This window comes from Rosa rugosa, chromosome 6 (genome assembly GCF_958449725.1).
Source record: "Rosa rugosa chromosome 6, drRosRugo1.1, whole genome shotgun sequence".
Taxonomy (NCBI): Eukaryota; Viridiplantae; Streptophyta; class Magnoliopsida; order Rosales; family Rosaceae; genus Rosa; species Rosa rugosa.
Window position 1 is genome coordinate 18453235 of NC_084825.1, and position 72089 is coordinate 18525323.

General features: G+C 39.3%; 3 protein-coding genes and 1 long non-coding RNA gene across 5 annotated transcripts; 2 read left to right on the top strand and 2 right to left on the bottom strand.

Annotated features, from left to right (window-relative positions):
* Window positions 1-12778: 12778 nt before the first annotated feature.
* Window positions 12779-13583, bottom strand: LOC133714789 (uncharacterized). Its single transcript, XR_009848817.1, has 4 exons — window positions 13504-13583; window positions 13264-13336; window positions 12999-13106; window positions 12779-12845 (listed from the first exon to the last, which is right to left on the bottom strand). It is a non-coding gene; the product is annotated as an uncharacterized LOC133714789 (long non-coding RNA).
* Window positions 13584-27657: 14074 nt separating this feature from the next.
* LOC133714486 (cell division control protein 2 homolog) lies at window positions 27658-31487 on the top strand. The gene is made up of 8 exons (XM_062140607.1): window positions 27658-27905; window positions 27984-28168; window positions 28408-28528; window positions 28974-29147; window positions 29913-30076; window positions 30182-30269; window positions 30364-30417; window positions 31053-31487. Exons 1-8 carry the CDS (start codon window positions 27897-27899, stop codon window positions 31140-31142), a joined length of 885 nt encoding a protein of 294 aa, XP_061996591.1. The 5' UTR covers window positions 27658-27896; the 3' UTR covers window positions 31143-31487.
* Window positions 31488-31924: 437 nt separating this feature from the next.
* Window positions 31925-39440, bottom strand: LOC133714485 (protein GLUTELIN PRECURSOR ACCUMULATION 3). Of its 2 annotated transcripts, none has more exons than XM_062140606.1 (17): window positions 39381-39440; window positions 39252-39328; window positions 39060-39157; window positions 37794-37929; window positions 37668-37696; window positions 37444-37540; window positions 37301-37356; window positions 37065-37172; window positions 36372-36428; window positions 35643-35734; window positions 34862-34946; window positions 34261-34413; window positions 33540-33640; window positions 33082-33261; window positions 32886-32989; window positions 32505-32595; window positions 31925-32322 (listed from the first exon to the last, which is right to left on the bottom strand). In XM_062140606.1, the coding sequence occupies exons 2-17, from the start codon at window positions 39311-39313 to the stop codon at window positions 32266-32268; spliced, it is 1506 nt and encodes a 501-aa protein (XP_061996590.1). In that variant the 5' UTR covers window positions 39314-39328; window positions 39381-39440; the 3' UTR covers window positions 31925-32265. The 2 variants fall into 2 exon arrangements, with proteins under 2 accessions (XP_061996590.1, XP_061996589.1); XM_062140605.1 differs by having other exon boundaries at window positions 31925-32340.
* A 560-nt stretch (window positions 39441-40000) lies between these two features.
* Window positions 40001-41135, top strand: LOC133716326 (uncharacterized). The gene is made up of 3 exons (XM_062143036.1): window positions 40001-40199; window positions 40246-40725; window positions 40828-41135. The coding sequence occupies exons 1-3, from the start codon at window positions 40001-40003 to the stop codon at window positions 41133-41135; spliced, it is 987 nt and encodes a 328-aa protein (XP_061999020.1).
* The last annotated feature ends 30954 nt before the right edge of the window (window positions 41136-72089 follow it).

The following is a 72089-nucleotide window of genomic DNA, read 5'->3' on the forward strand; positions in this document are numbered from 1 at the left end:
GAAATTAGAAGTCCAGGGACTGAATTGATTTTGGACCTAAACCACAGGGTACTAACTAGTATTTAGCCCTAAAAAGAAATATGAGTTTGTGCTAATGGAAAATGTTGTGGATATTTTAAAAATTGCTGATGGATTCAGTCGATTGTTCTTTTCATCATCTAATGGATTTTCAGAGTTTTCATTTCACAATATTTCACACATTAGCCATTTTGGCTCAAATATGTGAAATATTATTGATTGTGAACTCCAAAAGTCTATTATATGATGAAAAGAACAAACAATTGGTTGTGTTCAAGAACATGGTACCATATCCATGAAAATAATCAATTGCTACACTTATGGTTGATGATGATGAGTTTTCATCCATAACATTTAATTTGTTGGATGATGATAATAAATACTGTCATCAATAACATTTTTTATGACGATTTCCAAATTTCATTGCTCATTGTCATTCACTACACTTATCAAATGTCATGGAAGAACTTTTCATGAATTTTGAAAAACGTCATAAGAATAATGGCAGTTAGAAAACGTCATCAAATAGTAAGACTTTCAATGACGTTTGCAATATGTCATAAACTTAAGAGGAAATTTTGATCAATGACGTTTGCTAATAAAAACGTCATGTAAAGGGTATTTAATGACGTTTTTGGGCAAATGTCATCTAAACATTGTCATTAAAAGTTATATTTGTAGTAGTGATTCATTCTCCAATCATTGTACTACTATATTACAAATCCGAATAAAAACCAATAAACGAAAACAAACTTAAAAATTTATCTCCAGTATTGCCAAGAAACTTAAAAAAAAAAAAAATGGGTTACCATTGCTTCTCAAGGCGGAGCTACCATCACCAGCCAAAGGTGTCCCGGTCACAAAACATTGCTCAAAGTTATCCCACTCTGCTTTATGTTTTGTCCAATTCCGTACTGTTACTTCTTTACCAGTCTTGTCCGAGATTTTAATTTGCCACAAGGGGCGACAACCGCTCACATCCACCGTTGAAAACTGCAGTTTCCTCGGGCAAAACTCAGGACGATGGTAGACTAGGGGCTGCTTGTGGAAAGCGTTGACTAGAACCCCACGATACCCTCTCATCCGTCGCTGGTTGCTAATCCCCTCGGGGAGAAAAGTATCTCCCAGCCTAGAATAAGGATTCCAATCAACCTGCAAAATACATATATAGAAGAGAAAAACATTATTAATATGATTTAGTATAAACCAACTAGATACAAATCAAAGAGAGAGAGAAAAATGTACCTCGCAAGGCTGATCCAGTAGCTGACTGTAGGACTGATGCCGGTTCCTCTTAGCAAGCTTTTTGGAAAGGGCTGATGCCCAGCTACAGGCCAGCGGGAAATCGCACTGTGCAGGAACCAAAACCCCTAGACTATCTCGAAAGGCAGGGAGATGCTCCAACGCCCACACCATCAAGAAGTACATGTGACCTCCAATATTAGCCCCCTTCTTGGTCTCATACTTCATCAAACTATAGTGGACTTGGGAAAGCATTGCAACTCCCCATGCGAAGTTCTTTATTTGGTGAATGTCAGAAAAGGCCCTCAAGCAGGCCACACTCGCATATTTATTCTCGGTGGTCACCGTGATTGTCGTGTTGACAACATAGAGGGCAAATGCTCTAACATGTCTGGCAAATGTTTCCTCATCGACATCTCTGGGTACCTTCTCGAACATCCTTCGCAAACCTTCAAAAGTTATAGCTTTGCCGCCCTCCTTCATGTACTCAGATGACACGTTACCCAAAAATTCCACATATCTATTACCTTCTTCATCTTGGACTCTACTTACCTGGATGGCTTCTTCTATCCCTCCCTTAGTCACTAGCTTCCCCTCCACCTGATTTATTTGGAAATAACCTGTCACAATCGCCGCAATTCTAGTTAGAGAGAAAAGCATACAAATTGTCAAAAACTTCATGCAAAATAACAGAGCTACGAAAATCAGTAAACACCTTACGTGGACAATCACAGAGCTACGCAAATAATCAAACTCTTTATTTGAACGATAACAGAGCTAGGCATTTCATTAAAAACCGCATGTGCACAACAACAGATCTAGGAAAATCATCCAAAACTTTATGCGCACAAAAGCAGAGCTAGCTTTTAATCAAACACCTTATGGCGAGTTGACTGCCTCATGGACTGGTGAATCATCCAGACCTGTTACAAAGAAATTGATTTAAAAAAATGCTAACGAGTAGACAATTACCAAGAAATTGATAAAAAAAAACAAAAAATGTTTACCATCATCATTCTGCCCGGCAAAGTAGTCAAGAAACATATTCAACGAAATATCACGATCACCACCACCACCACCATCACCATCATCATAAAAGCCTCCACCTAATATTTATTCACACAGGTTGGCATGTAATTATTACGAGTAGAAATTTGTACACATCAACTGATAAAAAAAATGCCTTACGTGACTGTATAAGTCGATCCTCATCATCACCATCACCATCACCATTCAACCTATTTGTCTCCATCTCATCATGCAGATTTGCATCATGAGTATCTGCATCATGCAGATCTGCATGAGGAGGAGCATGTAAAATATATGGACATTAAACTACGAGTATAAAATTGTCAAGATACTAACAAAAAAAAAGTGGCTTACCGTTTTCCTCCGGGACAGGGAAATCACCAGCCGTCACTGCTCTCAGCTCTTCCAAATGGAATGTGCCATCACCAGCCAAAAAAATGTCATGTCCTTTAAAAATTTATCTCCAGTATTGCCAATAAACTTAAAAAAAAAAAAAATGGGTTAACATTGCTTCTTAAGGCGGAGTTACCATCACCATCCAAAGGTGTCCCGGTCACAAAACATTGCTCAAAGTTATCCCACTCTGCTTTATGTTTTGTCCAGTTCCGTACTGTTACTTCTTTACCAGTCTTGTCCGAGATTTTAATTTGCCACAAGGGGCGACAACCGCTCACATCCACCGTTGAAAACTGCAGTTTCCTCGGGCAAAACTCAGGACGATGGTAGACTAGGGGCTGCTTGTGGAAAGCGTTGACTAGAACCCCACGATACCCTCTCATCCGTCGCTGGTTGCTAATCCCCTCGGGGAGAAAAGTATCTCCCAGCCTAGAATAAGGATTCCAATCAACCTGCAAAATACATATATAAAAGAGAAAAACATTATTAATATGATTTAGTATAAACCAACTAGATACAAATCAAAGAGAGAGAGAAAAATGTACCTCGCAAGGCTGATCCAGCAGCTGACTGTAGGACTGATGCCGGTTCCTATTAGCAAGCTTTTTGGAAAGGGCTGATGCACAGCTACAGGCCAGCGGGAAATCGCACTGTGCAGGAACCAAAACCCCTAGACTATCTCGAAAGGCAGGGAGATGCTCCAACGCCCACACCATCAAGAAGTACATGTGACCTCCAATATTAGCCCCCTTCTTGGTCTCATACTTCATCAAACTATAGTGGACTTGGGAAAGCAATGCAACTCCCCATGCGAAGTTCTTTATTTGGTGAATGTCAGAAAAGGCCCTCAAGCAGGCCACACTTGCATATTTATTCTCGGTGGTCACCGTGATTGTCGTGTTGAGAACATAGAGGGCAAAGGCTCTAACATGTCTGACAAATGTTTCCTCATCGACATCTCTAGGTACCTTCTCGAACATCCTTCGCAAACCTTCAAAAGTTATAGCTTTGCCGCCCTCCTTCATGTACTCAGATGGCACGTTACCCAAAAATTCCACATATCTATTACCTTCTTCATCTTGGACTCTACTTACCTGGATGCCTTCTTCTATCCCTCCCTTAGTCACTAGCTTCCCCTCCACCTGATTTATTTGGAAATAACCTGTCACAATCGCCGCAATTCTAGTTAGAGAGAAAAGCATACAAATTGTCAAAAACTTCATGCAAAATAACATAGCTACGAAAATCAGTAAACACCTTAAGTGGACAATCACAGAGCTACGCAAATAATCAAACTCTTTATTTGAACGATAACAGAGCTAGGCATTTCATTAAAAACCGCATGTGCACAACAACAGATCTAGGAAAATCATCCAAAACTTTATGCGCACAAAAGGAGAGCTAGCTTTTAATCAAACACCTTATGACGAGTTGACTGCCTCATGGACTGGTGAATCATCCAGACCTGTAACAAAGAAATTGATTTAAAAAAATGCTAACGAGTAGACAATTACCAAGAAATTGATAAAAAAAAACAAAAAATGTTTACCATCATCATTCTGCCCGGCAAAGTAGTCATGAAACATATTCAACGAAATATCACGATCACCACCACCACCACCACCACCATCACCATCATCATAAAAGCCTCCACCTAATATTTATTCACACATGTTAGCATGTAATTATTACGAGTAGAAATTTGTACACATCAACTGATAAAAAAAATGCCTTACGTGACTGTATAAGTCGATCCTCATCATCACCATCACCAACACCATTCAACCTATTTGTCTCCATCTCATCATGCAGATTTGTCTCCATCTCATCATGCAGATTTGCATCATGAGTATCTGCATCATGCAGATCTGCATGAGGAGGAACATGTAAAATATATGGACATTAAACTACGAGTATAAAATTGTCAAGATACTAACAAAAAAAAAATGGCTTACCGTTTTCCTCCGGGACAGGGAAATCACCAGCCGTCACTGCTCTCAGCTCTTCCAAATGGAATGTGCCATCACCAGCCAAAAAAATGTCATGTCCTTTAAAAATTTATCTCCAGTATTGCCAAGAAACTTAAAAAAAAAAAATGGGTTAACATTGCTTCTCAAGGCGGAGCTACCATCACCATCCAAAGGTGTCCCGGTCACAAAACATTGCTCAAAGTTATCCCACTCTGCTTTATGTTTTGTCCAGTTCCGTACTGTTACTTCTTTACCAGTCTTGTCCGAGATTTTAATTTGCCACAAGGGGCGACAACCGCTCACATCCACTGTTGAAAACTGCAGTTTCCTCGGGCAAAACTCAGGACGATGGTAGACTAGGGGCTGCTTGTGGAAAGCGTTGACTAGAACCCCACGATACCCTCTCATCCGTCGCTGGTTGCTAATCCCCTCGGGGAGAAAAGTATCTCCCAGCCTAGAATAAGGATTCCAATCAACCTGCAAAATACATATATAGAAGAGAAAAACATTATTAATATGATTTAGTATAAACCAACTAGATACAAATCAAAGAGAGAGAGAAAAATGTACCTCGCAAGGCTGATCCAGCAGCTGACTGTAGGACTGATGCTGGTTCCTATTAGCAAGCTTTTTGGAAAGGGCTGATGCCCAGCTACAGGCCATCGGGAAATCGCACTGTGCAGGAACCAAAACCCCTAGACTATCTCGAAAGGCAGGGAGATGCTCCAACGCCCACACCATCAAGAAGTACATGTGACCTCCAATATTAGCCCCCTTCTTGGTCTCATACTTCATCAAACTATAGTGGACTTGGGAAAGCATTGCAACTCCCCATGCGAAGTTCTTTATTTGGTGAATGTCAGAAAAGGCCCTCAAGCAGGCCACACTCGCATATTTATTCTCGGTGGTCACCGTGATTGTCGTGTTGACAACATAGAGGGCAAAGGCTCTAACATGTCTGACAAATGTTTCCTCATCGACATCTCTGGGTACCTTCTCGAACATCCTTCGCAAACCTTCAAAAGTTATAGCTTTGCCGCCCTCCTTCATGTACTCAGATGGCACGTTACCCAAAAATTCCACATATCTATTACCTTCATCTTGGACTCTACTTACCTGGATGGCTTCTTCTATCCCTCCCGTAATCACTAGCTTCCCCTCCACCTGATTTATTTGGAAATAACCTGTCACAATCGCCGCAATTCTAGTTAGAGAGAAAAGCATACAAATTGTCAAAAACTTCATGCAAAATAACAGAGCTACGAAAATCAGTAAACACCTTAAGTGGACAATCACAGAGCTAGGCAAATAATCAAACTCTTTATTTGAACGATAACAGAGATAGGCATTTCATTAAAAACCGCATGTGCACAACAACAGATCTAGGAAAATCATCCAAAACTTTATGCGCACAAAAGCAGAGCTAGCTTTTAATCAAACACCTTATGACGAGTTGACTGCCTCATGGACTGGTGAATCATCCAGACCTGTTACAAAGAAATTGATTTAAAAAAATGCTAACGAGTAGACAATTACCAAGAAATTGATAAAAAAAACAAAAAATGTTTACCATCATCATTCTGCCCGGCAAAGTAGTCATGAAACATATTCAACGAAATATCACGATCACCACCACCACCACCATCATCATAAAAGCCTCCACCTAATATTTATTCACACAGGTTAGCTTGTAATTATTACGAGTAGAAATTTGTACACATCAACTGATAAAAAAAATGCCTTACGTGACTGTATAAGTCGATCCTCATCATCACCATCACCATCACCATTCAACCTATTTGTCTCCATCTCATCATGCAGATTTGTCTCCATCTCATCATGCAGATTTGCATCATGAGTATCTGCATGAGGAGGAGCATGTAAAATATATGTACATTAAACTACGAGTATAAAATTGTCAAGATACTAACAAAAAAAAAATGGCTTACCGTTTTCCTCCGGGACAGGGAAATCACCAGCCGTCACTGCTCTCAGCTCTTCCAAATGCCACTCTGGAAACAGAAATACCCACATTAATAGCTGGTCTGATTCCAGCATTGAATAAATCAGCAGATAAGAATATTTGTCCATCTGTGCCATCACCAGCCAAAAAAATGTCATGTCCTTTAAAAATTTATCTCCAGTATTGCCAAGAAACTTAAAAAAAAAAAAAAATGGGTTAACATTGCTTCTCAAGGCGGAGCTACCATCACCATCCAAAGGTGTCCCGGTCACAAAACATTGCTCAAAGTTATCCCACTCTGCTTTATGTTTTGTCCAGTTCCGTACTGTTACTTCTTTACCAGTCTTGTCCGAGATTTTAATTTGTCACAAGGGGCGACAACCGCTCACATCCACCGTTGAAAACTGCAGTTTCCTCGGGAAAAACTCAGGACGATGGTAGACTAGGGGCTGCTTGTGGAAAGCGTTGACTAGAACCCCACGATACCCTCTCATCCGTCGCTGGTTGCTAATCCCCTCGGGGAGAAAAGTATCTCCCAGCCTAGAATAAGGATTCCAATCAACCTGCAAAATACATATATAGAAGAGAAAAACATTATTAATATGATTTAATATAAACCAACTAGATACAAATCAAAGAGAGAGAGAAAAATGTACCTCGCAAGGCTGATCCAGCAGCTGACTGTAGGACTGATGCCGGTTCCTATTAGCAAGCTTTTTGGAAAGGGCTGATGCCCAGCTACAGGCCAGCGGGAAATCGCACTGTGCAGGAACCAAAACCCCTAGACTATCTCGAAAGGCAGGGAGATGCTCCAACGCCCACACCATCAAGAAGTACATGTGACCTCCAATATTAGCCCCCTTCTTGGTCTCATACTTCATCAAACTATAGTGGACTTGGGAAAGCATTGCAACTCCCCATGCGAAGTTCTTTATTTGGTGAATGTCAGAAAAGGCCCTCAAGCAGGCCACACTCGCATATTTATTCTCGGTGGTCACCGTGATTGTCGTGTTGACAACATAGAGGGCAAAGGCTCTAACATGTCTGGCAAATGTTTCCTCATCGACATCTCTGGGTACCTTCTCGAACATCCTTCGCAAACCTTCAAAAGTTATAGCTTTGCCGCCCTCCTTCATGTACTCAGATGACACGTTACCCAAAAATTCCACATATCTATTACCTTCTTCATCTTGGACTCTACATACCTGGATGGCTTCTTCTATCCCTCCCTTAGTCACTAGCTTCCCCTCCACCTAATTTATTTGGAAATAACCTGTCACAATCGCCGCAATTCTAGTTAGAGAGAAAAGCATACAAATTGTCAAAAACTTAATGCAAAATAACAGAGCTACGAAAATCAGTGAACACCTTAAGTGGACAATCACAGAGCTAGGCAAATAATCAAACTCTTTATTTGAACGATAACAGAGCTAGGCATTTCATCAAACACCTCATGTGCTAAAACAGTTCTAGGAAAATCATCGAACGCCTCATTTGAAAAATAACAGTCCTAGGGCTTTCATCACACCTCATGTGCAAAAACAGAGCAAGGCAAATCATCAAACGCCTCATGTGCCAAAACAGTTCTAGTAAAATCATCTATCGCCTCATTTGAAAAATAACAGTCCTAGGGCTTTCATCACACCTCATGTGTTTGAGGAAGACAAATCGTCAAACACCTCATGTGCACAATGTCATGGGATCAATTTTCATAAATGAGAAACAGGGAAGGGAACAAACCTTGGCTTGAAATCAAGGTTTCAGGACGGAGAGAACCAACACCTCATGCATGTTAGGAATTTTTTTGAAGTGAAACCAAATGGGCCACTTTTTGGGAAAGCGTTATAGGTATTTTCAATGTGGGATGAATTAGATGATTGATGATGTAAAATGTTCATGGATCAAAGATGTCGAAGGAACGGATTGACCTATTGTTTTGTGTATGCCAAAAGTAATATACTATTAAATGTAAACCCATCGCAATTGAATCACAATGAAATGAAGCAAAATATTGACATGTATATCGACTATTTGCAATAAATAACACCTTTTAAAATAGGAGAAATATCGTGGATGATTTTAAAATATAGATGTGTGTTTTAATTAGTCAATTGATTAGAATGACAAGTAAATATGAAAGTGCAATCCAATATTTAGTAATGAGGCCAATCACAATAGCTTCATGCATTCTTAACGTCCATGTAGTCTTAAGGGAATTTCTGCTCAATTGGATTTTAATACTTACACCAAATTCCATTTTATGGAATACGGGGAACATAATTGCGTTGTTAACAGTGTTATATTCAAACAATCACATAGGACGAAATTTGTACTCACCTTAATTCTCCTTGATGAGATTTGTCTTTAACAAAATTAACCTCCGCAACATTTCACCTCACTAAGTTTAGTGAGGGTATTGTATATAGTTTTGCATATGAGCCTATTAGCTTGTAGGGATTAATGCAGAGGCACGGCACGGTAAGTTTAGTGCATGGTAAATTACCATATGACGAGAATACAAACCCACCCTCATTCTCCTTAACGAGGAGAGAATTCTGATTCACGAGATTTCACCTCACCAAGATTACTCGACCGGTAATTTCTCCTTACTTCATATTCGGATTAAAGCCATATATCATAACACATATTTGTATTTAGATAATTAATGATCATCCACAATATATATGATGGGATTTTGTCGTATTCAAAATTTGCATTTTAGAAATCTATCCTATCGTAATATATGACACATTATAATTTACAGAACTATTTCGTTTGATTTTTTTCCTCAGCCCCTTTTCCGTCACATGCTTACACATTAATTATTAACTATATATTTTCCATTATATGTACACACACACAGAACAATAGAACTACAAAATTCAAATTGCTCAAAACGTGATGGTACCTACCGGCCTTTGCCGGGTAAGTGATGCTAACATCACAATAGGTTTCCCTAATCAGCTTGTACCATGTCAAGAAGACAACATAAAGAAATAAACTTTGATTCATCGATTGTTTGAAAGCCAAATATTCACAACATAAATAGGAATATAGCAAATTTAACAACTTACTTATATGCCTGGTCAAGGTTGATGGTTTCATTTGTTTAATTTATAACCAAACGGTTACATCGAAACTACAAAAGATTACATAATTCTTATAACCAGCACACCAATTGGCAGTTCTCCTCCAGATCAATTATTTGTAGCAAAATCTGGGCCTATTAGATAACCCACATCGCATGAACAATTGACCCAAATCTGCATGGTGTTAAAAGGAACCAAAGTGCTTGTCCAAAGGACCGGTCGCATAATTTTTCGAGCGACGATGATGCGGCCTCGTTAGGGTGCCTGTGATTGTGAAAACAGTGGAAATGTCAATCTAGTTGGGCTACTGTTAACATAATAGTAACAATTATTAACATAATTATATTGGACTTTGCCAACAAGAGAGGGTATTTAACATAATTCTTAAGTTAAGCATACACATTAATCCAACAGATATCGACTTCGTGTAAAGTGTAGCAAATATTCATAGGCCAAGATCCGATGACACATGACTGACCAACACAAATGTAGTCTCTTAAACAATAAAGTCAAAAACATCACTTAGCACACCTCTCCATTTATGAAGGCCACATTCATGTTGGATGTGATGGTCAATTTCAAAATTATGTAGGGTGAAGGTGAAATCATGTAAAAATTAAAAATCATGCAGTACATGATAACGCACCTCAATCAAACCATTGATGACCAAATAGGCTTGGACCCCCATTATTTATTGTTGGACCTGGTTGATTAGAAGAGATAGATGGATCGGCTGGATTATGGTTTCCATTCCCACCGAATACAGAAGACAATATGTTTTCATGCCTTGAAAAGAAATCATATGTCCTTGCCTCTTCAACATGATAGATCATATGTTGGAAGCTTGACTGAGTGGGGTAGGTCAACTCCTCATCATTTTGAAAGTTCGATGGGAATCCTTCACGATTACTTGGGAAAGCAGATATTGTGTGGCGTACACTAAATGATCCAGTGGAGACTCGGTCAGGAAATACCGAACTCTGACCTCCCCTATCGTGTAAACCTTGTGTGTTCGAACCAGCAGCTGGATTCGATCTGTTATCAGCATCAGTATTGACCTCAGCCCCAATTCTGAGAGGGCATGTCCTGACGTTGTGACCGGGTCTAGTACAAAATCCACAGATCCTAGCAGATGGCTGCTCCCGGTCAGTAGGAATGGTAGCTGCCCTCGTTTGAGCCCCTTTTGTACGACAAGGTTCCAGATCGCGAATGACATTTGGATGGAGACCATCAATAGTAACACTTGCGACGTGATCAGGACCTTGCCAATTTTTTGATCTAACAATCAACCTACTAAAGGCTTCACAAGTTTTGTCATAAGCATCATCAGAAAAGGAGGTCGAGTGACATATGTGTGAACAATCAGACATCATCTGTGCATATCTTGCAAGCTGGATATCAACCGCAGAAACGGTACCGCTTCTGCTTATGAAATGGGGCTTCTTCGGAGATGCCTCCTTTGTCCACCTATGGGACACCAAAGACTCTGGAAAGGTAGTAAGCAATTTGGTTTTCATGACCGTGAACATGTGGCAGCAAGGTATTCCATCAGACTCAAAAAGTTGACATGAACACTTAAAGGAAATGCACGTCAGACTGTGTAGGTAGGTAACATGTCATGTTCTCTCCGGTTTCCCATATTGAGTGACCACAAATAAGGTAGATGATCCATTCTCATAGTGCAACTGATCCGCGACAACAAACTTTGACTCAAACATTATCTGGTCCTTGATAAGGAGAAAAATGTCATGTGTGAACTTGGCGCCAACCTGCTGTTGAAGACACCGCATATGGCTACCAATAAGAGGATCAGAGTTCATTGATTTGAAATCATCATACAAATTATTGTACCTCATCCGTTCAATAGTCTTGTCCATCCTAGGCAAAAACTCACATAGTCTCATGAACTTGCCAACACCCGATTTGAGGTTTCAATGCATGCCCTCACATCTTTGGGTGGTGCATATACCACAAAAAAAAAAGGCTCCTCAAATATGCCTCCGCCCATCTGTCCCGCTTGCTGTACATTGAGGAGACCTAACGGTTCTCTTGTAGGCCTTGTATTGCCACCATGTAATGCCATGATCTTTCCCAATCTTCCACGCTAAGTCCAGCAAAAATTAAGTGACAAATGTCTCTCTGAATGTCAACATTCTTTGCAATGTGCCATGCACATAATCGGTAACATGCACATTCTTTGCAAATGTCTCTCCAAAACATATTACAAAGGTGACCCTCCACATCAACACTAAACAAGCAGTAGAAATCGGGGTCCTTTGAAGCCTTCAAATTCATGAAACTAATAGCAGCTTGCCCATCCCCATTGATATACATTTCCTTACGTTCATCATCAACTCTGTTAAGCAAATCTTTGTGTGTGAAACCTACAAACTCATGTCCCTTGCTTGATGAACCAACAACTCATATGCACGGCAACTGGTCACTGACACCTTCCTAAGAGAAGTCACTTGAGCCAAAGCATGGTCTGAAACATGTCTATTAGATCTTAGGAACAATTTCAATTCCAATTGAGCAAGGGCATGATTGTGTTCTGTTATAAATTCAACCGCTCGAAACTTATTGGTTTGCTTGCATAAACGGACAGTTATACGGGCAAGGCAATTTCCTCTTGTAATTCTGTGAGAGCGGATGCCCTTTCTTTTGATGGCATTTCCACTGTTATCATGATATTCCGACCCGTCACCAATCGGCGCTTTTTCCTTCGCAGGAATGCCAACAGATGGAGTAAATGATGATTTCGAGGCTTTGTTATATGAAACAGAAACATAGGAGTTTGAAATCTGCTCTTTCGTGCGACATTTTTTCTTTCTAACCCCTTCCTTACTACAAACCAGCTTCCTTCTCACAACGATACTAGCATCTTTGTCCAACTTTTCCCTTCTGAAGCTAAAACCCATGGCAAGTGAATAAAATGAATAGAATGAGTCCACTTCATTTACGGATCCAAACTCCACACCTATCATGTCTTCAGGCCCAAGATCTTCATACGGCTTGCCCTTAAAATGTAAGCAATTTGGCCTATCACCAACCATCGATACATTAGTGTCCTGCGTGTTTGGCGGAAATTCTTCGTATTCCTCGGACTGGACTTCATCTTCCTCCATGGAAGCCACCAGGCTGCCATTTAAAGACAACAATTGGCATATAAATACAACAATTATATTTCCCATGAATAATTTATTCAACGAAAACCACCTGTACATGTACACTGTGTATTCCTTATATGAGTAATCATGCAGATTATCCAGTAATAGTATAAGTTTCCACTACCTTGTGAAGTAGATGATGAATGCTTTTGTAAGACCACACTATTCGGAAGAATGTGCATGAACCCAACGGGATGCTTCGGGTATTTGAGATGGCTGTACCGGGTAGGAGCTGCAAATAATGTTAAAAACACATCAGATTGATGGAAAAACTGGATGGGTACACCAACTATTTGAATTACAAAAAAGATAAGTAATTATATTACGCTTCTTTAATAATGGTGGCCATGATTTCTTCAACAAATTAAGCAGGTTTTGTCAATACATACCTCCAAGGTGGAGATGATGTAGGTCTGTCCTGACGAACCGTCATTCAAATTATCCCCACAACCCAAATAACTTCTGTCATTCAAAAGGAAGATTACGAAATTGTATCAGTCTTTAAAAAGAAACAGAGTGCAGTAGCTTATTGTACTGCATCAATGACAATGGATCAACAGTTGGTAGGTGGAAGATGTCGGATCGAACAACTCGTAATGAACGAAAACCATACGCTAGTTCCTCTTTACCTAGTTATGGGCGGCCTTTGCCATGATGTTATTGTAATAATCTCTTCATTTTTCTCAACCTTGGGTTCGGTGCCATAACTGCATTACAAATTACATGCCACCAGCATTAATTCAATTCAAATCTAAAAAATACATTACATTTGAGTAACAAATGGAGCAACTGAATTCAATGTACATAAATTATAGGATTAAATTATGTTTAGTCCTTATACTATGACCTTTTTTTCGTTTCAGTCCCTGACATTCTCAATTAATCTGAAAAGTCCCTAACGTCAAAATTTCCGTCTGATTGGTCCATCCCGCGTCAAATTAGGAGTTGGCCTTAGGTGAAATGTCCAATATACCCCTATGTTATTTTTTTTTCCTTTTTAATTTCTTTTTTTCTTTTTCTTCTTTTTTTCTTGTTCCTTTTTAATTTCTTTTTTTCCTTTTTTTTTCTTTTCGTTTTGCCTACTTTCTCCTTAAATAGAGGAAAGAAAACTAAAAAATGAATATAAATATGGGATTGGTAGTTAGGGATGAATCCTAATCCTAATTCAATGCTCTAGATGCTAATTTAATTTACGTGCAATTTATTAAAGATGGTAGAAGCCGTACACAAGGCTTTTCAAGGCTCAAGGGCCGAAATTTCCTTTCATGGTATTCCTACTCCGGTTCAAGGGCCGTAGGAACTCACTTGACATGAATTAGAGCCGGTTCAAGGGTCACTAATTCACATCAAGAGGCCTAGAGTTCTAGGAATTAGGCAACCAAGCTCACCATAATTGCGATCAAGCTAATCATGTAGTGAACCATGCTTGTACTTCCCACGAATATTAAATCGGGGTTCTAGCTCTAAAATCTAAGGATGTCATCCCCTAAATTTTAATCTAGACTTATTAAAACACATACCCAAGAGTTGACAATTCCTAAGCATGCATTCTAATCAATTATCACAAAACACACGCATCCAATAATTAACAAATTCCATATATAAATCAAATTAAGCATCCATTACATCAAATTTGGATTAGGGTACACAACCCTAACCCCCAACAAAGAAATTACTCACAACCCATAATCATAGACATCAAAATTACAAAATTCGAAGATAAAAGAGTAGACTAGTGTAGGAGAAAACAAAGATAGTCACAAATAGCTAAAAAGCTAGCATGACTAGCCTTGAATTATAACTCCTACAAATACCCAAATCTTGAATCTAGTAAAGGTTGAAGCCCATGATGAATCCTTGAAGTTTTGGGTGAGTTGTTCTTCAAATCTCAAAACAAAATATAAAGAAAAGAGGAAAAATGGAGGGGAAGGAGGGAAGAGGGCAGCCCTCCCCCTAGCTGCTGTGCGGCGCTGTCTCAGGAGCAAGGTTTCAAATTTCGGTTTCGGTTTCGATTTCGGTACTTCAAATTTAAGGAAATTTCGGAGAAAGTTTCGATTTCGGTGGAAATTTCGGTTAAAAATAAAGAAATCAAATTAATTGCATTTATAAAATGATATTTTTGAATGAAACTTTTACATAGACTAAACTAACCTATAATAAACCTATTTACAATGTAGTAGGTTCTAAAATGGGCTAAATACAAATTACTACCCTGTGGTTTAGGTCCAAAATCAATTCAGTCCCTGAACTTCTAATTTCATCAAAAGCACCCCTGCACTTTCAATTTTGATCTAATAGGTCCAATTTGTTAGTTTTCCGACCATTGAGTTATTTAACTTGTTAATGTGGATCATATATGGCCTATGTTTTATGATGTGGTGTCAAGGTGGTTTGCATTGTCAATTTAGGAGTGAGTCCTACTATTAAAAATAAATAGTTTTTCAACAAATAATCCAACTATTTGAAAGAATATTAACGAATTAGACCTATTAGATCAAAATTGAAAGTGCAGGGGTGTTTTTGATGAAATTAGAAGTCCAGGGACTGAATTGATTTTGGACCTAAATCACAGGGTACTAACTAGTATTTAGCCCTTCTAAAATTATACATTTATAACAGAATTATGATATTTTATATGGACGAGTAATTAACTAGTACTGTAGTAGATTGCTAAACTAGTGTTTTTATCTATGTGTATTGATAATGTGTTGTATATTGATAATGTAAATATGATTTACATTTTTTAATAATTAGAAAATTACAAGGGGGTGGGGCGGGGCACGTAAAACCAAAACCCCGTGAATGAAAATGAACAAGTACAACAAAAGGAATATAAAAGCTACTACGATGTGGTTCGATCTATCTGGTTGAATTGCTTTCATTTAGTATTATACAATACTGCTCCCAAGTACATGAATTTTGGAAATGATTTTCGTACTTTATCACATGGTTATTGTATGTGTACGTGTTGTTCCATTTCCACATGCAATCCATATATCGGATATTGTGGAATTACCTAATATGATGTTACAGTGTATGAAGCATACAATATTTGAGACGAAGCAAAAAGGAAATCATGTTATGGTTGGAGCATTCAACTTTGTAGCAGATAAAAACAAAAAGATTTTTTGTTGTATTCAACTTGATTGCAAAAAAAACCAAAAAAAACAAAATCAAAATTTCATATTTTCTCTATAAAAGTATGAAGTAAAAATTCATTGTAGGTGACATAAAATTTAACAGAAATTTTAGAGAAATTTCGGACAAAATTTCGGTATGAATTTTTAAATATATATTGTGTGTGTAGATATTTCAGAAATTAAGAATTTCGTGGAAATGTACGGAAAATTTCGGAAAATTTCCGGAAACTTCTTACGGAAATGATATAGCATATGAATTTCGTTTCGGTACTACAAAATTACGGAAATTTCGGCAGTTTCGGAGAAATTTAAAACCTTGCTCAGGAGAAGGAAGCTGGTGTGTGGTGTCGTGGTGAGAGAGAGTAGAATGATTAATATGGTGATATGTGGTCTCCGTGGTCAAGAAAGAGATAAGGAAGCTGCCATGTGGCAATATATAATTGGCTGAAGTAATTAAACAATACATTATTTAATTGTTGTAGCATTTGCACGTGATGGCTGATGCCTAACTCCAATTATCCCATTATCAATTAATCAAAGCAAAGATTGATTAATCAAAGTAATGATTAATTAATCAAAACAATGATTAATTAGCTTTTCTTCATTTCTTTATTAGTGCTTCATTCTTTTTTTTGGTCAAATGAAGCTTCAATAGAGAGGCCCAAGGCCTAGAGAAAATTACAGCCTAAAAAGGAGAAGGCCCACACAAGAGGTTCTCACAGTCAGCTAACTAAAGCAAAGACTAGGAAACCAAACGACAAGCAAATTAAGAAACCAGAGCACTTAACAGAACTGGAAAAGAGAATACAAGAGAAAAACAAAGCCGACAGCACCGCTCTAATGAAAACACCAACACCCACGACCTCGGATAGTCAGCGGTGTCCCCTTTGATCATTTTGAAAGGGTGGGCAAGGAAGACCGTCGCGAGAAAGGACATGCACGAGGGAAGAAGGCGGCCGGTCAATCCAGACCTCCGGGCACTTCTTCCTCACTACTAGCGAGGCAACCAAATCAGCTGCAATGTTCGCTTTCCTTGGAATCCAAAACCAAGCGAAACTTGCGTTCGAGGTAATAGAATTCCTGATCATAGACACAATTGGAGCAATTCTCCAATCACATGTAATTGATGAATTGTTGATATTGTCCACTAATGACTTCGAATCTGATTCGAGGATGATCGGTGAAGAAGGGATACGCTTGGCCACATCGATAGCCACCGCTGCCGCCATCGCCTCCGCCTCCAATGCAGACCCCGTCCTACATAAAAGAGTAGCTCCCTCAAACAGGATGCCATGAGAATCCCGAGCTAGAGCACTAACACCGGTAAGCTTCGAATTCTCAATCCAAGCAGCATCACAGTTGATTTTGATATGTCCAGGGGGAGGGGGAGTCCAGTTTTGAATAAGATCGCACCTGGCGATACTCACATGAGATGAGAGAGAGCTAGGAGCCATAAAATGATTATGGTGAGCAATGTGGTTATGAGAGTGAGAATGGTTCTGTGGGGGTAAGCACGAATGATGATGGTGATGATTTGAATTTGTGGATTGGAGAAGAATTTGGGAATGGGAATGATGGGTTACAGAATGGTTATGAAAGGGAAGAAGAGTAGGGTTGGTGGATTGATGATCATTTGGATTAGTGGGGTTAATTGTGAGAGAGGGAATAGTATTGAAGTGGCTGGAGATGGGATTTAAGGAAAGCAAAGAATTATGATGAGGAGAAGAGTCTGTTCGAAGAGAAACAGAGGGAGGATATCCAGAAGGGATAGTAGAATTAGAAAGGTGAGCAGAAGAAGTGGGGGATATGTTAGAGGAATGAGGGGGGGAAGGGAAAATACATACCTGAGACTGTTGAGAGTGCATATGAGAGTGTGACTCTGATCTTGAAATGGGATTGTGGTTTTTGCAGGTGATGAATTCTGCCGTAGCCATACCAGCTCTCCTGGCCACCAAACTTGGATCAAATGGGATCGCCTCATAGACATAAGCATTCCTAGCTTTCCAAATTTCCCAGAGGAGAAAAACAACTTTGGTAAGAAACTCCTCTCTAATTTTTTTGCAGCCATCCATCATGAGAATAATGTTCTCAAACCACAAATCAAAAGTACTAATGGCTTGCAGATTGATCTTGTAGTTTAAATCAGAAGCAAACCAAACACACATTGCACCAGGACACTGAAGAAAAATGTGTTCAATAGATTCAGGGAACAGATCACACACAGGGCACAAAGGGGAAGGGATTATCTTCCTCCTGTGAAGATTTATGTAAGATGGTAAAGCATTAACCAAAATTCTCCATAGGAAGTTTCGAATCTTAGGAGTAGACTGAGTAGACCAAACCGCCTTCCAAACTATGTGATTAACTCTGTGTGATGAGTAAACATGTTGTGTGGTAGGCTTGAAACTTTGAGAATGTGTGAAATGATAACCTGACCTCACCGAGTATTGGCCAGTTTTTGACTGAGGCCAAATAATTTTGTCCATCAAAGACCGATCACCCAAAGCTATCAACTCAATATCCAAAAGGTCCTCCTCAGAAATTAGGTCACTGATCCTATCAAGCTTCCAAGACCTAGTATCCCAGTTAATTAATTCCTTCACCATATGGGGTCTGGAGCTGTTCACAGGGAGCAGAGGCCGCAAGAAACCATGGGTAGAACAAGAAATCCACTTGTCAGCCCAAATGTTAATTAACTCTCCATTCCCAACCTACCATCTTGCCCCATCAACAATTAGCTTTTTTCCATCAAGAAGGCTACTCCACGCCCATGAAGCACGGGAACCCTTTCCGGCATTTAGGATATCAGAGTAAGGATAGTAAATTCCTTTTAGAATTTGAGCACAAAAAGAAGTAGGATTTGAGTGTAGTCTCCAAACTTGTTTAGCTAGGAGCGAGGTGTTAAACTCACTTAGGTTTCTGAAGCCCAAGCCACCCCTATCTTTGGGCTGACCAAGAAAATCCCAACTCCTCCAATGAATTTTATTCTCATCCTTCTTCTGCCCCCACCAGAAATTAGCCATCATAGCATCAAGCTCTTTGCACAGAGTGGTTGGAAATTTAAAACAATGCATAGGGAAAGTGGGAACAGCTTGGGCAACAGATTTGATCAGAGTTTCCCTCCCAGCCATTGACAGAGTGCAAAGCTTCCAATTCTAGATCTTGTCAGCCAACTTTGCTTTGATAAAAGAGAGGGAGGCTTTTTTTGATCTGCCCCAAATGGTAGGAAGACCAAGATAACGCCCAGGATTGATGGTTGCAGGGACTCCTAGAATATCACAAAGATCATGCACACTAGCATCAGACATGTTAGGCGTACAATATAGAGTAGACTTATTGTGATTAACAAGCTGACCAGAGGCAACACAGTACACTTCAATAATACGCATGATCTCATGGCAATTAGCAGTTGTAGCCGTCAGGAAAATAAGAGAGTCATCAGCGAAGAAAAGGTGCGACAAAGTTGGACCTTATTGACTAAGCCTGATACCTTGTAGGGTTCCAACTTCACAAGTCCTTCTGATGAGAGAAGAGAAAACATCCGAAACAAACAAGAACAGATAAGGGGAAATTGGGTCTCCTTGTCTCAATCCTCTTGAAGGTTTGAAGTATTCCCCTACCTTTCCATTTAGAGTTACAGCAAAGGACACAGATTTAACACATGCCATAAGTAATAGAACAAATCCATTTCCAAATCCCATACGAGTAAGAACCTCCTCAAGAAAATCCCACTCCACCCTATCGTAGGCCTTGCTATATCCAACTTGAGGGCAAGTTCTTGAATTTGTCCCGATTTCCTCAACTTCAAATAATGAAAAGCCTCATGTGCAACCAAGATATTATCTTGGATTTGACGTCCTGGAACGAATGCACACTGATGAGGAGAAATGATGTTTGGCAGAAGCTCCTTTAAGCTATTTGCAAGCATTTTAGAGAGAATCTTGTAGGAGTAATTTCAAAGACTAATAGGGCGAAATTGATCGACCTTCTCAGGACAAGGGATCTTTGGGATGAGTACAATGTTTGTCTTGTTCAGCTCCGAAAGGATATGTGCAGTACGATGAAACTCCTTTGCAGTAGCCCTCATAGTCTCATTGATGATGTCCCAAAATTTATGAAAAAAGATACCATGAAAACCATCCGGACCCGGAGCCTTGTCAGCCCCCATTTGGAAAGCAGCGGCTTTAATTTCTTCAACAGAGAAGTCTTTGGTAAGAGAACAGTTCATGTCAGGGGTAATAACCTGTGTCACCGCTTGTAAAGCCTCATTCCAATCTCTCTCACCAGAGCTCTTGAAGATATCTTTGAAATAATTTTCGACTTCAGAGCGAATAGTGCTCTCACGATCCAGCCAAACATCACTTGCAGACTTGAGCCTAAGTACTCTGTTCCGCTGTCGTCTTTGGATGGTTGTCAGATGAAAGAACTTGGTATTTGAGTCCCCAGCTTTGAGCCAATTAATTCTGGATCGTTGTGTCCAATACTTCTCCTCTTTTTCCCATAAGACATCAATCTCTCCAATTAAAACGGACTCTCTGTTGCGTGCTTCTACAGTTGTAGACTCCTGTATGACTTGAAGCTCCTCTGTTCTTCTATTAATGGCCATACGGTTATTAGAGAATTTCCTCTTACTCCACTTAGATAAATCAAGACTACATCTTTGACTTCTAGCGACCCATTGAGCAGCCCCAATTGTTGGAATGTTGTCGGTCCATGAGGCCTCCACAATCTCTCTACAGTCAGGATCTTCAGCCCACATCGGCTCAAACTTAAATGATTTAGACCCTCGAACCAATGGTGAATCGGAGTCCAAAATTAGAGGACAATGATCAGACCCCAATCGAGGATGATTGAAAACACTTGAATCAGGCCACCGCTCTAACCATCTTGTATTAACTACGCCTCTATCCAGCTTGATCTTTATTTGGCCCCCATCAGGCCAATTATTGCACCATGTAAGCTTCTTACCCTTTGATTGAAGCTCAACCAAGTCGTTAGCTTCCATAAACTCACGCAGGAAACGCCTTCTACCCGGATTCCAAGGGTTACCACCCTCCTTTTCATGAGGCCACAGGAATTCATTAAAATCACCCGTCACAAATCCATGGGAGATCAATAGTACCAGCTAAATTAGCACACCTATTCCAAAATCCAGGTCTTGTACTCCTATCCGGTGGTCCGTAGAACCAAGAGAACCGAACCAAAGAATCATCAAACTTGAACTTAACCACCGTATCAATAAGAAATTTGGATTTAGAGAGTATTTGAACTAAAACTGTGTTATCCCACCATAATGCCAACCCCCCAGCAGTTTTAATGGGTTTCACAGTTATACCATGCGAAAACTTGCAATCATACCTCAGTCTTTTGATGTCCTTATCTTTCATTCGTGTTTCCGAAAGAAAGACAAGAGATGGGCGATACTTCCTTATTAGCTCCTTAAGAGCCTGCTTTGTCATGGATTGCCCCAGTCCATGACAATTCTAACAAATTTGTATCATGGAGACCTTGTGGCAGTAGACGAGCCACCACCGCCTTCAACGCTTTTACTCGTTGAACATCCATTATTCACACCCTCAGAATTCAACACTAAAGTCTCGGTTCTGGAGGTGGAATGTTTGGTGAATTTCCTTAACTTCCTTGCTGGGGGAGCATGGGTCTTCTCAGTCTGAAAAGGTCTTTTTGCTTGGCCTTGGATGGGTGAGGAGGGAGGGTCTTGGGTATTTGTGGTGAAGATTTGTGGTGGAAGTATTGGGGAAAAGTTAACCGATGATGAAATGGGGTAAGGGTAATTGGAACACAAGGGCATTTGGGGAAAAGAACGTGCAAAAAGAGTGGCAAGTGCAGCTGGGTTAACATTATCAGGGTTGTTGCCCTGATTAAAAAGCCACGGGTAGGCAAAATTGCCCCCATTTGTCCCATTCTGGTTTTGTCCTAGGAAAAAGGTACTTGAGACGCTAGTTGGGAGGGGATCAAAACCAGGTGGAGGGGAAGGAATAAAATTATTATTAAGGTTTGGTACTGGTTGGATAGTGGGGTACCTTGAATGTTCCCTTAGCAAAGCCTTTGTGTTGTTGCTATCACAGTGGTTGACAGTAGAGGCATGGGCACCCGTGTCAGAAAGTTGTAACAAGGCAGAGGGGGTTGAGTGTTGTGGGTGAAGTTCACTGATGTGACTTGAAGAGGCTCCTTGGGGTTGTGACTCCTGACAGTTGTCTTTGCTCTCCACAGGTTGAATAGTTTGGCCGGGAAACCTCCTTCTATTCCGACCACTTGTCGTCTTAACCTGTGAATGATCATTCCTGATTTGCCTCCGGGGTGGTAATGCTCTAAGCCAATCTCCATACTCATTTTCATTCTCCGGATTAGCTCCATGGGGGCATGGAGTTCTTGGTAAATCAGTATGTCCCAATCTCCCACACACATAACAAAAATCGGACAATTTCTCGTAAGCAAAACTAACCCATTTCTTGGTTCCATTCTCTCTCGGAAGTTCATAGCCCGTGGGTAGGGGATCACGAGCATCAAGAAGGATTTTGACACGGAGAAAACTGTAGGTGCCTTCTTCACCTTCAAGAGGGTCATCCATCTTAATGAACTCTCCAAAGTTATCCACCATCTCCCTGACATTCTCCACATCAAACATATAGGGTGGAACTCCCCTGATTTGCACCTAGAAGGCTATCTGATTGCACTGTAGTTCCTCAATGGCAAGAGATTCCGGCCACTCTTGGAAATGAACAGAGTATCTCATGATTGACCATGGGGATCCATTCAGAATAGCCATTGCAGATTCAGCATCCTCTGCAGTAACAGAAAACATCCTATCGTTTGGATCTCTCTCGTTGCTAGCAGTCACCCCTGTTTTCCCAAACCTTGATAGGACAGTTTTCATTGTGTTGCAAATGGTTACCTTGTTTGGGATCTTATCAGCAAAGAAGACAGCACTCAAACGGACCTTTCTGTCCAGATCATATAATGATAGTTTCCTCCTCATCTGCACAACTAGGCTTTCAGAAGATTTTTGTGCTTCTTCCATCTCAGTAAACTTGAAAATAGGGAATGAGTGATTTGTTTGAGCTAGAATGAGGAGCAAGAGTAGTAACAATGCTTGGGTGATCTGGAAACGATGTGGTTCCTTTAATGGGGTTTTGTAGCATCTTAGGGGTGATTTCCTCATTGAATGAGGTAGATACGTGAATAAATGCTTGAGGTAACAAATCGAAAATCAAGACCGGAGAGGTTGGAAAAGACCAGAGAGGGATTTGATTAGATCAGGAGATTCAACTATCCCACAAAAGTACAAGAAAAGTATTTTTCCGCCGTTTAGAATTAAAGGAGTTCTGGAGGTTAGCAGGGATTTAATTCTGAAGCTTTGAATTGTCACAGTATAGGCAGAAGGGATGCAGTTTGAAGTAAATGGTGTTAAGAAGGTAGCTGAAGGTTGGGTAGCTGGAAAAGTAAAAACCAGAAAACTGAGAAAAACTCAGGGTGCTACTATGAACAGTAGAGAGCTCTCACAAGGAGAGAGATTAGTGCTTCATTCGCTCGGCTTCCTCGCTCGTGTTGACCATGTTGACCAGAATTGGCAATTTCGTCCTTTTGTCGGTAACTCAAATTAGCTCCAGTTACGTGTTGTTTTTCCTCGATTTCCGCAATTCCGCTTATTTCCTATAAAATAAATAAAAATCGATTAACTATATATTAATTAACTTGAGGATTAGCTTAATTCTAGTATTTTAGATATAATTACACGTATAAAAATACGTGTAATCAACCGGCACCGAAAAAATTACCCACCAGTCAATCTCATTCTCGTTTGATTTTCTAAACACGAGGCTGTCTTCAAGTACGAAAAGACACATATGCCCAGCCAACAGCGTTACAAGCACCAAAAGAAGAACAAAAACAACATAAATTCAAGTGAAAACGGAAGGACAAAAACGTCTTTTCAGCCCCTTCCAATGCCAAAAGACGCATACACCAAACCGGCTATTATAAAACCCCAAGATAAACTTGAAAATGGAAAACGAAGGCAAGGCCCAAAAGCGGTTCCACCCAATTTTGAACAGTAGTTTTGGTTGCCAGGACAGCCCATGTTCGTATATAGGTTAATTATGCAAAAACGCCGCCGTTTTAATATAATCTTATGGGTATTTTAATATTTTACCAATAATTACTGTTAACTAATTAACTGTAACAATTACAAAGCTATTATTTCAAATTGGACAATATATTCATGTAATACCAATTTTAAAATAAATCAACATAACTAAAAATAATCAATTGGTCGAGTTGAAACCTTTTTACCAATGTAATGTTAACTTCTTAATTAGGGGCATTCAAAACATAAATCCTCCATGAGCAAAATGGAGGAGGACATGGAATTTTCTAAAATGCACCGTCAGATGTTGTCCACATACGAATATCTGGTAGTGGTACAAATTTCGGCCATTTCCGCCTTCGGTTGGGCATCGATCTACACGGTCAACTCGATACCCTAAATAGAACATAAAATAAAATATGCTCGCAACCGCTCCTTGCCAATTCGTTCTTTTTATCTCTCAGCTCCCACACTCTCGTGAGTAGGGGGTCTACCTGCGGATGTAAACATTTCAGGATTTCTGTTCGCGGACAGTGCCCCTCCCCTTGGGGAAGTTGCGTGTGCTAAGCGTTGACCGCTCCGTTGGGTGCCTTATTCACGGCATATCGGCCTCATTTTCTAACTCAATACCTATCACTGTTTTATAAATATAAGAGAATTTTCGGATTGATCGATTTCCATTTCAACATTTTTGGATCGCACATAATCCTTATATGCCTAGTAATGTAGTTTAATTTGTTAATTAGGCTTGTTACCCTCCAAAACCAAAATGGAGGAGGACATGGAATTTTTTAAAATGCACAGTCAGATGTTGTCCGCATACGAATATCTGGTAGTGGTACAAATTTCGGCCATTTCCGCCTTCGGTTGGGCATCGATCTACACGGTCAACTCGATACCCTAAATAGAACATAAAACAAAATATGCTCGCAACCGCTCCTTGCCAATTCGTTCTTTTTATCTCTCAGCTCCCACACTCTCGTGGGTAGGGGGTCTACCTGCGGATGTAAAAATTTCAGGATTTCTGTTCGCGGACGGCGCCCCTCCCCCTGGGGGAGTTTGCGTGTGCAAAGCGTTGACCGCTCTGTTGGGTGCCTTATTCAAGGCGTATCGGCCTCATTTTCTAACTCAATACCTATCACTGTTTTATAAATATAAGGGAATTTTCGGATTGATCGATTTCCATTTCAACATTTTTGGATCGCACATAATCCTTATATGCCTAGTAATGTAGTTTAATTTGTTAATTAGGCTTGTTACCCTCCAAATCCAAAATGGAGGACATGGAATTTTTTAAAATGCACCGTCAGATGTTGTTCGCATACGAATATCTGGTAGTGGTACAAATTTCAGCCATTTCCGCCTTCGGTTGGTCATCGATCTACACGGTCAACTCGATACCCTAAATAGAACATAAAACAAAATATGCTCGCAACCGCTCCTTGCCAATTCGTTCTTCTTATCTCTCAGCTCCCACACTCTCGTGGGTAGGCGGTCTACCTGCGGATGTAAAAGTTTCAGGATTTTTGTTCGCGGACGGTGCCCCTCCCCTTGGGGAAGTTTGCGTGTGCAAAGCGTTGACCGCTCCGTTGGGTGCCTTATTCACGGCGTATCGGCCTAATTTTTCTAACTCAATACCTATCACTGTTTTATAAATATAAGGGAATTTTCGGATTGATCGATTTCCATTTCAACATTTTTGGATCGCACATAATCCTTATATGCCTAGTAATGTAGTTTAATTTGTTAATTAGGCTTGTTACCCTCCAAAACCAAAATGGAGGAGGACATGGAATTTTTTAAAATGCACCGTCAGATGTTGTCCACATACGAATATCTGGTAGTGGTACAAATTTCGGCCATTTCCGCCTTCGGTTGGGCATCGATCTACACAGTCAACTCGATACCCTAAATAGAACATAAAACAAAATATGCTCGCAACCGCTCCTTGCCAATTCGTTCTTTTTATCTCTCAGCTCCCACACTCTCGTGGGTAGGGGGTCTACCTGCGGATGTAAAAATTTCGGGATTTCTGTTCGCGGACGGTCCCCCTCCCCTTGGGGAAGTTTGCGTGTGCAAAGCGTTGACCGCTCCGTTGGGTGCCTTAGGGAGTCTATCAACTGTTGTTAAAATTCCAGGATTTTTTCCCCCGCATGGTGCCGCTCCCCTTATAGAAGTTGCCTTGTACAAACTGTGTTGACTCATGGTAAAGATATTAACAACTTTCGACTCTATTTCAAAATCTATCCACTCAATCAACCATACTAATTTCGATAACTAAACATAAGCCACAAGTTTTCAGTCTATCTGGACCGTGTTCGTGATCATCTTGCATAAGCTCTAGCTTGGTGACTTGTATACAAAATGTAGAAAAAAATGATTCCTTCAACTGTTCAACGTCCACTTAGAGAGCTTAATTTCATAATTCTTCATTTTTTTTTTTACCATTTTAATTTTATGTGACGGACAAATTTCAGATAATAAAGTGTACTTTATTAAAATAAATGATCACAAAACAATTCATACAAAATAAATGGCATAGGTACAAAAATAATTAAAACAAAAAAGACCCAAGGCCATGGCAAACGCCCAGGCCCAACTACCACCAAGTCCAGGCCCATTTAGACATCTGATCTCAACGCACTCAACAAACCATTCAACCTCGCAGCGCCGCACAGCCACCCTCGCCCGACCGCCGCCTTCATCCCACCGCCATTCCCATCGCGCCGTCGACCATTTAACCATGGAGCAGCGACAACCTTTCCATCCCATCCCTTCCCCAGATCGGACTCATGCGACCCGGCCCAATCCAGATCAAATTGATGGGATACAAGCCGCGCCGGCACGATCTCATCCCCACCAGGCACCAGGCCACTCTCCGTTCATTCCACACCCAACCAATTCTCCAATCTCCTCCTCCCTCAACTCCCACACCGCCTCCAATCACAGCCGATAACCCAAGCCTCACATCAGACCCGGGATGTTTGGCATTGTACCTGGGATGATGTTTGACACTACCCATTTTTTACCCGTCCCCTCTCTCTCTCTCAATCAAACTTACCCCCTTTTTTTTGGTCCCTCCAAACCCGTTTGTAAAAAGACGGTAACGGTGGGAGTCAGATTGGGTAAGAGCGGACCCTACAACTTTTCATTCGGCCTATGTCGTTCTGCCACGTCCCCAGGTGACCCTTACCTAGGTGGATAGCAGAATCTTCGGTTGTTACCTACTTTCATTGTTTTAATGGATTGACACCCGTTCCTTACAAAAGGACGTGGGCCCGGAGGGGACACATTCCAACTTTTTTTGATAGCCTTGAGTTGAACATTTTGATTTTCAGTTTGCAAAAATTGATTTACCATGCCAAAAGCACTCCTATTTGTTGGGTAATCATCACCATTTTTTTTTTTTGATGAAAAAAGATGAAAAAATAAAAATAAAAATATTACAAAACAAAACCCTTAGAACAACTTATATTATAGAAATCAAACTTAAAAGCATAATATAGACAGAGCATCTGCTACAAAATTAGCGGGTAATCACCCTTTGCCAAATGAATGCAGAGTCTTGCCTCCTTGGTAAGGTTTTATATAAATATCCTATAGGCGCAAATAAAATAAGGAAAAGAGTTGAAAAAAGCAAGACTTTGAAGTAGAGAGGTCAGAGCCGAAGTCTTCCTAACAAGCAATTAGGGCCTCTGCAGACATGGTTTTCTCGATTCTTATTAACAGGTGATTGCTTTTAGGGACGGATTCTTCGGGAGAATTTGAAGCCTACTCGATGGACAAGGTTAGTCAGTGATTCATGGAGAGTCTCATTTTTAAATAAAGAGCTTGGATTTTGTGTGATGCTGTGTTTGTGGTGCAGTACGAGAAAGTAGAGAAGATTGGGGAAGGAACTTATGGCGTGGTTTACAAGGCTCGTGATCGTCTCACCAATGAAACCATAGCTTTGAAGAAGATTCGGTTGGAGCAGGAAGATGAGGGCGTCCCAAGCACCGCCATTAGAGAAATTTCTCTCTTGAAAGAAATGCAGCATGCCAACATTGTCAGGTATTCGTGCTTTTCGTTCCGATTTCATCAGTTTATGACTGTGACTGTTACCTATGAGCCTGGAGGGGCACATTTTCTTGCTAATGAACATTTTCAATTTTCTTTCTTTGGCATTTATTGTGTTTCGTTACACCTTGGTTGCCTAGCAAGATTGTTCATATCTAATGCGTATCGTCTATCAGGGAATGTATATTATGTAACTGACAAATTCTTTTGATGGGTGTTTGTTTGTTTGACAGGTTACAGGATGTTGTGCATAGTGAGAAGCGCTTGTATCTGGTGTTTGAGTACCTGGACTTGGATTTGAAGAAGTATATGGATTCTTCTCCTGAATTTGCAAAGGATCCTCGCCAGATAAAAGTGAGTTTGCGCATTCTTTCTTTACAGTCTACTTTTAGAAACTTTAGTTGATAGATGGTGCATCTTTCGAGTAGTCATTTCATTAGATAATAATAGCATATCCTATCAGATATAGACTATTCCTTGATTACATGCCTCGTGAATGTATAATGAGGTTAGAGAGATTGCAGTAGATGGTTATGCTTAGATTTGTTAATGAATTTCACTTTCCAATATAAATGTCATTGTTTTATTGTGTTCTGTGTCTTAATTTGGAGAACCAATTCCACATGTTTATGCCCATTGCATTGTGTTTTGCTTCTAGTTTCCACTGCAGTTAACTAGTATCTACTTGAAGTAACCTTTTTTTTTTTTTTTTTTTTTAAATATTTAGCTGATTCTGATAATAAGTTATTGTAACATACTTGTAATGGAATTTCATTTGGTTCACATCTCCTTTCTGTAGATGTTCCTTTATCAGATTCTCAGAGGCATTGCTTATTGTCATTCACATAGAGTTCTTCATCGAGATCTGAAGCCCCAGAATCTACTGATAGATCGTCGCACCAATGCACTAAAGCTTGCAGATTTTGGACTGGCCCGAGCGTTTGGTATTCCTGTTAGGACATATACTCATGAGGTCTGAATCTCTCAATAGTATGTCCTGATATTCAGGTCTTGCAATAGCATCATGACTTTCCTTTTACGTTTACTCAATATTGTGTCTTACATATGAATAATAAGATGCATTAGATATTCAGAATGCTGGATGCTACTTGGAAGCTTGGGTAGTCATTTTAATCAACAAGTCATAATGGTGTTTTCTATTTTTTAGAGTTGCTTTCCATCCTGTAGAAGGCTAATTTTACCAACTTAGTCAGCAATGATATTATGGTAATATAGTTTTTTATTCAAACATAGTTTTCGGTTGGCAAGTAGTGTGCTTTATAGTATGATTGATACCTTAGTTTTAATTTTATTTTTTTAATAGAAACCACGATTTGTATCCCCACCCCACCCCATCCATCCCATGATACCTTAGTTAATGTTATAGCAATTTTAAGGAGATAGATTATGAAAGAAAATTCATGTAGGATGTTGGGTCTACTAAGAAAGACTTACATACTGTGTTGGCATGTACAAAGTTGACCGTCAGATGCACTTAGACCAAAGCAAGACTCTTTCTAGTATGCAGCATCTTAAGGAATATATGACTAATAGTTGGGGGCTAATTTATGTAGCAGACTATATGACTGGGACAATGCAAGTGGTATGATGCATGATGCCTTGATACATGCAGCTATTTGTGAAATATTTGCAGATTAAAGTATTTTCTTCAATGAACAGTCACATCTTCAGTCCTCATATTAGGGATTTGTTAGTAATTGATGGTGGTTTTGTGTAGGTGGTGACTCTCTGGTACAGAGCACCGGAAATTTTGCTCGGATCTCGCCATTATTCGACTCCAGTTGATGTGTGGTCAGTGGGTTGTATATTTGCTGAGATGTTAAACCAACGACCTTTATTTCCAGGCGATTCTGAGATTGATGAATTGTTCAAGATATTTAGGTGAAAGACTCCTAACCCAAATAGTGCTTCTCTTTTGATGAAGACATATGCTGCCAGATGTCTATTGTATCCTTTCATACTAACACTGTTACTGTTTATATGAAGAATCTTGGGTACTCCAAATGAAGATACATGGCCTGGAGTGAATTCTTTGCCTGATTTTAAATCTTCCTTTCCTAAGTGGCTTTCTAAGGTAAATGAATTTTATGTGTTGCCATCTACTTGCCTTATAAAACCTTCAACCTCTGTGTTAATGAAACGTTAAATCAGCATCCTTTACATTGCAGGACTTGGCAACTTTAGTTCCAAATCTTGAATCAGCTGGTGTTGACATTCTTTCTGTAAGTTCACACAACATTTCTCCCTCCTCACCGGGGATTATCAGCATGTACATCTCTACTTTGACTTAATTTTGGGTTCTGCATGAGATCCTGGTCGGTCCCACAAAGTTATTTGTACTGGTAAATGTGGAGTTCTGGATTTCTTTTTCCCATTGGGAGATAAGATGATACTGCCATAGCAGTTGATTATCTTCTGTGCAAATTGTTTCTCTAGTGATTCTTGCGCTGATGGAAAGTTCTCTGTGATGTTAGGTTCCTCTATTTATCTATTCTATTTGTTTTTGTTTTTCTTGTTCCTGAGCTGTCATAAGAGAAGCACCCAGTTCAATGGAAAAATTATGATAATTAAATTCGAAATTGAAAAAAAAAAATGGAAATAAGTGTTTTTTTTTTTCTTTCTTTCTTTTTATTATTACTATTATTTTTGTTTTTTTTTTTTGACACTGGAAGTAAGTTTTTAGTGGTGACTTTTGTTGTCCATTCCTTTCATGACTTCTATTCCCTGCGTTATTGCTAATACACTTTCTACTTGTCAAATTTAAGTGGGACTGGTAGACATGAAGAAAATGAATGCAAAAGCAAACACTGTAGTTTGGTTTTCAAGCATTTAAGTACTCGCTTCTTTTATTTTTCAGAAAATGCTCTGCTTGGATCCGAGCAAAAGGATTACGGCAAGGGGTGCTCTTGAGCATGAATACTTCAAAGATATTCCATTAGTTCCCTGAATCATTTCTTCCCATTGTGGCAGTGTGTGTACTATCGTCGAGCATATCCTGTTAACTTGGTTTGCAAGTTAATTATGTTGCTCTTATGCTTTTTGTCGCTCAACTTTCTCACACGCAGTTCTCCTTATATTGATTTGGCTATCAGCAGACATGTATCATCAATTTCCCCTTGTTTTGTGTTTTTTGTTCTTATTTATTTCTTTATGTTTTCTATCTCCCTTTTACCTCTTCTTAGTTTATGGTATACAGTACTTGCATTGTCTAGATTGCTTGTAATTGGCAGTACATGCCCTATGAGAAACAATTTTTCTTTGAGCAATGTAAAAGATAGGTTTGCTTCTGATATCGTTTTAGTCTTCCTACAGGATGTCAACTCTGATTTTCCTGGTTTGTTTCATTCCTCAGAAATTCAATATTTAATACTAAGATGGGTAAATATCAGATGACTACATCTGGAGTGTCGGATGGAGGCAAAGGCAATACCTAAAGAATAGCTTTTTTTCGAATGAGTTTGCAAACAAGGTAAAAGCCTCTAAGGCGTTTGTCTAAAGTTAAAGTTAAAGCCTCCTCTTATTGGTCGGTGATCTTGTGGTCTATTTTGGCAAAGAAAGGAGGGCACTTACGAGCTTTGGACTGGGTGAGAGACTGAGCGAGAGGAAACTAAAACGCTTCTAAAGATTGTAGAGCTAGAACACAAATGGCCTAATGCTGATTAGTGGATTCCGCCATCTGCTATATTCTCTTCTCATCTTATTTTAAGACATTTATGAGTTGTACTAAAAGAAATTATGGATGTAAATATATATTTTAATATACAAACATCTGTATACCTTAATAAGGTCAACAGAAGCCACATAGTACAGTAACTCATATAAACCATCAAAAAAGCAGTGGATTTCGGAGGTTATAAAAATGGTACTGATATTGTCTACTTCACATCAATTCCGTAGTAGACATCTAGGTCTTTGCACTACTCTAGTTATGAGTTCATATTTCACAACGGAAGCTTTGTGCCAGTGAAACTGGAGAGTGCAAAATGCAAGTCAGAATATCTGTAGAGGAAATGCTTCGTTTGCTTTGTTTTTTCCTCCTCTTCTAATTTACCCGAAGGGACGTCCCTCCCTTAATTAAGTAGTTGTTTGTACTCTGCCAGCAGCTTTGGAATGTCATCCATACGCAACTGAAAATCATCAGCACCCTATTATCAGCATGGTAAGACGGGATAATAAAGGGAGAGAATAAATAGAGATGGATGAAAGCTCTCTTGTTAAGAAACCAGTTGTGCAAAAAGAAAAAAAATCAGTAGCATCTGGTAAAGATGATGATTAATTAGATTACACGAAATAACGATATGATGGATACCTGATTAACATTTCTAATATGATAGAAACCATAAGCCACTTTTCCAGGAGAACCAGACTCAACCAACTCGGGATCAGATCCGCCATTCTCCCTATCATAGCCAAGCAATTACCACCAACAAATGAAGGATTAATCAACCAAGTTTAGAAAGTGACAGTCCACAAAATTTACGGGCAATACATGTAAGTATTTATTTGGAGTGCTCCTGCATATCATTCTGGTTCATATGAAATGAATGTGCGGAGGTAAAAAAATTTAAGTTAAAATATGGTTCATCGATGAATCAAGCTGGTTAAGCTTGTTAGACTTTTGTAAACAACCACAGAAACAGGACAATCTAGCTGATTGTAAACAAGTCATGGTGTAAAACATCATTCTTACAGGTGACGACGAGTAATTTGGCGTTGGTAGTCCCGAAGCAAAGGCCCAAGCTCTTTAAGTGGTATGAACCTTGCAGTAGAATTCCTCCAGTGGTCACGAAGTGCCTGAGATACATTATAAGTAATTTTGTACTTTTCTGCACCATAGAGAACATTTGTTGTTTTAAAAGTGATTAAATGATGATCAAATATCCTACCTGAATATGTGAAATATGTTCACGAGTAGTATCTCTTTCCCCAACCAAACTTGAAGCTAGTTCAATAAGTTCTCTGTCTTCTAACTCATCCACAACAGGAACCCCATTACTAGGGAGAGAAACTGATATTCCTAATCTTTTTTGTAATTCTGAGACAGCAGATTCTTCTGTTTCGCTTTCCTGTTAGGAGAATGACTTACAAATTTAATATCCAGCCCAAAATCAAAAAGTTAATATCTAGTAGTGTACTAGTAATTGAGGGAACCATTCAAGATATGACATGCATGCCTGAAATTTTGGCAGAACAGTTACCTATTCTAATATCATGCAATCCAGCTCAATATGATGTTAGCAGACATGATTCAAAGCACACATATTTACAGTAGAAGTACGGCAGTATGGCCATTGGAAAAATCATATTAAATGATCGGCATAATTAGAGGCAGTAGCACTAATACCTTGAGTTCAGATTGGACATTATTATTTTCCATCATGACATCCTTATTTTCGGTAATATTGGTTGGTGAAGTTGCACGAAGCCTGTTTGCAATAGGGTCCTCTATACAACAAGCAAAATGCGACAATTAGAGTGTTAGAATAAGGTTTCAACTGCATGAAACATCTAAGAAATACAGTTCCCTTCTGCTTAGATATATAATAGGAACACAACATTGTTTTCCATAACAAGATGTGCACAAACAGTTTCTCTCCTTTACTTAACTTCTAAGTTTTCTTTCTTTAAATTTGATATCACTGAGAGATGATTTTGGAGCCTTCTCATCATCACTTTGGATAACCCCTCTAACACAGTATTGTTTTACATTATGGAATCATCAGATCAAAGTTTTACGTCAGATTTTAAGCACTATCACATGAATGAATTTGTATCTGCTCCAGCAGGGGAAACTTGAATCAAGATAAAAAATGATTTTTTTTAGTTTTTTTTTTTTTTTTGATTAATATATATGACCTAACAGACAAACAGTCGAAGACTCAAAGTTCATGAAGATTATATGCTCAGTTAAATTTGAGGCTATGACCTAACACAGCCGCATTTGAGCCCTTTACAACTGAAAGGCACCAAGTTACATAGAAGATTGGTCATGATGAAATCCTAGATAAAAAGGGGTCCAGAAGCAAAGGAGTTCGATCAGAAGCCATAAGAAGACCGTGTAGTACCTTCAGGAACCAACCACCATAGATCACCAAATGTGGATTTGCCATCAAAGCCACCAAATAACAGATAACGTGAGCCAATGCATGTCAGTGAATGGTATGCTCGAGCAGGAGGGGGTTCATTGCCAGTAGGTAACCGCTTCCACTGTGCAGAAACTTAATGTTTGGGAAAAAGAGGGGTAAGGAATTATAATTAAATGCACAAAAGAAGTGAAAGATGTTGCAATCTCGTCATGAGATCAAAGTGTGGCATAAAATATTTTAAATTTCCACAAGTAAAGACATGTATTATCAAAGACAGGTGGAACCCAATAAACACAGGGGTATACAAGGGAACCACCAATTAACAATAAGAGCATTAGAGGATCTCTATCCACATGGTAAGAAGGATATTACTCTACTTTTGCACCCTTTTTTCTACTCCCTTATGTGTGTTTTGGGTGGGGAGTGGGGCATTGTATACAGTTACTCATACATTTGTCTACTGTATCATCCAGCAAGTAAATACATCATAGTAGCATGGTGAAAGATGGATGGTCAATACATTATGATAGTCAACTCAGTATCAGCTAATAATTTGAGAGTAAAGGCAAGAAGCACTCACCCCTGTCTAAGATGATGCAGTCATTGTAATAGATGTCATAACGACTCAACCAGCCTCCAGTTCCATGGCCTCCAAATAGCAACAGCTGCATAAATGGTTTTTGAACTCAGTTACAAAGGACATCAACAACATAGAGTGAACTTCAATATAAAAATAAATAAATAATAAAAAAATTCTAAGATCAAGTTAATATCTCCAACACCATTATTAAATTACGATCCTTCCACCCACCCTAGAACAACAGAGCTGAAAATTTTACATACAGTTGAAAACATCCTATTTTATTCAATAATTGCAAAAATCTTTTCAGTTTTATGCTACTGCCATGGTTCAGAAAATGAGTGTCTTCCTGCCTAGAGATAGGGTATTTTATATTGGGCAGCTGACAAATTTACCTCCCAAATTTTAAGATTTACTTTCAGCCTAACTAAAAATTATCTACCATAAACAATTTTTCCATAATAACAATATTGCATTACAAAATAAACTAAACCAAAGTACTAATTAAAACTGTCCATGAATAATGTCAGAAATATAAACTTCAGGTTGCCAGTGGTACAGGATTGTCAAAATTATTGTTTGTGTGGGTAATATGGATTGAAGAAACAAAAGGGTTCTAGATAATCAAATTCATGAATACTTCAGGATTTCCCACTCTCCATTTTTTATGTGAATTCAAAGGAGGATCTTAATCTTAATTGACATTGATATTGTCATCAGTTTATTGACAGGCACAAAACAAAGACAGAAAAACTAATAGAACTTGTGAAATGTCAATTACATAGTGTCCTCCAGATGTGATGGTATGGCCACAACGTGCGGAAGGAGCTTGACCTGGAAGCTTCAGTTGGGTCCATCCAGGTGTTTCATTTTCTTCCTTCCACAACAAAGACAAAACAGAAATTTAAGTTGAATAACTAAGAAACTGAGCAGTTAAGTATAATAGTCTGAATTGAGTTATATAAGACCAAAACTCATGAAGCTGAGTAGTTTGAAAAAATGAAGAAGAAGAAAGTCGTGATACTAAAAACACCAAAGCCATATACCAAAAAAAAAAAAATGGCCCAACGCAATACAAAGTTCAAGTTTTCCAAGAGGGAAATCCACAGAGAACAAAAACAGGAACAAAAGTGAAATGGGTTTTACGGAACAAATAGTTCTTATGTAGGGGTTCAGCGTACTGACAGTATACAACATCAATGTTTTCACAAATCATATACTTGAAGTACATCATCAGAAATCTAAGCGCACAGCGGAATGTCTAGTAGAAATTAATGACAGTATTGTTATTTACATGGCATATATCAGAAGGCATCATCTCGACAGGTGCTTTAATAGGATGGCATGATTTACGGCGATAGGAAAAGTAAGATGGCTATAATCTTAAGACTAGAATAGAAGGCAAGACTAGAAATAGGAAACCACAACGAAACTGATCTTTAAAAGTCCAAGGGAAACTGTAGAAAAAGGGATCAACTAATAAGTAATAACCATTAGTATCACTACTAACCTTCTGCGATTACACCCTTCAAAGCCCATAAATCACCCATGATAGGACCTCCACCTCCTACAACATTCAAGATTATGTCAGCAAAAAGCCCCTTGAATAAACTCAAGCATCTTAACAGAAGTCATATATTCTCTCTTTCAAATCAAACAATCCTTGGTAATCAAATGGACTGTCAGACAGTAGACCATAATGTTACAGAACAATGATATCATTGTTTAGATATATAGATCACACATCTGAGCTATCAATTCAACTGACCCTCAAGAATTCAATAGTATACCATGGAATTACAAAATAGTATATCTAACTTTCATTATGCCTTAAGGAGATTGGTTATATGGGATTCAGGAATTTGCAGAAAACCAGCACTCATATTCTATATTGATCCGAGAGGAGTTTCATGACACAACTTTGGATGAAGGAAAATTTTCAAAGCAAGCATCACCTATAGCATGTCTTCTTCCCCTTTCTTTCTACAAATCGGTTTCCAGAATTTGGAATGTCGAGAAGAAATAATCATTAAAACAATTATAAAAAAAATGTCATTTACTATATACTTATATAGACATCATTAACAAATTATACTACTTTACTATAACGGAAGGCAACCATCTGGGCAAACATTATTAAAAGAAAACAAAATCAAAATGAAATGAATAACCAATTATTAACAGTGGCAGCATTGTATTTTACCTCTGCCGCCATAGACAAGCAACCGTTTTTCAACCATAGTAGCTGTGTGGCCACATCTAGGTGGTGGCAGTGAACCAGTAATTGACAGTTCCATCCACTCTAGTGATACTGTTCAAAGAAGAGTAAAGATCCAAGTAACTTTATGATCATTTGATTCATTTCATAAAGCATCAATTCAACCAAATATGAAGCAGAAAATAAAAATAATTACAAAAAAGACTCAGAAAACCATTTACTTGTGTCCAAGACGTACACATCTGACAACCACTTTTTACCATCCCAGCCACCATACCTGCATTTATTTACATTTTACTTAATAAAACATACTAGAATTGTCACATCAATTGGTAAATAAAAAATGCAATGATCATATGCTAACATAATAATTTTCTGATTTCCAATAGCTGAAGCTGCAGCAAAGTCTCTTGCTGAGGGTAAGTCACCAAAGCTTGTCAACTCTGACCATTGCCATATATCTGGAAGAAACAAAAATTTAATTTATCCTCGGCATGTCAAAAAGGAGGCAAAACAAGCATTAACCCAAGTATATTAACTCATATCACTCTTAACACATTTTTATAAGAAAAATAAATAGATACTTACCAGTATCTAGGACCCAAAAGTCACCTAACCTGAATAGGCCAACCTTATAGTTAATAGCATGTGGGTGGTTAATAGAATTATTGCACAATATCTTGCAGGTAGAACACTTAATGGATGTGAACACACCTCTTGCCACCACAACGCCCACCAAAGATGAACATATGACAATCAATCACAACAGCAACGTGAAATGCCCGAGGACTTGGACCCACTTGTCCATCAGTGCCGCCAGTGCACTCTGGCTTATACCATAGTTTATTATCTGAAACAATCAAAAGCCTGAAATGAGATTCTTTACTTTTACTTGAGTGTATGTCGTCTTTGTTTTATCCTTTTTTTTTTTTTTTTGAAGAAGAAGAAGAAAGAAACTTTGAAGTTTATACCACACAATCATTTCGACTAGATCCACTATGGTGCATCTGGTCTTCTATACAATATATATAAGTTTAGCTGTCCTTATAAATAAATCCAATGTTCCATTCTGTGTATCAAGTACACAGTGATCCTTCAAACTCTAACTGATGTAGGCAGAGAAGTATTAGAACAAACACATCAAATGGATGTTCGGGAAAACTAGTTGCTAGAATGAGGAAAAGCACAAAAATTCCTAATATGATCCTTTCAAACCTGTATCTGACCCATACATATAAAATTATGGACGATATTTTCCAAGAAATATAATCAGAATGTTAACTATGGGTAGCACTTAAAAAAAAACATACAAAGGGATCTTCAAACAAACGTAAAGGAGAAGTTGCGAAAGAAATTACCTCACAATTAAAAGTTCCTCATGATTCAAGATCCCATAAGATTTATATTCTACTACAAAGCTCTCACATTTTTGTGTGACTTTAGGGCATGAAACTTTGTCAAATTTTACCATTTCCGTAAAACTAAGCACATCCCACATAGATGATATCAATTACACCCTTATTACTTTAATTCATTTTAAAAATAAACTAGAAAACCATGGATTATTTGATGACTGCATATTATCCCACTTTCAACCAAATCAATCTCACATTCCCCACTTTATCTATTCCGATCCATCATTATCCCCAAACAAGATGACACACTGTCCACTTCTTCCACTCCCTTCCCATTGTTCCTTTCATCGTCTCGGCTCGAATTCCGAGCCATTTTCCTCCCTTGTAACTATAACATACATATTATTTACACTATATTCCTTCTCCTTCAAATTTTGCATCCTAAATGCCGCTGATTTCTAATAAAAGTAAAACGTAACATGCCAATCAAATGAAGCTGGAAAATAGTAAGATGAAGAACTCCAAGTTCACAGTGGATTTATGTTTTTGTACTGAATTACCCAGATAACGATTTCAATCAAAAACAAAAAATTCTGGGTGAAGTAAGGAAAGAGAAAGTGTGTACCAATGTCATAGACGACGATATCGTTGAGAAACCTCTTCTCTACAAGGCCTCCGAACACGATCACTTTGGATTTTCCAATGTTGACGGCAGTGTGACCACTGAGAATTCAAACACTTGACAAATTCAAATGGGAAAATCTCCAAAGTTAATAATACATAACATGGAATAGAGACGGAGAGAGAAGGGGTTTGCCTGCGAGGTTGGGGAAGAGTTCCGGCGAAATCAGAGGAAGAAGCTCGAACCCAGTAATGCATCTTCTCTTCGTCTTTGCTATTTTACTGTTTCCTCTTTCTCAAAGCTTCGTCGTACCGTGATGATATAGCTCTCTGGTTAAGTTGATTATTTTTATGTTTTTTTCGATGAATAAAAAGAAGTTACAAGCAAAACCCCCTAAGGCCATCTGGAGGTCAGAAATATTATTCTTTATTCATGAACCATCTCCAGTAAGGGAGGGCTAAATTTTAGCCCTATCAAGTATTTTATGATTTTACATTATGTTTTTTAATTTTTATGATTTTATTTTATTTTAATAATATTTTAATTTAGACTAAAATTAATTTATGAGGAAAAAATTAATTTTTAAGGTGTATATTTGGATGAGGTATTTATGTGGTATTGTTGATAACATTTTCTGATAAGTTTTTTAAGTGTCACGTGCCACTTCGGAAGCAAATATGTAGATTCCCGATTAGATATAGTGTCGACGTGGCAAGATTAATTATTACAGAGTCTTATCAAATTTACCGATAGGATTTTTGAATGCCACGTGTCATGTTGTGATCAACTCTCTAGATTTCCGATTAGATTTTATGCATGCGTGGTGGTTCTATCTTCAGTTTCAAACCTCAATAAAAAGAGTGGTTTCAGATGCATATCTCACTACTTCCTCTATCTCCTCTCTAATTGTTTGTTCATTTTCTAACTTTTCATTACATTTTGCAATGAATTCGAACTGGTTTTCTCAGTGGAATGAGAGGCAACGTGAAGACGAGGAAGAAGATGAAAAATATGATGCACAGAGGCGAAGAAATACAACACAAGTTATGGCAGAAGCAGCTAGCTGGTTGGCTACTAACCCACTTCAACAACAACCTCAATGGGGTGGTTCTGTTCCAGGTCGCGCTACCCGTCATCAATCACGTGAGGTAGCTAATGAAAAATTGTTAAATGATTAATTACTTCGTAGATGACCCTGTGTACTCTGCCGAAACTTTCAGACGACGTTACAGGATGAGGCGTGAAGTGTTCCTCCGCATGTTAGAGCATGTCCAGACGGCGGATCCATACTTTAGGCAGTCACAAGATTGTGCTGGGCGTCCGGGATTCTCACCTCACCAGAAATTGACGTGTGCACTCCGGATGCTAGCCACTGCATGCTCGGCTGATTCCTTAGATGAATCCTTCTGTATGCTGGAATCAACAGCCATTGAGAATCTTAGTCAATTTTGTGGTACCATTGTCACCATGTACCAAGAACGCTACCTTCGGGCTCCTACAACAGAGGATCTAGATATGCTCCTACAAAGAGCCGAGCGACGAGGGTTTCCTGGAATGATAGGTTCGCTTGACTGCATGCATTGGCAGTGGAAGAATTGTCCAGTGGGATGGCAGGGTAGCTTTAGAGGCAAATCAAAAAAGCCAACCATTGTTCTCGAAGCTGTGGCAGGTCCCGACACCTGGATCTGACATGCTTTCTTTAGAATCCCGGGAGCTCAAAATGACCTCACTGTTCTCGGACGCTCCCCTTTGTTTGATTCTGTCACAGCAGGTCAGTCATCACATCTTAACTACTATGTGAACGGGACTCCTTATGAGTTTGGGTACTACCTTGCTGATGGTATTTACCCTAAGTGGGCGACGCTGGTGCAATCTATTAGACAACCTGAGAATGAACAGGAGGAGTATTTTTCCACAAAACAGGAGGCGTACCGCAAGGATGTTGAAAGGGCATTTGGAATTCTACAAGCACGATTTGCAATAGTTAGGCAACCTGCAAGAGGTTGGGATAAGGATTCATTATCAACAATCATGTTGGCTTGCATAATACTTCAGAACATGATTGTGGAGGACGAGTGAGATGACTACTATAATGATGAGTCCGATGATGATGAACCAAACCCAAATAGGTCAAGGAGAGCTCGAGCAAGAATATATGATGGCCCAAACTTACCTGTTAATCCAAGAACCGGGCAAATTACAATGGCCGAATACATGTCTCGTTACCGAAGGGTACGATCTCATATTGGAAATAGTAATCTGCGAAAAGATCTTGTCAAACATGTTTGGTCAAGAAGAGGACAAGGAAGACAAGGCTAGGGGTATGACAATTACATTGTCATCCTAATAATAATTGACAATTCATTGTCATGTCATAATGCTCGGGTCTTCGTTTTTTTTTATTTTTTTATTTATGAATGGGTGACTTGTTTTTATTTGCTTTAACTTTTATTGTGTGGCTTTTTGGTTTCAATTGTAATGAATAAAAGTGTACTTTAATTCTACTTTACTTTCACCATTTATTTCATAAATAAAATATTACAAAAACTTCATTAACATGATACAAAATGAATAAATTAAAAAAAAAAAAAAAAAATTTGAAGCCAACGGCTAGTTGTGAATATGTATAATTATATTCATTAATTATTCACCATTGGATTTAATTGTTTGCATGATTATGAGCCATTGGATTGAACTATTGCATCACAAAGAGCAAGATTTGGCTGATTTTCCGTGGGTCCCACCAAGGGCTAAAGGGTCACCCATAGGGCTAAATGTAGCTCTCTCCACCCACCTCTCCACCTCTAGCCCTTTGGACCTTCCCTTGTTGGAGTCCATTTTTAAGCAAAAAGGGTTTAAGGTCACCTAAAGCCCTCCTTATTGGAGATGGCCTAACACAACCTAATTTTGGGGTCGTCAACGGGCCAGGGCGGGCTTTGTCTCTAGTGAGTTTGAGAAGGGCCTTATAATATTTTTATATAATGACGGGCCTGGCCTGGCCGACTTTCATTATGAATTTGAAGATCCAAATCCATTCATATAAATCAGGTCTTGCGGGTTTTTTCGGGTCAGGCCAGGTAGCCCTCGTTTATTCAAGCCAGGCAGGAACTATATTCTTTAGTTTTAAATAATAAATAATTTAATCTACATTTAACTATATATGTATGTGTGCAGGGCCGGCCTTGAGTTTTTAGGGGCTCAAGGCGAAAAACAAAAATGGGGCTCCCCAACTTAAAATATATTCACAATTTTTTCTCTTTTTAAAAGTAAGTTGGTAAGTTTAAACAATATACAATTACTAGTAACACAGCAATATAGCAATCCCAAAATCATTTACCAAAATACTATATTAGTTCAAGTAAAGAACTCAAAATTACAAAAATCAATATTGTTATTACTGAAAAATTACCCTTCTTGCATTCTTAGCCGCAAAAGTTTCAACTAAGCTTGAATATTCAAGCTTTTCAACTAAATCTTTTTCAATCGATAACATAGCTAAACCATTCAGTCTTTCCTGTGACATAGTTGATCAAAGATAAGATTTGATCAACTTCAATTTTGAAAAGCTTCTCTCAGCAGAGGCAACAGTAACCAGTATGGTTAACAAAATTCTGTAAGCAATCCAAGCATTTGGGTAGCAACCATCCATTTGCTTCAAGTAGTTCAATACTCCAACTGCCCTTTTTGTTTCTTTTGGTACGGCTCCTTTCAAGTACCGCAACTCAGAAAATAGGTCACTTCCATTAATGTCAGAAACATCACCATCCTTCAATAAATCTTCAAGATTCATACAATAGTTCATCAAACTTTTATTATCTGTAGACTTCAACTTCTCGAACTTAAATAAAAATCCGAAGTCTTCTTCACATTTCTTAAATTGTTCAAACCTACTTTGAAGTGAAGAAAGAGCTTGATCAATTATATAATAAAAGTAACCAACCTTAAATGATTCCAAAGTTGATTGTGTCACCTCTTCTTCATTGTCGTTATCATCAAAATGCTTCTTTTTTCGAATCGTTCTCTTTTCACGGAATATGGCTTCAATTTTCATATCACTTGCAATTTTTTTAGCTATGGTCAAGGCCTCATCAAATCCAGTTTCTCTATAGTTCTGCATAAATGAAATAAGCTTTTCCAATTCTTCGATAGCAATATCAATATGTATGTCTTCGGTCTGAAGAATTTTACTGACAGTATTGATAGCAAGCAACAAATCATACTGTTAACGTTAGAGTCCACGGGGGTCTGTAGTTAGCTTTAGAGAGAGAGAGAGAGTGAGTGACACGAGATGTATAGTGGTTCGTCTCCCGCCTTAGCGGGAAACTACGTCCACTTGAATGTTACACTAGTGTGTTGAGCCTTGCGGCCCAAGGGGATTACAAAAGATGTAATGGAGTGATGTTGAAGTGGGAGGAGGCATTCCTTTTATAGGTGAAGGAAGCCATCTCCTTTACATTTTCTTAGATGTGGGATGCAAAACCACTATTCTAGTCTTAGAAAGGCCTATTATGGAGGCAACTTGGCAAGGCCGGGAAGGTGGCTTCCCGGCGACGTATTTGCGACTTCCGGATACCGTAGCGTAGCTTGAACATAGGGCTACAAGATGCAAGTAGCGGTTGGGCCTCACCATGGCTTGTGGGTGTCCCAAAGAGGGTGTTACTTATGCTTGGTGAGATAGCAAACTAGTCATGCTAGTAGAGGTATCTACAAGTAAGAGGAGCTTCTTGGTTGGGGAGTTATAATCATTAAGTCATCAAGCATAAGTAACCGGGCAGCACGGAGCCCCTACAAGTCCCCGAACTCCGTAAGCAAGAAGGGACTCGTTAACCTGCACAACAAAGACAAAAAACAGGCATATGTAGAATGCTCGTTGCATTGGGCAACAAATGTGAGTTGCACTGATATGCGTTGGCATATATGAACGTATGGGGTGCGTGATACATGTTGATGTATACACGCGAATGGCGCCGAGTACGATCGATTATGACGTACAAACTCGAGAGCGCGTATGGTCGTGTGAGCATATGGATTGCATATGATAAATGTAAGTTGTATGAGCGCTGCGAAAGTAAGCGTTTGTAATTCGTGAATGATGAATACGTGAACGCTTGTGTTTGTTTGGTTGTCGCTCGTATTAATGGAACGCGAAAAGAATTCAATTTGTCGCTTGCGACAAATGGTAGAAGAATTCAATGTTTCATTAACGTGTGGTGTGTCGAGTAGACATGAGTGTGAAGCTTGGGAATGTCGGGAAGGCGTTAGCGGAAAACTCGGGGTCGCCGGGAAGGCATGAGTGGGAAGTTCGAGGATTGCCGGGAAGGCATGAGCGGAAAGCTCGTGAGCGGGAAGCTCGAAGTTGCCGGGAAGGCATGAGCGGGAAGCTGGTGGGTTGCCGGGAAGGCATGAGCGGAAGCTCAAGGATTGCCGGGAAGGCATGAGAGGAAAGCTCGTGAGCGGGAAGCTCGTGGGTTACAGGGAAGGCATGAGCGGGAGCTCGTGGGTTGCCGAGACGGCATGAGCGGAAGCTCGTGGGTTGCCGGGAAGGCATGAGCGGTAAGCTCGGGGGTGCCGCGAAGGCATGAGCGGAAGCTCAAGGGTTGCCGGGAAGGCATGAAAGGGAAAGCTCCAGGGTTGCCGCGAAGGCTTGAGCGGAAGCTCGGGGTGCCGGGAAGGCATGAGTGGTAAGCTCAATGGTGCCGGGAAGGCATGAGCGGTAAGCTCATGAGCGGAAGCTCGTGGTTGCAGCTAAGGCGTGAGCTGAAGCTCGGGGTGCCGGGAAGGCATGAGCGGTAAGCTCGTGAGCGGTAAGCTCAATGGTGCCGGGAAGGCATGAGCGGAAGCTCGGGGGTGCCGCGAAGGCGTGAGCGGTAAGCTCGTGAGCGGAAGCTTGTGTTTCCGGGAAGACATGAGCGGTAAGCTCGTGAGCGGAAGCTCGTGGGTTGCCGGGAAGGCATTAACGGGTAGCTCAAAGGTGATGCCCTAAGGCATGAGCGTGACCGTTGCTAATTATGATAGGCTGTATCTATAAGTCCCCGAAGTCCCCAGTCAAGGAGGGTTTTCAGCGGGGTTGATACCAAAGCGTGGCTTTGTGCCGTATTGCGAACATAATTAGTGCGAGTGCGTCGTCCATCTAGAATTGGTCGGAGCAAACGCTTTTGCCTTTTCGGGTGGGCCCCTGCTAGGCCCTCCGAGGAGTCCCCCACTCCTGGCTATAGACCTCCGGATGGTCGGAAAATTGTTTGATGAGGGGAGCTACGTTTAAGCAGTGGGCGTTAGGTAGCGAACCTAATCTTAGATACCCAAGTGTCGGGGTTAACTACCGGATCAATGGCTGCCGTGGGCTATGTTAACTGGTCCCTTTACTTTTTTCTTGAATGAGAAAAGCTTGACTGCAATGCCGCGTAGCGGTCATTGTCATTATGAGGCATTGCCTTACCGCTTGGCGGTTGGTCGTAGACCATAGACTCGTAACGTTTGTATTTGTATGAAAAAATGACAAACAAATAGAGCAAGTAATAATATTTTGTATGAGTGTCCCATGTTTATTTAATTGGGTTGCAATTAAATAGGAGCATGGCACGTATGTATAGCATGTACTTATAGTAAAGTTGCTAATAACATTTTGTATGTTGTAAACATGCTAAGGTCATTGAAATCAATATTTAAAGCATGGAATTGCATGTAAGGCATATATAGCAAGTGGTTTTGCTAAATCTACGAAATGTTGTAGGCATGCTTAAAAGTGGTAAAAGCATGGCAATGGCGCGGCACTAGCTCAAATTGAAAGAGCGTGTAGTGAGATAAAGTTACTTATCTTATGCCGATTTGGAGTGAGTTTGAATTGGAATCATTGTAAGTACCCAAATCATGTTGGAGTTGTCCAAGCATGACGCTCCATTGCTCCGGCGAAGTTTCTTAGAAGGATGATGATTTCGCTAATTTGAGAGGTGATCGGTGATGATGTCTCCTTGAAACAAGATAGGTGATTAGTACATGAATTTGTAAAATCAACACTAGTAGCTTACAAATGTGTTTTGATAACATAGACAAGTTTTTGAATTATGTATCAATTGAGTGAAGTGTGCACACCATGCAGTAGCTAGTGACTGATGCAAAATGACATTTGCCTACATGTGTACCTATTTTGAATGTCAAATTGATAGATAGACATAACAACCTCATTTAGGCATTTGGAATATGTGAGGTTCATAGTGGGAGATCTTAGACTTATTCTTGCTGGAAGAATAAGAAATATATTTGAATTCCATTACACTTGTGAAAATTGAAGGCATGGATGCATAGCTCACATATACATATAATGATAATTGAAGCATGGATAATGAGCTAGTCTCTGTCATATACACAGCAGCTAGTTTCCAGAAGAGGACAAAAAATGGCATTAATGCTTTGTGCTTGGCATTCATGTGCGGCAAATTGCAAGCCAATGCAATTTAATAAGCAAGCTGATGCAACTTAATAGATCATGGTGGGAATCTGTGGGTCATATAGCATTGTTTGTCTTATAAGAATGCTTTAGTTTACGTAAAGGAGCCATGCATGCATTCAAATATCTAGGGCTCAGCGTCTCTGTCAATCAGCTACATGTGATGGTGCATGGGCTAGCAGAGATAGTCCTAGTATAGCAACGAATACATATTGTAAGTATATTGGGCTTTTACCATTCAATACATGATTTCCCATTGTCACAAGGAAACCGAAACTTCAAGGAAACAAAGAGGAAGATAAGATCAAGCAGAATTGATTCATTGATCTTGAGTTTAATATGGCATTCATTCCAAATCATGTTGCATAATTTAAATTGATGTACATGTCTATTAAATTGATTTGGTATATTTTGCATTAAAGACTTTTTGCATGCGCAACAAATAAATAGGAAGCATCAATTTCAGTTTTTGATATCCTTCCATATTTATTTTATTTGTTGATTAATGAAAAGATTTGTTTGAGGGGGAGTTTTCCTCCCTGATAAAAGGGTTCGAAACTGATACTAAAATTGGGGTTTTTGATTGCATAAAATTGTTCTCTATTGAACTACTTGTTTTGCTCAAATTAGTTTCTGAAAAACCCTCTTTACTTGTTTCATGTATTCCATTGCATAATCATTCATATTTACTCTCAAGATCAGTGATTCATTTGAGAGCAAGGAAGGTTGAAGATAGATTATCTAGAATGTTGTATTAGGAGTTAGAACAGTTGTAAAACAAGTTAGCATGTGTTGCTAAGTGAAAGTGTTTGTTAAGAACAACACTACTTGTATTCTGTAAACCCTAGTGATTCATATTGGATTGTCTTTTCGTGTTGGCTACGTTAAAAGCCACGCAGTGAAGTTTCCTCAGTTGAGAGGTTTACACTGCGTTAGCAAATATCCGTGTTATGAATCGTATTTTCTTTGGATAAACTCTTATACGTAAAGTTCCTTCTAATATTTGTTCCATCTGGTATTTTCATTTGGTATCCGAGCGGGTTCTAGAACTTTCTAGTGATCCCAGGAAAGATGGAACATTCACGTGATAGGGCTGCTGGCGGATCTATAAATAGTCCTCCATGGTTCGAGGGTGGATGTGAAAAATATACTCAGTGGAAAATATACATGAAATCATATCTCTATGCTCAAGATGAACATGTGTGGAATATTGTAGAAAATGGTTGGACTATACCTATGGTAAAAGCAAAAGGAGAAAGCTCCTCCACTGCCACTCCCAAACCAAGGAAGGATTGGACTGAGGAAGAAGTTCGTGATTTGCAAGCAGATTTCAAGGCTAAGAATAGCATTTTCACAGCCCTATCTGAACGAGAAAAATTGAGAATCAGTCACTGTGACACTGCCAAGCAAGCATGGGATCTTCTACAGACCACGTATGAAGGAAATAAGAAGGTACGTGCACAGAAACTGCAAGCACTGATATTTGAATTCGAAACCATGACTATGGGAGATGATGAAACCGTGGATGATTTTCATGGTAGAATTCTTAAAATCTCCGGTCAGTGTCGTAGTCTGGGAGCACCTTTTGATGAAGATAAGATAGTTAAAAAGATACTCAGGGCCCTGCCAGAAAAATTTCATTCAAAAGTCACTAGCATAGTGGACTCTTTTGACATTGACGAGTATCCACTCGATGAGCTCATTGGAAATCTTAAAACCTATGAGATGAGGTTAAAACCTGAGAACAAAAACAAGGGTGTAGCTTTCAAGGCTGTGAAAGGAACAGAAGAGGAAGAGGAAACACCAGATCTTGCTCTACTGACAAAGGAATTCAAAAGATTTCTCAAAAGCAAGAACTCTTCTAGAAATTCGAATGCTCCTAGAAAGAATACTTATACCGGAAGTGGTAACAATAGTGACTACACCAACAAGAGTGGAAAAGGAAACTTCAAAGGAAATCACTCAGGAAAACCTAAATGCTATGAATGTGGTGGCTACGGTCACATCTCTACTGAATGTGGAAATAGGAAGCATGAAAATAGCAAGAACAAGTCTCTTCTTTCAACTTGGAGTGATGATGAGTCTCAAGAAATTGAAAACGTGGCTCTTGTGTCATCACTTCTACCTGATTCAGATAGTGACGAGTTTTTCTCTGATGATGAAACAAATGTCCGCTGCAGACAACTCTACAAAGCTTCAATAAGAAACTTGAGTTTGGAAAAAGAAGTTGATTTTCTGAGAACCGAAAAAGAAAAAATGGAGCAATTATTGGAATCCTCACAATCTGCATGGAAACTGGAGAAAGGCAAACATGTAAGTGAAGCAGCAGATCTACAAGGTGACCAAGGAATAGTGACATGGAAGACTGAAAGGAATGAGTATCTCAACAAGATCAAATTGCTGGAACTGGATGTTAAAGGACAACAAGCATTGAACTTGGAACTGTTGGCTAAAAATGAGGCATTGCAAGAGGAGTTAAAATTGACTCAAGAAAGGTTCACCAAGTTCGATGTCAGCTCTATTGCCATGTCTAAATTGCTCGGATCAGGAAAAGCTCCTCATGACACTTGTGGATTAGGATACACTGGAGAGAATTCCAAATGTACCAAGTTCGTAAGAGCATCAAGACCATCTGTAGAAAAGAAATAAGTCTCCACTGATGATTCTGTCAAAAATGTGAAGGAAGGTCAACCAAATCAAAACTTTCAGGTAAAACTTGACCAAGAGTCTCACACTGGTCAGAACAGGTACACAAACTCTAGAACTTTTATTCCTACTTGTCATCACTGTGGTAAGATAGGCCATATCAGACCTAGATGTAATGGAAGATTTTCAAACTCACAGCCTTCTCAAGAAAAATGCACTGTTGAATCTCTAAGTTTGGAACTTAAAGAACAAAAAGAACTCATCAACAGATTAACAAAAATTGTTTCGAAGAAAAACCTTCCAACTGAAAGAAGAAAAGTTGTCTGGACCAAGAAAAATGAAAGTAAATGCCTTCAGTCTTATATTGATAAAACTAATAATACATGTCTCTTTGCTTGTGCAAGCAAAACTCAACAAGGCTCTCACATTGAGGCAACTTGTTTGGTAGCCTTGACTGCATTAGCTGACAAGAGACGAGATTTCTGGTATGTCGACAGTGGCTGCTCTAGACACATGACTGGAGACAAAACCTGGTTTGCTTCATTTGAAGATGAGAACACAACTGGATCAGTCACGTTTGGAGATGGAAGAAAAGCAAATATTCTAGCTCGAGGTACAGTGAACACCCCAGGTATACCTAATCTCAAAAATGTGCTATTCGTTGAAGGCTTAACTGCAAATCTGATTAGCGTAAGCCATTTGGCTGATGACTATGAAGATGTATGGTTTAACAAACAGAGATGTTTGGTCTTAAATCATAAAGGAGAAGGTATCATGGGAGGTAAGAGATCTTTTGATAACTGTTATCATATTCAAGCTAATGAATCTTCCAGCTTGCAGCCCTGTTTGTCTGTAAAAACCACAGAGGAGACCTTTGAACTTTGGCACAAAAAGATGGGACATGTAAACTATTAGGACTTGCTGAAATTATCTTCCAAGCAATGTGTCCGAGGCTTACCAAATTTAAAGGGCAAAACTGATAAGATTTGTGGAGATTGCAAAGTTGGAAAGCAAACAAAGGCTCCTCACAGGGTGGTGAATTCTGCAACAACCACAAAAGTTTTGGAACTATTACACATGGATCTCATGGGACCAGCTCAATCTGAAAGTATTGGAGGTAAGAGCTATATGCTAGTAGTTGTAGATGATTTCTCAAGATACACCTGGGTAAATTTCTTAAAAGACAAGACTAAAACGTTTTAATCTTTTAAAAACTTGAGTCAAAAATTGATCATTGAAAAGCAGTCATCAAATACTAGCATAGTGAGAGTAAGATCGGATAATGGTACTGAATTTAAAAATGCCTCCTTCTCTAACTATTTTCATGAGCTTGGTGTGTCGCATGAGTTCTCAGCTCCAATCACTCCACAGCAAAATGGCATTGTGGAAAGGAAAAATAGGGTATTGCTAGACATGGCTCGAGTAATGTTACATGCTGCAGGTTTAAGCACAAACTTTTGGGCGGAGGCTATCAGTACTGCTTGTTATACAATAAACAGAGTATATTTTAGACCAGGTACTGATCAAACAGCTTATGAGCTGTGGAAAGGTAAAAAGCCAAATGTTGGACACTTTCATATTTTTGGCAGTCCTTGCTACATCTTACGAGATAGAGAGCGCCTTGGAAAATTTGATGCTAGAAGTGACGATGGTGTGTTCCTGGGATATTCTCTAAACAGTAGAGCATATAGGGTTTACAATAAAAGAACCCGAGTTGTTATGGAATCCATTAATGTTTCTATTGATGATCAATGTGTAAAACAGGAAGAATCGTATGCAGATCCATCACCCTCCTCTATCACACCACCACTAAATACAGAAGCTTCAACTGATGAAGAGGAAGAGGAGATCCCTGACAACATTTTTGAACCAGCTCCCATCCAAAGGAAAGGGTTCAAGCAAGTTCAAAAGGACCACTCCTCTCAAGATATCATCGGAAACCTGAAAGATGGACCGACAACAAGAAGAAAAGCTACAGCTCAGGTAAGTACTTCTGAGGTAAGTGAAGGAAATGTATTACTATGTTTTATTACTGAAAATCTGCTAAGCATGAACATTATATCACATTTTGGTCTTGTGTCCATCGTTGAACCAAAAAATATTAAGGCAACCTTATTGGATGATAACTGGATTAGTGCCATGCAGGATGAGCTAAATCAGTTTACTAGGAATGATGTGTGTTACTTGGTACCTCGACCTAGTAAATGCAATGTTATAGGAACCAAGTGGATTTTCAGAAACAAAAGTGATGAAAGAGGGAATGTGATTAGAAACAAAGCTAGACTAGTTGCTCAGGGATACTCTCAGGTTGAAGGTCTTGACTTTGACGAGACATTTGCTCCAGTAGCTAGATTAGAATTAGTTAGATTACTTCTGTCTGTAGCATGTCATCTTAGGTTCAAATTGTTTCAAATGGATGTCAAAACTGCTTTTCTGAATGGGAACCTTCAGGAAGAAGTTTATGTGGAACAGCCACCAGGTTTCCAAGATCCACATAACTTAGATCATGTCCACCGGCTTAAGAAAGCTCTGTATGGGCTAAAGCAGGCTCCCCGAGCCTGGTATGAGAGGCTCTCCACTCATCTTGTAGGAAAAGGGTATGCTAGAGGGTCTATTAATAAAACACTGTTTGTAAAACGAACGAAAAATGACATTATCATTGCCCAAGTGTATGTTGATGACATTGTTTTTGGTTCCACTTCCAGATATCTTGTCAAAGAGTTCCAATCTGTCATGGAAAGTGAATTTGAAATGAGCATGTGTGGTGAACTAACTTTTTTTCTTGGACTGCAAGTAAAGCAGATGGACACAGGTTTGTTTCTTTCTCAAACAAAATACGCTGAAAATCTGATCAAGAAATTTAGTCTTGAATCTAAGAAGACAGTGAGCAATCCCATGAGTACCACTACTAAGCTGAGCGAAGACCAAGATGGGAAATCAGTTGATCACACACTGTATCGTAGCATGATAGGCAGCCTGCTCTATCTCACTGCCAGCAGACCCGACATATCTTACAGTGTGGGAGTGTGCGCTCGCTTTCAAGCTAACCCTAAAGAATCACACTTGGAAGCTGTCAAGAGAATCATTCGCTATATATCCGGTACAGTTAACTGTGGAATTTTCTATACCTTCGACACTAATGTGGAAATTGCAGGATATTCTGACGCTGACTGGGGAGGAAACTTAAAGGATAGAAAAAGCACTTCAGGGGGATGTTTCTTCATTGGCAACAATCTGGTTGCCTGGCATAGCAAGAAACAAAATTGCATCTCTCTATCTACTGCAGAAGCTGAGTATGTTGTAGCTGGGAGTTGTTGCACGCAAATGCTTTGGATGAAGCAAATGCTTCATGATTATGGCATCCCTCAAGGTAAGTTGTCTATTTTTTTGTGACAACACTAGTGCTATCAACATCACTAAGAATCCGGTTCAACACTCTCGAACAAAGCACATTGATCTTCGATATCATTTTATTAGGGATTTGGTTGAACAAAACATACTTGAGTTAAGCTTTGTACCCACTGAGAATCAACTTGCTGATTTGTTTACTAAGCCTCTTGACACTGCTAGGTTTGAGATGTTGAGAAATGCACTAGGGATATGCTCTAAGCATTAAGGCACAAGAATGACTGTCCACTGTTGATTGAGAAAATTGTGATCCTAGTATCCCTTGACCACAGTCATTAGTGAAGTGTACATATTTTCAGCTATATATCTTTTATTGCCATGCCTTATTCTGGACAACTCAAATTGTGTACTCATGTTTAGTCACTGAATCATGTAACTTCACTATGCACTTCACTCATCAGCTTTATGTGGTGGCATGCTCCTTGTTTACTGTCAAAAGAGATTCGGTGAAATAGGCGAACTACTTAAAATGCTCAAATGATTCATTCCCTCTTCTCAAAGTAATCAGGTCCTAGTTGTGGTGAACTTTCTAGGATTTGTAAGAAACGAGAATTGATAACTATATCCCATCTCTCCGAGTAATCAGGCCTTAGTTGTGGTGAACTTTCTAAGGTTTGCAAGAAACGAGTTGGTGAGTGATCTTTGCACGTAAAATAAAATAATGCAGACAACTACTCGAGACTCTCTCCATGGAGCATCATTGTTATGTTTAGTACCCTAAGAACATCTGTTCTGGGAGTTGCTGAGAAGAATCTTGTTACATGAGTTCTAATTGTCACAAAATAAAAGAAGTCTATGACTCAAATAAAATACGTGCTTGGGAACAATGTTTCCTACTCTCCAATAAAAGAAGTCTAAGGACATATCATGAGCTTGGTTCACATATTTAGTTCTCTTATTTCACTCCTCTCTGTCACTAAACTTGTTTCTAAGCCCCACATATTGGTTCTACTCACTTTGATCACAAGTTTACTCCCTAAGGCCTGAACATGAGTACCAATTCACTTTGTTGATAGAATACATCATGCTTCGTGCTCTGAACTATGTTCCGTTCACTACGTGATTTGTGCTCTCTGTGACTAAACTATGTTATTTTCTCTCTTCGATATGACCTATGCATTCATTGCCTTGATACTTAGCAATAGGGGTGGGCTCGCGAGACCGAAAACCGAAAAAAACCGCACTGATACCCGAACCGAAGCCGAACAAAACCGCACCGAAAAGCGAAAAACCGCACCGCACCGAATCTGGTCGGTTCGGTTTTCGGTTTCAGCCCGGCCGAAACCGAACCGAACCGAAAAACCGAACCGAAAACCGAATGTACCTAAAACGACATCGTTTTGTATATGCATTATGCGGAAACCCTAAAAACCTAAAATCCTCAATCCGCCTCTCTCACTCTCTCAGTCCCGAAGTATCGACCCATCCTTCATTCCCTCTCTCTCAGACCTCAGTCTCTCTGTCCCGAACTCGTTTCCATTTTCCAACTCAGCCCCGACCCCCGACCTCTCCCTCTCCCTCTCTCTCTGACCCCTGTTAGGCTAACAGCCCCGACCCCCGTCGCTACTCAGTTTCGAAGACGCGAAGCCTCACCTTTCTCTCGATCTGAGGTTGACAGCCTGGTAATCAAATCAACACATCTGGAGTCTGGACGATCTCGTCATCTCCCTCGCACACATCTGGTTGTCGTCTCCCTCGCTACTTCGCCGGAAGTCGAAGCTCTCTCCGGTAAGCATATTACTAATTCCCTTCTAAGCTAACTCTAATTTCACTTCAGTCTCTGATTGCTTTTCATCTTCAGCAAAACCCCATCGATCTGGGTTTTTTGATGTGTGTGGATCGTTTTGCTGGTCGTCGTCTCCCGCGCACCTTCGCCGGAACCAAAGCTTGGAATTGAGTAGTTTAGTTTCAGGTACACCTCTTTGATAACCGAAGCTTGCTCTCTGTCTCTTATGGATTCTTGTTTCTTGATTCTTTTTTATTGAAGTTGTTTCTTGAAGTTTATTGAAGTTGTTTCTTGAAGTTGTGGTGGCCGAGTAGTTCTTTGACAAATTTGGGATATGGGTTTCAGGTACTCTGCATTTGTTTTGGCCGAGTAGTTCTAGACTTGAGATTGCTGAAAATGAAGAGGCAAATGGAGAAATCTAAGTCATGTGGTACAATTTCGGCCTCAGCCCCGAAGAAATTGGCATCTTCATCATCTCAGGTAGCATTTTTGAGCTTCTTCTTCAGTTCTTCAATTTCAAGATTTTCAATTTTGGGTTGCTTGGTTTTCTTCTTTTCATTGCTTTGGAGCTTTTGTTGTTACCAGTCACTGCACCATAGCCTTTGATCGATAGGTAAAAGACTGAGTTTACTAAGGTGAAAAAGAGAAAGAAAAAAAGACCCAAGCAATTGCTAATTACAGTCCACACTTTTACAGTTTTACCAAATTTTTCACTTTGGCCTTCAACTTGTTTTCAAGATTATCTGAAGGATTGACGTAAATTAGGGCTTAACTATGCTTCTCAGAAATTATGTGTTGGATCTTCGATATGGATTTTGTGATGGTTTTAATGCTATAATATTTTGGTACTCCATAATTTGTGTTTGTTTTCTGTGATTTCTGTTTCGATAGATAGTTAAGAGTGGGTAATGTATATCTGTTATGCCAAATTGAATCTGCAATGTGTTTCCTGTATAGTGTTTTAGTTCAACACTTCAACTTAGGTTGTTTTGCTATGACTGAACTGCATCATGGTGAGTTGTTTTGTTACTGCCAGTCCTTTACCTATTTCCTTGTTTATTTCTAAGCCTATGGTAAAGATGAAACTTAATTGCTATGAATTATACAACTTCAATTGTGTGTTAAAGCATCTTGATTTTCCAAATTAGTATGTCCCACATCTATGCTTTTAACAGAAAAATTAAATTTAATCAGTATGTTGATGGAGGCTTCCTTGAATTTAGTTTGGCTATGAAAGGTTTTGTAAGTAATTGGAGGACTTGGATTAGTGGTTGTTTGTGCTAAAAAGTTTCTGTTTTTTGTTATTGTAGTTTCTGTTTTTTGTTTTTGTTTGCAGTTTCTGTTTTTTTTTTTTTTGTTATTGCAGTTTCTGTTTTTTTGTTTCTTATTGCAGTTTCTGTTTTGTTTTGCAGATCAACATTAGTGTTGGTGAATCTACAACACCAATACCTCCCCATAAAGTTACTTCTACTCCAACTCCGGAAGTTCAAGGAAGTCAAGCAACCGAGCCTGAAGATGATGGAAGTGTGGAAAGCATCCTTGAGGCGTTGAAACGGAAAGAAAGGTCAGATATTTGGAATCATTTTGAGAGGGATATGGTGGATGGTAGAATTAAGGATAAATGCAATTATTGTGGAAAAATTTACTATGCCGATCCTAGGAAGAATGGTACAACCTCCCTTAATAATCATATGGACAAGTGTCCAAAGTATCCCCCTAATATTGAGATGATGAAGGCTAAAAGGCAAAAGATTTTCTCTTTTAAAAAACCAACTACTGAGTTGTGTACTGTAGAATGCACTCAAGAAGAGCTATCTATGTTATGTGTGGAGTACATTATATTAGATGAGCTACCATTTGCTCATGTGGAGGGAGAGGGGTTTAGGCGTTTTATGGGTAGAGCTATTCCTTATTGGAGAGTTCCTTCCCGTAAGACAATAGCAAAGGATGTCCTTAAGCTTTATTTGGGGGAAAATGAAAAATTGATGGATCAATTGAGTAGATATAGGTTGTCTCTTACAACCGATACTTGGACTTCTATTCAAAACATTAATTATATGGTCCTCACTGCACATTTTATTGATGATAATTGGGTGTTGCATAAGAGAATTTTAAATTTTTGTGTGATTCCTAGTCATAAGGGAGAGGCTATAGCTAAGCTATTGGAGGATTGTTTGTTGGAATGGGGAATAGAGAAGATTCTCACAGTCACCGTTGATAATGCTTCGTCAAATGATGTTGCATTAAAGGAGTTGAGTAGGAGGATAGGTGATTGGGGTGTCCCTAATGCACTTTTGCAAGAAGGGAAGAATTTGCAAATGAGGTGTGTCGCCCATATTCTTAACTTGATTGTCAATGATGGGTTGAGTGTGATGAAAATATTCATTGGTGCCATTCGGAATGCGGTGAGGTATGTTAGATCCTCCCCACAAAGGCTTGATTTTTTTAAGAAATATGTTGAAAGGGTGAAACTAGAGTGTAAAGGGCTTGTGATTTTGGATGTCCCTACTAGGTGGAATTCCACATTCTTAATGTTGGAACGGGCTTTGAAATTCCAAAAGGCTTTTGATAGAATGGTGGAAGAAGATGCGGGTAATTTTTGTGCATGGCTTGAAGGTGCCAAGGGTGAAAAGCCAAAAGAAGGGCCACCGACTAGTGTTGATTGGCAATATGGGGAGCAATTTGTGGATTTTTTGAGACCATTTTATGAAATCACTTTGAAGGTATGTTGTTCTAATTCTCCTACCGTTCATAGTACTTTTGGTGATATACTCTCTATTTTTGGTCTCTTGCAAGAACAAAAGAACCCATGTTTGTCTGAGATTGCATCACCTATGCAAGACAAGTTTATCAAGTATTGGGGTAGCTTTGATAAGTTGAATCACTATCTATTCATTGCTATTGTTCTTGATCCACGTCATAAACTTGAGAAAGTTGTTGACTATTTTGAGATTCTTGATGATGGGGATACGGATGAAAATGTGGAAGCTAACACAAAGACTGTGAAGGATCTCTTGTATGACTTTTACAAGGTGTATGAGGAAGAGGGAAGGGAAAGTGGTGTTGGTGAGGTTGTTAGTCCTCAAGTATCAAGTGAGGGGATATCTAGTTCAAGTAAGGGTCTAACGGAGTTAGAAAAGAGATTGAAAGAGAAGGAGCAAAAGAGAAGAGCAAAGAAAGCCGGGATCGTAAGCAACGATGTGGATAGATATCTTGGAGATCCTATTGAAGGAGATGGTGAAGGCTTTGACTTGTTGAATTGGTGGAGGGCGAATGGAGTTTGTAAATATCCTATATTGGCACGCATTGCAAGGGATATTCTAGCTATTCCGGTGTCGACCATAGCTTCGGAATCTTCCTTTAGCACGAGTGGGAGGATTATTGATCCATACCGTAGCTCCCTAAGTCCTAGAATGGTGGAGGCATTGATATGTACACAAAATTGGCTTAGGAGTGAAAATGTGTATCTACATCATATGCCTACTGTTGAGGAGATGGAGTTGTGTGAAGAAGCGGAAAGAGGTAATAGTTTCTATTTTCTTAGTTAAAGTTTTTTGGGTTAAATGAAGTTGTAATATTTATGTTATATATGATTGTATGTATTTTAATTCTAATGTTGTTCTTTTTATTATTCTCTTATGTTAATGTAGAGATGTTTAAGATGTCATGTGGAGCTGCAGTGGGAAGTAGTCGGAGCGGAATGTTACCTCCAAAGTCGAAGACTTCATCTTTCCGAGCTTGAGATCATGCTATTGCTCTCCTTCATATGTAGATGTTGGTTCATTCTTTTTGTGATGTTTAATATTTTAGTGAACTTACACATTTTTAATTTGTGAGGTTAGTGACTTAGCGTTGATGTAATTATGGACTGTTATAAACTTTGGACTCTATATTTTTTGACCATTTCATATGTTGATGACTTGATGCTAGAACTTGATGGACTATTAGATTATATGAATTGAATTATATGGAGTATGGAATTATAGATTATTGTCTATTGAAGTACAAAACATGCATTAGTAAACTTGTAAACACGTTGTGATAAATTTTTATTACAGGTTTGAAGAAACAAAAACTTCTCGAGTTACAATACCAAAGAAGTATGAAGTATATTTGATTAAAAAAAAAAACGTAAAAAGTAAAAAAAGTAAAAAAAAAAAAAAAAAAACCGAAACTGGGCCGAACTGACCCGAACCGTTCGGTTCGGTTTGGTTTTCGGCGCCACCTTCTGAAAATAAAAAAACCGCACCGATTTTAATTTCAGTTCGGTTTTCGGTTTTGGGTCGGAACCGAACCCACCCCTACTTAGCAAAGGAAACGATCATATGATATAATTGCAGATTATAAGAATATTTTTGTCTCTTCGTTTCCTTCCTTGATTGCCATCTGGTTGCACTTAATTTCCATAATGATTACGTCTAAGTTGAGGGGGAGACGTTCTCTGCATGCGTATATCTAGGAAAAATAACTTGTCATAACTCCTCTCACCATTTGAGACGCTATCCCAATCGGTGTGTTCTTTGGTTTTCCCTAAACCTAACAATTCAATATATATAGCCTCTCTTGTCTCCCTCGGATTTGACTCTTGGTTGTCTCTGTGTGCAGGTTCTTGCAAAAACTGGTTCTATCACCATGGTTCGCACAAAGATCACTACTCGCCTTGGCGGACACCGGCGACTTCCTCCTCCAGAGGACGGCCGTCAGGCCGCTGCGAGGGCCGGCATTCTCCATCCTGGCATGCACCGCGAACGAAGTCGCAGTCCACCTCCTCCTCGTCGATCTCCATCCCCTGATCCCTCTCACTACTCCTCTATTCGGGATGCTATCCTCGTGGCTGATTGGAGAATCGCCTGTCTCACAACTGACTTGGATGATATGCACTCTCTCCTCGTTCGCACCAACCATACTCTCAAGGAAGTCCTCAAGGAAATCCGAAACATGCAGCGCCACCCTCCCGGGTTTGACGCTCTTGGTCCGTCCATGCATGTCCAGGAGGAAGATGAACAGGAGGAAAGCAAAGGTTCCATGGACACCGAGGAGTATCGGGACACAGTGACCAAACTGCTCAAGGAGTTTGATGTTCCTTCCCATTCAAAGGGGGAGAAGTAATTTCCATCTTCTTCTTTTCTGTTTCTGCATTTAAATTTTTCATGAACAATAGTTGCTTTGGTTTAAGGGTTGTAAGTGCATAAGCACAGATATTTTTGGATGCTTTTTGTTATTAAGTAATTTTATTTTGGCAACTTGGATCTGGAAAAGGATGGAAACTGATTCCTTAATCCAAGTAGCACTCTTTGTTTAGTGATTAGTGTTTATCTGTGAAAACTAACATGCAGGACAAAAATATGGAAAAATCATGTGTTGAATGGGAATGCCCAAAGGGGGAGATTGTAAGTATATTGGGCTTTTACCATTCAATACATGATTTCCCATTATCACAAGGAAACCGGAACTTCAAGGAAACAAAGAGGAAGATAAGATCGAGCAGAATTGATTCATTGATCTTGAGTTTAATATGGCATTCATTCCAAATCATGTTGCATAATTTAAATTGATTTACATGTCTATTAAATTGATTTGGTATATTTTGCATTAAAGACTTTTTGCATGCGCAACAAATAAATAGGAAGCTTCAATTTCAGTTTTTGATATCCTTCCATATTTATTTTATTTGTTGATTAATGAAAAGATTTGTTTGAGGGAGAGTTTTCCTCCCTGATAAAAGGGTTCGAAACTGATACTAAAATTGGGGTTTTTGATTGCATAAAATTGTTCTCTATTGAACTACTTGTTCTGCTCAAATCAGTTTCTGAAAAACCCTATTTACTTGTTTCATGTATTCCATTGCATAATCATTCATATTTACTCTCAAGATCAGTGATTCATTTGAGAGCAAGGAAGGTTGAAGATAGATTATCTAGAATGTTGTATTAGGAGTTAGAACAGTTGTAAAACAAGTTAGCATGTGTTGCTAAGTGAAAGTGTTTGTTAAGAACAACACTAGTATTCTGTAAACCCTAGTGATTCATATTGGATTGCCTTTTCGTGTTGGCTACGTTAAAAGCCACGCAGTGAAGTTTCCTCAGTGGAGAGGTTTACACTGCGTTAGCAAATATCCGTGTTATGAATCGTATTTTCTTTGGATAAACTCTTATACGTAAAGTTCCTTCTAATATTTGTTCCATCTGGTATTTTCACATATATATTAAACGCCTATGGCTGGGTGTAGAAATCGTATTATATCGAGGTGAATACGTGTTAGTATGTGTGCTATCATGCTTTTCCATAGGACCAAGTGGCATTGAGTTATGCAAAGTACAGGCACGTAGTGTTCCCGTAGGAGTAAAACATAGCGGACACATGCTGCTAAATGATAGACACGAGCGCATACATGTACAAGCATTCATAGGTGTGTTAACTTATCTGATGGATAGCTGGTGTATAGAATCATGGTTATGTGCAGCAGCTCGTGATGTAAAACATGTGTATAATCTGATTGCTTAATATAAGATGAGCGGGGAGTATTTGAACTTAGCTTTTTCACTCATATGGGATCAAGAATCCTGAGTGTTGAAGAGTTGCTGATTGACCGCCAAGAAGTCTGAGCATGAGGAAACCAACATCATGAAACATGGGTGAGCGTCAACAGATTTGAACGCGAAGTCAAGAAGATTTAGCGTCAGGTGTGTCAAGACTGGTGCTTGAGCAGAGAGATTGCTGGTGCTGGTGCTTTCGTTAGCGGTGGGAGCTCCTTTCTGGAGGAGATGGCTTGCGGTGCCGCTGATGGGTCACTCATGGGTGGCTAGCGGGGGTTTGGCGGAGATGGTTCTTTGGCGGAGAACTCTCGGCGGAGGTTGTCCGGCTGAGATTTTGCTCCGGCGAAGCTTGGTTAGCGGAGGAGGCCAGCGGTGGTCAACCGGCGGACTGTGACCAGCGGGGCTGAGCTTGTCAGCGGTGGTCGACCGGCGGGCTGTGACCAGCGATGGTTGGCGGAGAAAGCTCTGCCGGCGGTAGTTATGGCCAGCGGTTAAGCGGAGCTTTAAAGAGTGGCGGTTGCTGCGTAGCGGTTGGCGGCTAGCGGTATTTCACTTGGCGAAGTCCTGTGACGGAGTAACGAGCCAAGGAGAGAAGGCTGCCCATAAAGCTTGGCATTGACGTTGACGCTTTGGTCAGCGGAGCCTTAGGACATCAGCGGAGACATGATGCTCAACGGAGCTTTGGCCATCAATGGCGGCTAGCGGCCGGAGGATGGTTGAATGGCTAGCGGTGCTGCTGATGGGTGGCTAGCGGTGTACAGTCCAGCCGAGGCTGTCCGGTGGTGCAGTCCGGCGGAGGCTGCCCGGTGCTGGTGATGATTGAAGAATGGTCATGCCGGCCGAAGCTCGTCGCTGCCTCCATTTGAAGCTTGGCGGTGCCGCTGACTAAGTTTGGCGGTGCCACTGATTGAAGAAGAAGAAGGAGGTTGGGTTTGGGTATTTAGAATAGACCTCTGGGTGTCCAGAGTAAATAGCCGCCCAAATTTTTTTTTTTTGAAGTTGGCGTTAACCATTTTTGGTGAGTAAGGCCAGCGTTGACTTTTGAGTTGGGCGTTGACCAACCTTTAGTTGGCGTTGACTTGCCCTTGACTGGCGTTGACCAGCCCTTTAAGAAAAAAAGGAAAAAATAAACAGAAAGAAAGAAAGGGAAAAAAAAATTCATTTTCCAAAAAAAAATAAAATAATTAATTAATTAAAAAAAAAAGAACTGAGGGCATAATAGACATTTCGCTGCGACTTTTAGACTGTAAGGACCTATTGGTCTGAAATTTTGAAGTACAGGGACTAAACGTGTGAAATTAGAAGGTCAGGGGCTGAAATGTTTTATGGTCAAAAGCTCAAGGACTAAACAGTATTTAGTCCGTCCATAAAAAAAAAGGCCTCTTACACAGTGGCGTAGCCAGAAATCTTAACCAAGAGGGTCAGAATACTTCATTAGTTGAATACATATATAGACATAAATGGGAGAAAACAATCAATCATTGATTAGGAAAATACATTAAAAAAATTAAGAGATTGTGGGAGACTAGTTCCAAATTGGTAATTATAATATTTAAAACAAACTTTTTCTCTATCCTGTCAAAAGGATCAAATACTCAAATATGAGATTATAGTATAATATATGTATGTCAGTACCACATGTATTAACCAATCATAGCTTAGTATCAAAAATTGAGAAGGGTCAGTTAACCCTTCTCGCGCTACTGTAGCTACGCCATTGCTCTTACATATACATCCTAGGTACTATCAAAATAAAAAAATATGGAAACATGACATACAGAGTATAGAAACAAAATTCTAGCCCATTGATTTGATCTCTCTGACAAAGGTGCTGTAAAACTGACATAAATAGATTGAGTATCTAGTCAGTAAACAGGAACCTTATATTAGCATCCATAAAAATTAGATCATCTTAAACTTCAAGTGATGTTAGTACTCAACCATCCTCAAACAAATATTAAGATCTATGAAGTTATCAAAGAGATTGGAGACCTTTGTTTTTTTTTTTTTTTGTGGCAGAATAAAAAATGTATAAAACCTGAGCCATGGCACCGTAGTCCTTCATTCATTTTCTAATGGGTCTATAAACCATACTTTCACTACTAGAAATTTCCCCATTAGCACCCCTTTTTTAGCCACAAAAAATCATCAGTGCCAAAAATGAATAGTATTACACTGATATAGAAGATTGGTGGGTTTTTTTTTCCTCTCACTGATCATTAGTGTCTAATATATATAGTACATCAAGCAATTAATTGTTTAATCCCAATGTCACTGTTAATGGTGTGAAAAAGGAATAGTATTCTTACTATGAAGCACTGTTTATCTGATTCAAAACTGACATAATGAAAAAGTAGGACTTTAACTTTTTTTGACACTATTGCGTAGCCACCGATTCTAATTATGCATGTAATATAATATAGTTTGTATATGAACGTTTCTAAAAGGGTCTTCTATAAGTTTTGACATGAGTTCTAATGAATTTGGCAATATACATGTACCTAGGAAAGTGGGAAGCAATCAATTAGTCACTTACAATATTTCTTAAAAAAAATTACAATTGCATTTCTGCTAAAAAAATAGTTTCATGAAATTTACTAAGAACACAAATAACTGTTGTGCTATCTTATACAGAAGAGCAGAACTTCAGCGTGACCTCTTGTTGATTTTGAAACAAAGGATGTCCTATACTTGGAGATCATGGCTGGGAAGTTGCAATTTGCACTCACTGAGAAAAAGTGTAACCAGCTTTATTCACAATGATGATAAGATGACAAGATTATGAAAGTGTAAACCTTTCGGATAGCATATTCAGGAACACAAATTCATTTAACTTGAAGTAATGAAAGTGTAAATGAATGGTAAGAGAGGCTTGTACCTTATTCATCTTGAGAAACATGGTTCTTCCAAGTTCCAGCTTCATTTTTAAGAAAAGAAAACCAAGAAAAATGGGGATCAGTTAGCAGAATAGGGTACCATTCTGAACATGAGAGAATCTAAATAAAAAATTATGTCAATTTGGATAGGCAGGACATGTAGATCATGAAACAATATTGTTAGGCTAACCGTTTATGAAATAAAGGCACAGGGATCACAGCAAAAATGAATAACAAAAATAGAAGAAAAGGAAAAAATAGATAATGGTCAGATGCAATTATCCACATCATTTATTGGCATCAACCAAAGCCCAACCATCTCCATAATCAAACCTTCTCCTTATCCACCTTGATCTGATGTTTAACCAGCAAAAAGTTACCTTAATTACTGCTCTTTATTTCAAAAATTATATTGGTGTACTATTAACTGATTTAGTTGGTGCAAACATTAACTTTATCTATTCTTTACATGAGGACCAGACCTTCCCAATATATAGATGAAGGCATTGCCCTTACATCCATCAACCTGACCTCCATTTCTGCTTGCTTTTATTCTTCCTTCTTCAGCCATGTCAATCCCTCCACTTGTGAAACGAAAGCTGGTCTTCTCTGATCAGGAGGAAGACATTGATCACAACCTTTTCCCCACCCTTGAATACTCTATTTCATCTTTCAGCTCCAATGCTCTTGTACCTAAGCTTATGGATCCCAAACCAATGCTTGCATTATTGCTACCTAAAGCAAGTCAACTAAGTCCTAGATCCCCCATTAACCCTCTATATGACCATATAGGTTATGAAGTGTCTCCATTTCCACAGCTCCATCGTCGAAGTACTGCCACATTGAATGGAGTTCAAGAAAGTGTTGTTAAGCACAGAGTGTATAGCACCCTTAACAAGAATGGTGCCCTAGCAGGTAATGATTGTTTTTCTAGCTTGCCAAAAAGAGATGGTGTGAGCAAAGAACCCATGACCCCAACATCTCCATTTGGCGATTCAATCATTTCTACCGAAAGAAAAGCACCCAAAATACTTTTCCCAAATCCAACTACAGGTGAGGGCTATCCAGATGTGCCTAACACACAAAGTCTAGACTCTGTAGGTAATTGGAGGTCTTGAAGGTGCATATCTGTTGGTGATTTAGAATCTCCTTTTCAAGTTTTATGTCGCATTTTCTATTCCTGTTATATATGGTTATATTCCTATTATCTATGTTTGTGTGCATGTTGGCGTATGTTATTAGATAGATACTTCTAACTTGTGTATTGCTACAAGAAATTATGGAGCTTTAACCTGAAAATATCTTCCTAAGTGTACCATTTGTAATCGTATTAACTCGGAATGACCCACACATAATTAGATTTTGATAAAATAATCCATCCTGAGATGTTTTTCTACTATGTCTAGCATATACTGTCAATACCTGAGAGTATAGGTTGAATGCCATTCAAGAAAACATATCTAGCTAGCAAGGGGGTCATCTCCACTGCATCAATAACCTCATGGTCACTTGTAAATAGCTTGCTCAATCCAACTTTGAATATCAGCATAATAGCACTTAACACTATGCTAATCAGGATGCTGGTCCCGTTCACTACAAACACCGAAATTTGGCAACCTTTGGACGACCAGCACCTAGCTCATTACTCACTCGAACATTGCATAAGCCAAATCGTATTATCAGTAAGAAACTTCTAATACATTTTTGCCAAGGAAGAATTGAAAACTCCTAAGATTTGTCACAAGAATCTATAATCTTCCACCAATCAACCATTATTATCACTAGCTTCTACAGAAAAAGCCTAGAAAAAACGATTATCAAGGGTATAGGCAAGGCAACAATGAAATGAAATGTAATAGTTTGCAGTCCATCAGAAAGATCAATCCCTAGTCCCTACCGTCAGAGTTTGACTATTATTCTTGACAAGAAAAATAATTCATATCCAGAACTTCAACCAATAACGAGCAATTTGATAGTCACGGATTAGATTGCATCACTCTCACAATTTATCAGGTGGTAGTCACAAATAAATACAAAGCGCATCAGACTCATCTCTGTACTGAAAAGATCAGTTTCTTACCGTCCACACTTGTTGATGCCTTGGATCCAACTCAGATGCTCGCCTGAACAACTGTCGAGCAAGATTTGCAGTTGAGTATTCATACTCCAATAAAGCAAGAGACTGAAGGAGAACTGGATCCCTTGGATTGAGTGCATGGCCAATCTTTAATAACTTTCTCCCCTTCTCAACATTTCCCTTTTTTGCTTCAAAAAGTCCCCAAACATGCCATGCAAACCTATTCTTTTGGCTTGCCTGTATTGATCTCTACAAAAGAGGAAGAGAACATCAAGTAAACCCCTGAAATAGAACTAAACAGAACCCAACTTGTTAATTGAAGCATCCTACGGAAAAGATTGCTCTGACTATCTACAGGAAAACAGAACTCATGTTGATGCATAATCATATAATCACCTCAAAAAGTTGCCTAGCAGCACAATTGTTTTCCTGTTGCATCTCCATTTGAGCCCATGGCTGCATCATGATTATTTGACAAATACAATAAGAAAAGCATCTCAACATACCACAAACCACAAAACACATGGAAACTAACTTCATAACAGAGAGGCCTACATGCAGGAAACGGATGACTTACAAGCCAACTAGCACATCTTTTGGGATTGCATTTAGTGGCCTGCTTGAACAAGTACTGAGTCTGCTCATAGCGACTTGCTTTAGCTTCCAATCCTGCCAGTGTCTGGTATATGTACTCATTCCCACCACAAAATTTCAAACCTTTGGCAAGCAGATGCCTTGCCTTGCTGATATTTCCTTGCTTTAGCTCTAAAACTCCCCATCCATGCCAGGCAGCAATGTGCTTCTTATCAGCAACCGTCGCCTCATCAAATAAGTCCCTTGCTCTCCTCGTATTTCCCATCTTATCTTCCAATTGGATAAACAACAAGAAGACACCTCAATGCGATAGGCCACCACCTCAATGCTATAGGCCTGTGCTCAAAAAAATTTTCAATGGCGGTGAATGACAAGTTAGGACTTCGGGAATGTGAGCCAAATCTTCTCGAAAAGTTCTAGTATGGCTAGTTTGTCTTTCATCTGAAATAGGTACCACAGACTAAGAATTCTTGGGTAAAAAATATAAACCAAAACCTTTAGAGTAGCATGATTTCTGAATTGGATCTTCTTGCATACCTGACTGAAAAGTGTATGGGTTGTTCATATATTGCAAACCTAAATTTGAGTGGAGCGATGGGTTTCGAATTGCAATGCTTCTAGTGGTTATTTTATCTACGATTCAACGACGCCGTTCGCCTTTGCATCTGCCGATCATGGTTAGCTATCGTATGCACACTGGTGAAGTAGATAGACTTCCTAGATCATCTATCTCAGTGCATTCTCTCCATTAAAAACACCACTACAGTCTCAAATTATATCACAGCCGTTGATTTTATTTCATTTTATGTTGACTTCATATCATAACCCTTTATTGCAAATTTTTAAAATCACTAAAAATAAAATAAAAAAAACAAATGTCACTCTCTCTATCTGTGCCTTTACTCTTTCCATCCATCATCTGAAACCTTTCTGCAATAGAACAAACACACCCTCATCCGCACCGGCCCTTAAAAAAAAATGAAATTACATTAAATTACAATTGGAAGAAGATACCCTTTTCCCTTAATACCATGGATAAGCCTCAGTTGTTTGCTATCGAGATGGATACTGATTCTATCGGCATGTAGTTTACTACAAGTTCTCTCCCGTATTCTACGAAAGGTACGCTTGTATGACTTATCCATTTTGCACTCATCTGGTAGAGCTATCAGTCTTAATAGAAAATATATAACATGAATTGGAGTTGATTTTGTGAAGTTCATTTATTCTCATCAATATATTTTATATATATATATATATGGATTAGTTTATTGAAGAAGAAAATTTACAATTTTGATAACTTTTTTCACAATGTCAAACACTTGCAACCAGTGTTCTAAAACTCGGCCGCCCAGGCCGCCTAGGCGCTGGGCGGCACCTCTCCGCCTCGAGGAATGCATAATCGGAGCTTCTGGGCGTTTGGGTTTTAGGCGGGCGCCTAGGCGGGGCTGGGCGGCTGGGCGTTTCCTTTTTTTTTTTTAATTCGCGAAATCTTCACCGTTGCTGGTCTCTTCTCAGTCTCTCCTCTCTTTCTCTAGCTCAGTTGTTGTCGCTCTCTCTCTTTGCCGCTCAGTAGCTCTTGCTCTCTCTTTCTCTCTACCGCTCAGTAGCTCTTGCTCTCTCTTTCTCTCTGCGTGCAGCTGAACTCCGAAACCAGATCGGAAATTGCAGATCAGAAATTGATCTCCAGTAAACACTCTTCGTTATGGTTGCCGGATCTTTAGGATTGGTTATTGATTGAATAATGAAAAGATCAATGAAGAGAGAAGGTGGAGATGGTTGCTACTGGTTTCGCAGAGAGGAGAGAAAGAGAAAGAGAGAGAGAGAGAGGGGAGTGAGAAAGTGGAGATGGTTGCTGCTGGTTTCGCCGAGAGGAGAGAGAGAAAGGGGAGTGAAAATTAATGGGGTAGTTAATTACTTAATTGTGTCAGAGAGAGAGAGAGAGTAATTTGTGGCTACTTTTAGTTAGCAGGGAGAAGAAGGACAAGATTGCACGGCAACAATCAATGGAATACTGCTTCTTTTTGTTGGTTGGATAATTGAATACAACTTCAAACTGTACCACCTCTATTTAATTAAATAAATATTTAGTTTATTTTTTTTAGGAGGATAAATATTTAGTTTATTACTCTTTTGAGTCTTTATAAGTTTATATATTTTCAATTACATAAATAAAAGCTATAAAAATTAAAATTAAAATTAAAAAATACAAAACCGCCTAGGCGCCTGGGCGCTCCTCCCTAACCTACCGCCCGACTAGCGCCTAGCGATTTTTCGAACCTTGCTTGCAACTAACTCTGCACATTTGTAGGGATTAGAAAGTCGTTTGGATGCTTAATATCACTATGCCAAAAAGTACATCAGACGACACACTTCAGACGACAGAAGCATTGTTATCTGTCGTCTGAGTTTTTTAGACGACATAATTTTTTTTTCTGTTGTCTGAATATAGACTAAAACCATACTTGTTTAATTTGGAAAAATGGTCAGCATTCAGACAACACATTTTTGTTGTTGTAGAAGATGATGATTTCCTATCTCAAATTTGGAGGGATATCCAAAAGTTGATTAAGTACTTTTCCCTCTCAAATAGCCAACGTGACATTCAGACAACATTTAAATGTTGTCTAAGTGTGGAGGTTGTATTAAAATTTTCTAAGTTATTTTGACTTGTGCTTTTTGACTTAGGTCCCTCGTAGTTAAGTCATTTTTTGTCATTCTCACTCGATCAGCTCTCTCATCTCGACCTAGAACCCGCGAAAACTCAAACACCAACCTCGCTTTCTACTTCTTACTCAGCTCTCTCAGATTTCGATTCTCACTCTCTCCTTCATCTTCTCACTCTCTCAATCTCGATTTTAAAACTGGCCTTTCAAGATTTCTCAATCACTCATTACAATAGGCATCATTTGATGGTATGATAAAATGTCTGTGTATCGAGTGTATTAACCAACTCAGGCAAAAGATGGAGGTGGTTGAGGAACACATATCCATGGATGGGATGTTAGAGTCATACATGAAAGAGCCTTGGGTGTGGCATGGTGAAACATAATATGTCTTCTCGACGAGTTCAAAATACACTCATTGAATAAAAATTGGTACAAAACCGAAAATCCCAAATGTTGAACTACAGTGGCTTGATCCCTTCACGGGGTATGTAGGCAGTCTAGGTTTAAATCTGGATGCAACCGCGACCTTAACCGAATCCTTGGTTTTCTCTAGACCAAATTCACCAAATCCTTGTGACCACGAAAGTCATCCAAATTTCCATATCCAAATGACCTTAAAGTCACCCAAACACTTAACCAAAATTCTTTGGTGGGTCATTTACCCATCGAAGCATCCAAACCTTCCTAAAAATCTGAACTACGAGTGCCTTGATCCCTTCTGGGGTACGTAGGCAGCCTGATAAACACTCTGGGTGCAGCCGCAAAATCAAACAAACATCTCCTTTAAATTTTGTCTTCGTATTTGGAATCAAAGGGTATTCCCTTGAAGCAGGGGATTGTAATTAAGGGATACTTTTATCTTGAATGGGTCCGAACTCAACATAATAAAAACTCTATTTCCGTTAATGAAATAAAGTGAGATTGTGTTGAGTACATTTTATTTATTATTTTTGCTCAACAGATAAATAGAAAATTGTCAAAAACTTAGAGAAAAACGCTAGTTTCCATTTTCGGAAACCCGGGTCTCTCTCTCTCTCTCTCCCCCTCCTTCCCTCCCTCTCCCTCAGTGCCGATAATCGCTGAATTTGGTTTTCTGGCCATATCTTGGCCGTCTGGCCACCTTTGACCGCGCCACTGGTCCCAATCGATTCGTCTCTCCTTCCTCTTTAAATCTGTGGTAGCTTTATTACTCGATTTTGGCCGTAGAAGGCACAGCAAGGCGGAGAAGAGGGTAGTGACGCTGCTTCGGGGGTCACCGTCGGAACTCACGATTTCGGTCACCTCCGACGCCAATTTTTTAGGGGTTTTGAAGCTTGTGAGGCGTACATCAATCGATCCCTCCAAGCGGCTTGAAGCGATTTGAAGTGTGGAGGTCAAATCAAGGAGTTGAAATTCTTTTGAGGTAAATCTCGACTTCTATAGTTAAAATTGGACATTGTGATAGTTGAAGAACTTGTTGGGCTTCTGGTTGTGAACATTTTGGCATAGATTTCATCACCCAATTTGGGGGTTGCCGATGACGCGTGGAACCCATGCGCAGCCACTGGTGGCGGAGCGTCCGGCCAGTTTATGGGTTTCAGTTTCCATGGTTGTCATCTACTCGTCAATATGAGCTTGTTGATATAATATGGGATCATGTTGTGATCATATGAAGCATGCTAGGTTTAACGTAATTTCAGTTTTCTCGGGTTGCGATCCGTGAGGATCCCACAGTTGGATCATCGTATAATTGTGATAAAGTGATCCTACAAGTGTTCGATCTAGAGACCTTGGGAGGTCTCGGAAGAAGTTTCGTCTCGATTGACGAAATCTTCGGTTTTTTGTTCAAGTGCTCTGTTTGAACCGTAATCGCTTTCTTTTTAATCGTGTACTAAGTTGAAACCTTATTTTACTTAGGTGTTTGACGGAGAGTGTTCTGTACTTTATCTCGGCTGTAAGAGAAGACGTAGCGGGATTTAGAGGTGAGTAAATCTGATGTGGTTCATTTATGAACGGAGTTACTTTATTGTTCGGTTTAATCGCTGAATTGTGAAATTATTTTCTGGAAATAAATATTTGTTTTCAAATTATATGAACTTGATCGTCTACGGTTCATAGGTAAGTTAAAATGAGTTTTATTATAAAAATGATTTTCTCGAGTTTTGCAATTTTGGACTATAGTTGGTAGGGGTGGGCTTGGGTCGGCCTGGCTCGGTTTTGGGCGCAAACCGAGTTCGACCCGTATCTGTCGGTTGGGCCTAAATCTGGGCAGAAAACTGTTTGTAAATAGAGTGGGCTGAAATATTCGGATGGGCCGAAAATTCAGTTCGGCCTAGTTCGGGTTCGGTCTTAGTTGGGCTTTTTTTGTTTAATTTACGGCCCAATTTTTCCAGATATATAAATCAATCAAAAACAACACCTTGAACAGAAACAAGCAAAAATCCATGGCCCAATTGGCCCAAATTACCTTGAAACAAGTTAAACTGTTAAATAACCATAAACAGTCTGGAAATGCAGAAAGCCATAAACCTAGATCATTACATCATTACAGAGCTTCACAAATCCGAAACAGTTAATCACTTAGTCATTACAATCCGAAATTCAACAAACTTAGTTCATTACAGACCGAAATTTAACAATAAAAGAGTTTCAAACTTTAAAGAAAGTTCTTGATCAAGCATAGAAATGAAGATCTGCAAGTCTGCAACCAAGACCAAAACAACATGCCCTGCAACCAACACCAAAGGTCCAAAACAGCATGCCCCTCGCATCCTTAAGCCTTAACCCATCAATCACTCTTCATCATCAACTGTTGTTACGACAAATCCTGCCAATAAAATGAAAACAACATATTCAATTATTCACATCAGTTTAACATTTAAAGAACCAACATATTCACAATAGAGCAAATTTTCAAACAACAAACTGATTTTACGCCAAAGAAAATAAAGGAAAGTTACCTGATTCAAGCTTTTCAAGCTCACCGTACAGCTCCAACTCTATCTTAGTAGGCTTTTTGTACTCATTAAAGGTTCCACCCCTTAACCAATCGTTGAGACAAACCAACCCCTAAGCTCG

Bases quoted from the DNA above. Each gene is read 5' to 3' on its own strand.
- LOC133714485 (XM_062140605.1), bottom strand. From the start codon at position 39,313: ATGCATTACTGGGTTCGAGCTTCTTCCTCTGATTTCGCCGGAACTCTT. The intron at 37,173-37,300 runs GTAAATGGTTTT...TTCTTTGAACAG, and splicing joins TGTGTACGTCTTGGACACAA to TATCACTAGAGTGGATGGAA. The intron at 32,990-33,081 runs GTAGGATATTTG...AATGTATCTCAG, and splicing joins AACATATTTCACATATTCAG to GCACTTCGTGACCACTGGAG.
- LOC133714486 (XM_062140607.1), top strand. The intron at 28,169-28,407 runs GTATTCGTGCTT...TTTGTTTGACAG, and splicing joins CAGCATGCCAACATTGTCAG to GTTACAGGATGTTGTGCATA. The intron at 28,529-28,973 runs GTGAGTTTGCGC...TCCTTTCTGTAG, and splicing joins AGGATCCTCGCCAGATAAAA to ATGTTCCTTTATCAGATTCT.
- LOC133716326 (XM_062143036.1), top strand. From the start codon at position 40,001: ATGAATTCGAACTGGTTTTCTCAGTGGAATGAGAGGCAACGTGAAGAC. The intron at 40,200-40,245 runs GTGAGGTAGCTA...ATTACTTCGTAG, and splicing joins CGCTACCCGTCATCAATCAC to ATGACCCTGTGTACTCTGCC. The intron at 40,726-40,827 runs GTCCCGACACCT...CTGTCACAGCAG, and splicing joins TGTTCTCGAAGCTGTGGCAG to GTCAGTCATCACATCTTAAC.